The 55951-nt window shown below is 40.8% G+C and overlaps 12 protein-coding genes across 12 annotated transcripts; 5 read left to right on the top strand and 7 right to left on the bottom strand.

Moving 5' to 3' along the window:
• Nucleotides 1-16146: 16146 nt before the first annotated feature.
• Nucleotides 16147-16719, top strand: CTAM01_15902 (complex 1 protein; the record flags this gene model as incomplete). The annotated part of the gene is made up of 5 exons (XM_060531896.1): nucleotides 16147-16169; nucleotides 16249-16381; nucleotides 16449-16527; nucleotides 16602-16643; nucleotides 16697-16719. 5 exons carry the CDS (start codon nucleotides 16147-16149, stop codon nucleotides 16717-16719), a joined length of 300 nt encoding a protein of 99 aa, XP_060373537.1.
• Nucleotides 16720-17471: 752 nt separating this feature from the next.
• CTAM01_15901 (histone H2A) lies at nucleotides 17472-18051 on the bottom strand (the record flags this gene model as incomplete). The annotated part of the gene is made up of 3 exons (XM_060531895.1): nucleotides 17472-17527; nucleotides 17592-17884; nucleotides 17996-18051. 3 exons carry the CDS (start codon nucleotides 18049-18051, stop codon nucleotides 17472-17474), a joined length of 405 nt encoding a protein of 134 aa, XP_060373536.1.
• A 2880-nt stretch (nucleotides 18052-20931) lies between these two features.
• On the top strand, nucleotides 20932-21539 carry CTAM01_15900 (histone H2B; the record flags this gene model as incomplete). The annotated part of the gene is made up of 4 exons (XM_060531894.1): nucleotides 20932-21094; nucleotides 21184-21255; nucleotides 21311-21398; nucleotides 21449-21539. 4 exons carry the CDS (start codon nucleotides 20932-20934, stop codon nucleotides 21537-21539), a joined length of 414 nt encoding a protein of 137 aa, XP_060373535.1.
• Nucleotides 21540-21946: 407 nt separating this feature from the next.
• CTAM01_15899 (G-patch domain-containing protein) lies at nucleotides 21947-24120 on the bottom strand (the record flags this gene model as incomplete). The annotated part of the gene is made up of 3 exons (XM_060531893.1): nucleotides 21947-22461; nucleotides 22523-24005; nucleotides 24094-24120. The coding sequence occupies 3 exons, from the start codon at nucleotides 24118-24120 to the stop codon at nucleotides 21947-21949; spliced, it is 2025 nt and encodes a 674-aa protein (XP_060373534.1).
• A 1207-nt stretch (nucleotides 24121-25327) lies between these two features.
• On the top strand, nucleotides 25328-26847 carry CTAM01_15898 (peptidase family C54; the record flags this gene model as incomplete). The annotated part of the gene is made up of 4 exons (XM_060531892.1): nucleotides 25328-25886; nucleotides 25954-26122; nucleotides 26179-26406; nucleotides 26460-26847. The coding sequence occupies 4 exons, from the start codon at nucleotides 25328-25330 to the stop codon at nucleotides 26845-26847; spliced, it is 1344 nt and encodes a 447-aa protein (XP_060373533.1).
• Nucleotides 26848-27298: 451 nt separating this feature from the next.
• On the bottom strand, nucleotides 27299-28934 carry CTAM01_15897 (DnaJ domain-containing protein; the record flags this gene model as incomplete). Its single annotated transcript, XM_060531891.1, has 2 exons — nucleotides 27299-28748; nucleotides 28825-28934. 2 exons carry the CDS (start codon nucleotides 28932-28934, stop codon nucleotides 27299-27301), a joined length of 1560 nt encoding a protein of 519 aa, XP_060373532.1.
• Nucleotides 28935-30604: 1670 nt separating this feature from the next.
• Nucleotides 30605-32378, top strand: CTAM01_15896 (uncharacterized protein; the record flags this gene model as incomplete). Its single annotated transcript, XM_060531890.1, has 5 exons — nucleotides 30605-30647; nucleotides 30800-30967; nucleotides 31062-31805; nucleotides 31878-32177; nucleotides 32236-32378. 5 exons carry the CDS (start codon nucleotides 30605-30607, stop codon nucleotides 32376-32378), a joined length of 1398 nt encoding a protein of 465 aa, XP_060373531.1.
• A 238-nt stretch (nucleotides 32379-32616) lies between these two features.
• On the bottom strand, nucleotides 32617-34551 carry CTAM01_15895 (cystathionine gamma-synthase; the record flags this gene model as incomplete). Its single annotated transcript, XM_060531889.1, has 3 exons — nucleotides 32617-34255; nucleotides 34330-34424; nucleotides 34504-34551. 3 exons carry the CDS (start codon nucleotides 34549-34551, stop codon nucleotides 32617-32619), a joined length of 1782 nt encoding a protein of 593 aa, XP_060373530.1.
• Nucleotides 34552-36049: 1498 nt separating this feature from the next.
• Nucleotides 36050-37924, bottom strand: CTAM01_15894 (uncharacterized protein; the record flags this gene model as incomplete). Its single annotated transcript, XM_060531888.1, has 1 exon — nucleotides 36050-37924. One exon carries the CDS (start codon nucleotides 37922-37924, stop codon nucleotides 36050-36052), a length of 1875 nt encoding a protein of 624 aa, XP_060373529.1.
• A 4314-nt stretch (nucleotides 37925-42238) lies between these two features.
• CTAM01_15893 (essential for mitotic growth 1) lies at nucleotides 42239-43528 on the bottom strand (the record flags this gene model as incomplete). Its single annotated transcript, XM_060531887.1, has 3 exons — nucleotides 42239-42715; nucleotides 42844-43112; nucleotides 43489-43528. The coding sequence occupies 3 exons, from the start codon at nucleotides 43526-43528 to the stop codon at nucleotides 42239-42241; spliced, it is 786 nt and encodes a 261-aa protein (XP_060373528.1).
• Nucleotides 43529-45836: 2308 nt separating this feature from the next.
• On the top strand, nucleotides 45837-46343 carry CTAM01_15892 (ribosomal protein S17; the record flags this gene model as incomplete). Its single annotated transcript, XM_060531886.1, has 2 exons — nucleotides 45837-45971; nucleotides 46056-46343. 2 exons carry the CDS (start codon nucleotides 45837-45839, stop codon nucleotides 46341-46343), a joined length of 423 nt encoding a protein of 140 aa, XP_060373527.1.
• A 427-nt stretch (nucleotides 46344-46770) lies between these two features.
• On the bottom strand, nucleotides 46771-49342 carry CTAM01_15891 (ATPase; the record flags this gene model as incomplete). The annotated part of the gene is made up of 3 exons (XM_060531885.1): nucleotides 46771-46991; nucleotides 47056-49165; nucleotides 49253-49342. 3 exons carry the CDS (start codon nucleotides 49340-49342, stop codon nucleotides 46771-46773), a joined length of 2421 nt encoding a protein of 806 aa, XP_060373526.1.
• Nucleotides 49343-55951: the final 6609 nt, after the last annotated feature.

The following is a 55951-nucleotide window of genomic DNA, read 5'->3' as shown; positions in this document are numbered from 1 at the left end:
CGGCACATCGACGCCGGCCTGGCCATAATGGCCACGATGGACGGGCCGGAGGTGTACAGGGTCAGGGCGATAAGCCGGCGCCTCAGACGGCTCCTACGGGACCCCCCGGGTAACGATAATACCCATATAAAAGAACAGATTATGCTGGACCTGGCTGCCCACGCGGGCTGGCACCAGGAGGTCCTGTGCGCGTTGGAGTGGGTGAAGCTCGCCCTGTAGGCGGGCGGCGGAAGGTTGGGAGTTTTGATTAGTAGTTAGGTATGGAGCGCAATATACCCAGTTTTCCCCAATACGTAATACACGGTACGGCCCCGGCGGATTGCTCCGTCGGGGGGTAAGGTTATTTTATAAAGTGGTCATATAGCTATTATTATAAAATTAAGCTAATTAAAAACGATTAAAGTAGGAGATATAGTGGTTTTTTTTCTAGCTTTATAAGTATAAAAAATCGACCTTAATAAAATTACAGTTTTAAAAATAATTATATAACATAGTATACTTTTTAACTATATAATATACGTAATATATCCTAAGTACGTACTTAACGTAATATAATAATTTCGATATAAAAACCGCTATTTAATTCGGGATAAGTAAGCTACCCTGCGGCGGTGCCGGCTAGAAAGGTTAACAATAGAGGTTAAAATAGGAGATAATCTTAGCCTTATTATTAATATTAAGGATATTAGTTTAAAAAAAAGAAATCTAAATTAATAAAGAAAAAAATTATTAAGTAATTGTTCATAACTTATTATGATTAAGATTACTAAGTCTAGATATTTATAATTAGTAATAAGTTCTTAAAAAGTAGCTTATTTAAGGTAGACTTTTTTATTACTTATTAATAAGTTAGTGTTATAGATAATAACCTTTTTTTATACATTAATAATATACCTAAAAATATAAAGAACGCGGCCGTGCTTATGGGAATTAAAGTTACTTTACTTTTAAATATAATAGAATTTTATAAGGGTATTTTAAGTAAGCTAAGTAGTACTATATAGCTTTTTGAAAACTTAAAATAATATTTGGTAACGTAAGTATTAATAATATATAGTGGTTTTTTTCCGGCTTTATAAGCACAAAAGATCGACCTTAACGGGATTATACTTTTAAAGAAAATTATATAATATAGTATATTTTTTAATTATATAATACGCATAATATATCCTAAGTACGCGCTTAACGTAATATAATGATTTTAATATAAAAACTGCTATATAATTTAGGATAGGTAAGCTACCCTCTTTAGTAGCGGCACTAGCCGGAAAGGTTAACAATAAAAGTTAGTTATAATAGTTAGCTATAATAGTTAGTTATAATAGTTAGAGGCGGCCTTCTTTAATTATAGAGGTTCTAAACTTTAATAATAACGTAGAGGTTTCTAAAAAAAGGGCTAAATAGGCTAATATTTACGTACTAAAGCTTATAAAAATTCTTTTTATCCTTATTATTTCTAATATTATTTAAAGCTACTCTTTATTTAAACTAAATAAATTTACTAAATAAATCTACTAAATAAACTTATTAATATATAAATTATTACCTCAATAAGAACCTACTCTATTCTTAGTATATAGTTAGTAATTAGTAAGCTAAAACTTTAAAAATACCTATTAATAAGTTTACCCCTCTTAAACTAGGCACCCTCTTTAGCTAGCTTAATACTATAGCTATTATAATTAACGTAAATATATTTAAAAAATAGCAAAGTACTTTTTAGTAATATAAAATCTAGCTAGGTAATAGTATAAATACTATAAATAGTTAAGTTAATACGGATATTAAGATTTAGTATATTAATACTAATTTAAAAATTATACTTTATAGAGCTAAAAATCCCTTTAATATAAGCTATATTATAGATATAAGGGAATATATAAAGGGCCCCTTAACCCTTAATAAAAAAGAGTATATAATACGGGATCTAATTATTTATATAAGCTAGTACTAAGAGGTCTTATATACGTTAGAGTGGGTATAGCTTGCCCTCTAGATAGCTAGAAGCAGGGGAAGGTCGGGAGCTATTTTAATTAGTAGTTAGGTATAGAGCGTAATATACCTAGTTTTCCTTAATACGTAATATATAGTACGGCCCCAGCGGATTGCTCCGTCGGGGGGGTAAGTATTAATAATATAAACGAGCTTTTTAATATTATAATATATACTAAATAAGTAGTATATATAGGGAGTATTAGTCTAACGAGACAGTGGGAATATCCACCGATACTATATATTAATACCGTATAACTAATATCGAGAATCGCCCGAGCAGCTAGCAAAGGTAAAAATAAAAAACAAATACCCTAAGTACGTACTTAACGTAATAAAGTAATTTTAATATAAAAACCGCTATATAATTTAAAATAAGTAAGCTATTTCTGAAAGAGTAGTATTAATTAAAAAGGTTGATAATAGAAGTTAGTTATAAAAGTTAGAGGCGGCCCTTAATTATAGAGGTTTTAAACTTTAATAATAATATAGAGGTTTTTAGAGAAAGGGCTAAAAAGGCTAATATTTAATAAAGCTCGTAAAGATTTTTTTTATTCTTATTATTTCCAATATTACTTAAAGCTCTATTTAAACTAAATAAATTTATTAAATAAAGTTATTAAATAAACTTATTAATATATAAACTATTACTTATTAAAAACCGACTTTGCTTTTAGTATATAATTAGTAATTAGCGGGCTAGGACTCTTTAAAAATGCCCTTCAATAAGTCCCTCCCTCTAGGACTTTATAAATTCTTAGGCCCCCTCGACGCCCTAGCTATTATAACTAATATAAATATATTTAAAAAATAGTATAATACTTTTTAATAATATAAAATCTAACTAAGTAATAATATAAATATTTTAAATAGTTAGGCTAATACGGACGTTAAGATTTGTTATATTAATATTAGTTTAGAATTATATTTTATAAAACTAAAAATGTTTTTAATATAGGCTATATTCTAAAAATAAAAGAATATATAAAGGGTCCCTTAAATTTTAATAAAAAGAGAGTATATATAATAGCTTTTTTTCCGGCTTTATAAATATAAAAGATTAACCTTAATAAGATCCCGCTTTTAAAAGAAATTATATATAGTAGTTTTTTTCCGGCTTTATAAGTATAAAAGATCGACCTTAACGGGATTACGCTTTTAAAAGAAATTATATAATACGGTATACTTTTTAATTATATAATATACGTAATATACCCTAAGTATGTGCTTAATATAATATAATAATTTTAATATAAAAACTATTATAAAATTCGGAATAAGTAAGCTATTTTATAGTAGTGCTAATTAAAAAGGTTAATAATAAAAGTCGGCTATAAAGGTTAAAAGCGGCCCTTAACTATAGAGGTTCTAAACTTTAATAATAATATAAAAGTTTTTTTTTTAAAAAAAAGGGCTAAAAGGGCTAATATTTAGCTACTTATACTAAAGTTCGTAAAGATTCTTTTTATCCTTATTATTTTTAATATTACCTAAAGCTCTATTTAAACTAAATAAATCTATTAAATAAACTTATTAAATAAACTTATTAATATATAAACTACTACCTCGTTAAGAACCTACTCTCCTAGTATATAGTTAGTAACTAGCGGGCTAGGACTTTAAAAATACCCCTCAATAGGTCCCCCCCTCTAGAGCTTAATAAATTAGGCCCCCTTAATGCCCTAACTATTATAACTAACGGAAGTATATTTAAAAAATAGTATAATGCCTTTTAATAGTATAGAATCCGGCTAAATAATAATACGAATATTATAAATAACTAGGCTAATATAAGTATTAAAATCTAATATATTAATATTAATTTAAAAATTATATTTTATAAAATTAAAAATCCTTTTAATATAAGTTATAAAGCGTGATCCCGTTAAGGTCGATCTTTTGCGCCTGTAAAGCCGGAAAAAAACCACCACATAAGTTATATTATAAACGTAAGGGAATATATAAGGGGTCCCCTAACCCTTAATAAAAAAGAATGTATAATACGAAATTTAACTACCTACGCGGGCTAGTACTAAAAGGTTTTATATACGTTAAAATAGGTATAACTCGCCCTCTAAATAGCTAAAATTACGTAATAAAAAGTCGGGAGTTAATAAAAAGGAAATAACGGTCGAGTTAGTTAACTACTATTTTAATTAGTAATTAAGTATAGAGCGCAATATACCTAGTTTTCCTTAATACGTAATATATAGTACGGCCCTAGCGGACTACTCTATTAGGGGGAAAAGATATTATATAATATAATATACTTTTTAATTATATAATATATATAATATATCTTAAGTACGGACTTAATATAATATAGTAATTTGAATATAAATACTACTATTTAATTTAGGATAAGTAAGCTACTTTTTTTATTATATAGTAGCGCTAATTAAAAAGGTTAATAATAGAAGTTAGCTATAATAATTAGCTATAATAGTCGGCTATAATAATTAAAAGCGGCCCTTAACTATAGAGGTTCTAAACTTTAATAGTAATATAGAGGTTTTTAAAAAAAGGGCTAAATAGGTTAATATTTACGTACTAAAACTTATAAACATTCTTTTTATCCTTATCGCTTTTAATATTACTTAAAGCTCTATTTAAACTAAATAAATTTACTAAATAAATTTATTAAATAAACTTATTAATATATAAACTACTACTTAGATAGCTAGTTAGATAATTAGTTAAAAAGTTAACTAGTTAAAATACTATTTTAATAAGAACCTATTCTACTCCTAGTATATAATTAGTAATTAATAGGCTAAAAATACTTATTAATAAGTCTACCCCTCTTAAGCTAGGCGCCCTTTTTAACTAGCTCGACGCTATAGCTATTATAATTAATATAAATACGCTTAAGAAGTAATAAAGTACTTTTTAATAATATAAAATTTAGCTAAGTAATTTTATAAGTACTATAAATGGTTAGGTTAATACGGATACTAAGATTTAATATATTAATACTGGCTTAGTTATTATAATTATAATAAATAAGTTAGAAATCTTTTTTTATTTTACCTTTATTAGCTACTCGGGCAATTCTTAATATTATTTATATAATATTAATAAATAGTATTAATAAATACACCTACTATTTTAATAGACTATTTTCTTTAGATTTTCTACCTTTTTAACTTTCCCTTTTATAAAGTTTATAATTACGTATTATTAATAGTAATTAGGTTAGAGGTATATAGGGTTAAAATAATAAGCTAGCGCTTTAAATAGCTCCTATAGGACCCCCTAGGTAACGATAATACTTATATAAAAAAAGATATTATATTAGACCTAGCTACTTATATAGGCTAGTATTAAGAGGTCTTATATACGTTAAAATAGGTAAAGCTCGCCCTATAAGCGGTTATATAATAAAAAGTTAGGAGTTTTAGTTAGTAATTAGGTATAGAGCGTATTATACTTAGTTTTCCTTAATACGTAATATACGGTACAGCCCCGGCAAATTGCTCTATCGGGGAGAAAAAAGAGTATATAATATAAGATCTAACTACTTATATAAGCTAATATTAAAAAGTTTTATATATATTAAAATAAGTATAGCTCGCCCTTTAAATAAGTAGTAAAAGGTCGGGAGTTTTAAATAGTAGTTAAGTATAGAGCATAATATACTTAGTTTTTCTTAATACGTAATATATAATACGGCCCCGGCAGATTACTACGTTAAGGAGATTAAATAATAATAATAAGGTATTTATTAAATAATAAAATAAGAGTAATATTTTATTTTTAAATAAAAAAAGATATTATTAACGCTTTAAAAAAGTTATTATAAATAATAACGTTAATAGCTTTATTATTAGTATTGAAAAAAGATATTATATAATAATTTTAAGTAGTATTGCGCTTAATATCGCCGTTAATCCGTAATTATAAACTTTATAAGAGGGAAAGTTTAAAAAAGTAGAAAATCTAGAAAAAGTAGTTTAATAAGATAGTAGGAGTATTTACTAATACTATATATTAATACTATATAACCGATATTAAGAATCGCCTAAGTAGCTAGTAAAGGTAGAAATAAAAAAATAAATAAATAATAACTTTAAGGACTAAAGTTATATAAGGGGGAATAATTATAATAAATTTAGGATATATTTAGTAATAAGACCCTAATAACTTAGTAATTAATATATAAATTATATTATCCCCCTAACGGAGCAATTTGCCGGGGCCGTACTATATATTACGTATTAAGGAAAACTAGGTATAATACGCTCTATACTTAATTACTAACTAAAACTCCTAACTTTTTACTATAGTCCTCTTAAGTTCTAGCTACCTATAGGGCGAGCTTTACTTATTTTAATATATATAGGACCTCCTAATACTAACTTATATAAGTAACTAGAATAGTAGTATCGCGCCTAATATCGCTATTAATCCGTAATTATTTATTTTTTTATTTCTACCTTTACTAGCTGCTCGGGCGATTATTAATATCGGTTATATAATATTAACATATAATATTAATAAATACTCTTACTATCTCGTTAAACTATTTTTTTTAGATTTTCTACCTTTTTAAACTTTCCCTCTTATAAAGTTTAATCCGTAATTATAAATTTTATAAAAAAGAAAGTTTAAAAAGGTACAAATATTTCTAAAAAAATAGTATAACGAGATAGTAAGAGTATTTATTAATACTATATATTAATACTATATAACCGATAACCGATATAAAGAATTGCCCGAGTAGTTAGTAAAAGTTAAAATAAAAAAATAAATAAGTAACTAGGTTTAGTATAATCTTTTTTTTTATAAATATTATTATTACTTAGGGGGTCCTATAAGAGCTATTTAAAGTATTAACTTATTACCCTAACCCTATATATTTCTAACTTATTTATTATAATTATTATAATTTAGTTAGTATTAATGTACCGGATTTTAATATTTATATTAGCTTAGCTATTTATAGTACTTATAATATTACTTAAATATATTTTATATTATAAAAAAGTACTTTATTACTCTTTTAGCGTGCTTACGCTAGTTATAATAGCTATAGCGTCGAGCTAGCTAAGGGCGCCCAGCCCGAGAGGGGCAGACCTATCGGTAGGCATTTTTAAAAAGTTCTAGCTTATTAATTACTAACTATATACTAGTTCTTATTAAAGTAGTATTTTAACTAGCTAACCTCTTACCTAGTTATTTAAGTAGCTATTTAAGTAGTAGTTTATATATTAATAAGTTTATTTAATAAATAAATTTATTTAATAAGTTTATTTAGTTTAAATAGAGCTTTAAGTAATATTAAAAGTAATAAGGATAAAAAAAATCTTTATAAACTCTAATATAAAAAATAAAAAATATTAGCTTATTTAGCCCTTTTTTTAAAAAACCTTTATATTATTATTAAAGTTTAGAACCTCTATAATTAAGAGCCGTCTCTAACTATTATAGCTAATTATTATAGTTAATTATTATAGCCGATTTTTACTATCGACCTTTTTTAACTAGCGCCGCTATATAAGTATATTATTTAGCTTATTATTAATAAGTAGCTAAAGAGGGTAGCTTATTTATTTTGAATTAAATAGTAGTTTTTATATTAAAATTATTATATTATATTAAACGCGTACTTAGGATATATTATACGTATTATATAGTTGAAAACGTATTATATTATATAACTTTTTTAAAAAGTATAATCCCGTTAAGGTCGATGTTTTATACTTATAAAGCCGGAAAAAACCACTATATAGATTATATTATAAAAGAACGTTTTATAAAATAGAGCCCGTACGAAGGACTCTATAAGCTTTAATATTATAATATACTTATACTTAGCCCTTTAGGGTCCGGTCCGCCTTATTAAGGGCTATTTTTACTTTTATAAATAAGCTAGTTTATTAAAGTTAATATTAAGTATTTTTATTATATACTTTAATAAAACTTTATAACTAACTATAACTAGCTATAGCCGTTACTAAATACTAACGATCCTACTATAATATATTAATTACCCTTTAAATAACTAAAACCTACCTCTTATTTTCTAACTTATTTAATAACTTTAAAATATTCTTTTTAATCTCTCTAAACCTCTTACTTTACTATTATAATACTAAAATATTAATTATACTCTATAATTAATTAAGTATTTTATTAAGCTTATATTATATTAATTTAATATTAATAAGGGTAATACTTATATTAATATATATATTTTAAATTTTTAAGTTAATAGTATTTAATTTATATTTTTTAAACCGACCTTATTATAGTTCGGGGTCCTTTAGTATAATACTTATAAAATCGAACTTCTAGCCCTTAAAGTATTTTTATAAATTAATAAGTTAGTATTTTAGTATTTTAATAGTATATATTTAAAGTAAATAATTCGATAGTAATAGTAATAATAATAATAATAGTAACAATAATAGTATAATAATAATAAGTAGCGAGGGAAGCGTTTTTTTTAAATTTTAATAAAGAAAATAAGATAATAAATATATATATATATATATATATATAAGTAAAGTTAAGATATGGTAGACATAAAGTCGGTGCTAGCTACTTTTAATAACGGTAATACTAATATTTTTAATAATATTTTTTTTGTTTAAATTTTCTACTTTTTTAACTTTCTCTCTTTTTTTTATTTTTATGTTCTACCTTTGCTAGTTGCTCGGGCGGTTCTCAATATTAATTATATAGTATTAATACATAGTATTAATAGATACTCCTACTATTTCGATAGACTATTTTTTTTTAGATTTTCTAACTTTTCAACTTTCCCTCCTGCAAAGTTTATAACTACGGATCATTGACGGCGATATTAGTAACTTTTTTTCTTATAAAGTTTAAAATTAGTAATAGCTAAAAACGTAGTATAAGAGTAGAATAAGAAGGATTAAAAAGAATATTTTAAAATTATTAAATAGGGCGGAAAATAAGGGGTAGTTTTTAATTATTTAGAGGGTAATTAATATATTATAATAGCGGGGTTATTAATTATAATAGATTTGGGATGCGACTAGCAATAGGACGCCGATAACTCAGCGACCGGTGCACGAATCGCATTATAGAAGAACTTTTTAAGAAGTAGAGCCTATACGAAGGACTCTATAAGCTTTAGTCTTATAATATACCTATACCTATATTATAGCCTCGCTAGTTAAGTGCTCATAGCCTAATCTCTTATATTAATATCTTAAGCTTAGTTAGTATTAGTAACTCGATAGTTAATAACGGCTATACTAGCTATAACTAGTTATTATTAATTAATATAAAGTCTTATTAAAGTACGTAATAGAAACTTAATATTAATTTTAATAAACTAGTTAATTTATAAAGACGAAGATAGCCCTTAATAAAGCGGGCCGGACCCTAAAGGGATAAGCTTTAATATAAATAACTAAATATTAGCTTTTTTAGCCTTTTTATAAAAAACCTTTACGTTATTATTAAAGTTTAGAACCTCTATAGTTAAGGGCCGCTTTTAACTTTTATAATTAACTTTTATTATTAACTTTTTTAACTAATACTACTACGTAAAAAGTAACTTACTTATCCTAAATTAAATAGTAGTTTTTATATTAAAATTACTATATTATATTAAGCGCGTACTTAGGATATATTATATATATTATATAACGTATATAATAAGCGAGTGGAATAAATAAGCGAGTGAAATACGAAATTACGACTATAATATTCTAACGTAACTAGGTACTTTTTTCTTATAATATATTATAATATACTTAAGTAAATAGTCTTAAGTTTAGCTTACTTTCTAAGCTATTTAAAATAACCCTTATTTAAGTACTTAGGCTATAGCTAAGATCTATTTAATTAGCTACGTTATGCTTATTTATAAACTTAAGGGAATATAATTATATTATAATACTACCCCTAACTCGTAAAATTTAATACTACTTAAAGAAAAAAAGCTAATTAAGTATATTCTTAATCTAAATTCCTAATTATTTCCTCCCTATATTAATAATATAAAAAATATAACTAATTAACTACTTACTAACCATAACGTACCCCTTATTAAAAAGCGCTAGGCTTTTAATTTTATTAAGTACTAACTATAGTTTTAAATACGATTTTTTTATAAGTACGATTATAAAAGGGCTTAATATAAAGATCTAAATATAATAAATACGTAATTTTATTTTATAATAAATATAATTATAAAATACGGTATTATAAAGTCTAATATTTATAACTTCGACGAGACTAGCTTTATAATAAGCTAGATTATATTTAGAATAGTTATTATAAATATAAAAAGGTATTTAAATATAAAAATAATATCCCACCGACGGAGTAATCCGCCGGGGCCGTATTGTGTATTACGTATTAGGGAAAACTAGGTATATTGTGCTCTATACCTAATTACTAATTAAAACTCCTAACCTTTCCCTACTTCTAGCTATCTAAAGGGCAAGCTATACTTACTTTAATATATATAAGACCTCTTAGTACTAGCCCGCGTAAGTAGTTAGATCTTATATTATATACTCTTTTTTATTAAGGGTTAGGGGGCCCCTTATATATTCCTTTATATTTATAGTATGACTTATATTAAAGGGATTTTTAATTTTATAAAATATAATTTTTAAACTAATATTAATATACTAAATCTTAACGTCCGTATTAGCCTAACTATTTATAACGTTTATATTATTACTTAGTTAAATTCCGTATTATTAAAAGGTACTTTATTATTTCTTAGGTATACTTATATTAGTTATAATAGCTATAGTATTAAGCTAGCCGAGGGTACTTAGCCCGAGAGGGGTAGATTTATTAATAAGTATTTTTAGCCTACTAATTACTAACTATATACTAAGAGTAGAGTAGGTTCTTATTAAGGTAGTAGTTTATATATTAATAAGTTTATTTAGTGGATTTATTTAGTAAATTTATTTAGTTTAAATAGAGTAGCTTTAGGTAATATTAGAAGTAATAAGGATAAAAAGAATTTTTATGAGCTCTAAAGAGTAGTAGATATTAGCCTATTTAGCCCTTTTTCTAGAAACCTTTATATTACTATTAAAGTTTAGAACTTCTATAATTAAGGGCCGCTTCTAACTATTATAGCCGATTATTATAGCTAATTATTATAGCCGACTTTTATTATTAACCTTTTTAAATAGTATTACCGTAGGGTAGTTTACTTATCCTAAATTATATAATAGTTTTCGTATTAAAATTATTATATTATATTAAGCACGTACTTAGGATATATTGCGCGTATTATATAATTAAAAAGTATATTATATTATATAATTTCTTTTAAAAGCGTAATCTTATTAAGGTCGATCTTTTATACTTATAAAGCTAGAAAAAAAACCACTATATAAAAATAATATAGCTTAGTAATTATAAATAAATTATAGTTATCTAAGCTATTAACTTATCGGGTTATAATATCCTATTATATATTATTATTATAAATAAATATTACCTCTTTATTTAATATATAAAATCTAATTTATTATATAATTAGGTTATTATAATATTTAAAACCGGATAGATAATAAAAAAAAGAGGCTTAGATTAAGTAAAATACTTTAAATAATATATAAAACTACGTATAAAAAGTTAATATTACCTCTTTATTATTAACAGATATAAAAGTTATTACTCTACGGATTTTAAATTATATTATAAAAAGAATAATATTGTTATTTTTTATATATTAGCTTATTCGTCTTATTTATTATAGCCCTTAGATATTAAATATTTTAAGCTTTTAAAAACGGTATATAACTAAGAAATTAAAAAAAATATATAATAAAGTAATACTTATATTATAAAAAAGGACTTTTTCTTTACGTTTATAAAGTATTTATATAAGTAATTATAAAACAAAATATTTAGGGAGGATTTAGAAGAGCCGGGCTTATATTTTTAAGTATAAAAAGTATACTATTTAAGCTAAATATAAAATTATATACTCTAATACTTCTAAGATCTTTTTTAATAATACCCTTAGCCTAGACTTTTTAAACACTAAATAACTTAATAAAAGTATTATTATAATTATAACTTATTAAAAATCGAATCGCCCGTTATTAAAATAGCTCCCTAATTTTAATTATTAAAGTTATTAAGTATTTATTAAAAGGGGTACGAGGATTTATATATAAAATTATTTTATTAAAGTTAGAGAATTAAATCTTTTAAAAAAAGAATAACTTACTTAGCTAACGTAAAAGGGTTAAAAAAACACGTCTTAAATAAAGAAAAAGTTTTATAATAGTTAATAAAAAAGACCTTTAGTTATAAAAAGAGGTAATAACCTAAATTAAAAAAGAAACGCATCGGAGTAGTAGTTATTAGCTAAGGACTAAAACGGGTTAATAATAATATAATATTTATAAGAATACTAATTATAATATATAATTATATTAAATTACTAAAGAAATATTTAAAAAAGAGGATACTAAGTAATTTAAATTAATATAAAATTATTAGCGGTGCTTTTTAATTATATTTACGTTATAATTACGATTTCGTATTTTACTTACTTATCTATTTCACTCGCTTATTATATACGTTAGTTAAAAAGTATATTATATTATATAAATTTTTTTAAAAGCGTAATCTTATTAAGGTCGATCTTTTATATTTATAAAGCCGGAAAAAAAAACCACTATATAATCATTACCCTAATTAGTACTTAGCTTATATAATATAGCAATTTTAAAATACTTAATTAATCTTAAAGTATTATTAATACTTTAAAAACGTAGTATAAGAATAGAATAAAAAGGATTTAAAAAGATATTCTAAAGTTATTAAATAAGGTAAAAAATAAGAGGTAGTTTTTAACTATTTAGAGGGCAATTAATATACTATAGTAATAGGGTTATTAATATCTTAAGTTTAGTTAGTATTAATAATTAGTAATAGCTACGGCTAGCTATAATTAGTTATAAAGTTTTATTAAAATACGTAATAAAAATACTTAATATTAATTTTAATAAACTAGCTTACTTATTAAGGTAAAGATAGCCCTTAATAAGGCAGACCGGACCCTAAAGGGTTATTTAGCTTATTATTAATAAGTAATAAAGTAGCTTACTTATTCTGAATTATATAACGGTTTTTATTTATTTTTTTATTCTACTTTTACTAGCTGCTCGGGCAGTTCTTAATTTATTTATATAATATTAATATATAGTATTAATAAATACTCCTACTATCTCAATAGACTATAACAGTTTTTATATTAAAATTATTATATTATATTAAGCGCGTACTTAGGGTATACTATGCGTATTATATAATTAAAAAGTATATTATATTATAAATATTTTCTTTAAAAACGTAATCCCGTTAAGGTCGATTTTTTATACTTATAAAGCCGGAAAAAAAAACTATTATATAGTTCGGGGTTTTTTAATATAATATACATAAGATTAAACTACTAAGTATATCCCCTAAGGTATTTTTATAAGTTAACGAGTTATTAATATCTTAGTATATTAATAGTATATATATAAAGTAAATAATTTAATAATAATAGTAAGAGCGATAGTAATAGCAATAATAATTGTAATAATAATAGTAATAATAATAGTAATAGTAATAATAATAGTAATAGTAATAGTAATAATAATAATAATAGTAATAGTAATAATAATAGTAATAGTAATAATAATAGCGATAGTATAATAATAATAAATACTAAGGGAAGCGTTTTTTAATTTAAAAAAAAAAGAAGTAACGAATATATATATATATATATATATAAGTAAAATTAAAAAGTAGATATAAAGTTAGCGCTAGCTATTTTTAATAATAATAATAATAATATCTTTAATATTACTATTATAAACTATTATTATTTAAAAAGCTATAAACTTAGCTAAGTAAACGGCTTATAAAGTAGTAATATTATACTTAATATTATTATTAATCCGTAATTATAAACTTTATAAAAAAGAAAGTTTAAAAAAATAAAAGAATATTTAAGAAAATAGTTTAATTAGATAATAAGAGTATTTATTAATATTATATAATAATATTTTAGATCCGTGGTTATGAACTTTATAAGAGGGAAAGTTAAAAAGTTAGAAAATCTAAAAAAAATAGTCTATCGAGATAGTAAGAGTATTTATTAATATTATATATTATTATTATATAATCGATATTAAGAACTGCCTGAGTAACTAGTAAAGGTAGAATGAAAAAAATATTAATATTTTATAATTAATATTAAGAATTGTCCGAGTAGTTAGTAAAAAATAAATAAAATAAAATAAAAAATCGATATTAAGAACCGTCCGAGTAGTTAATAAAAGTAGTATATAAAAATAAATATAATTAAAAAATATATCGTATTATATAATTTTTTTTAAAAATATAATCTTATTAGAGTCGATCTTTTATACTTATAAAATATTAAAAAAACTATTATATAAAATTAAAATAATCGCTGTTAATAATACGTAGTTATAGACTTTATAATAAGGAAAGTTAAAAAAGTAGAAAAAAAAAAAAAAAAAACAGTCTATTAAAATAGTAAGAGTATTTATTAATACTATATATTAATACTATATAAACAATATTAAGAATTGCCTAAGTAGTTAGTAAAAGTAGAATAAAAAAATAAATAATATTAAAATAATAAGCTAGTACTTTAAATAGCTCTTACGGGCCCCCCTAAATAATAATAATATTTATAAAAAACAATAGATTATATTAAACTTAGTTATTTATATAAGCTAGTACTAAGAGGTCCTATACGTATTAAAATAAATAAAGCTCGCCCTATAAATAACTAGAAGTAATAAAAGGTCGGGAGCTATTAATATAAAAAGAAATAATAATTAAAACGGTTAATTTTAATTAGTAATTAAGTATAGAGCGGAATATACTTAGTTTTTTTTAATACGTTATATTTAATACGGCCCCGGTAGATTGCTCTATTAGGGAAATTAAATAGTATTATAAAAAGAAACTTAAAATAAGTTAAAACATTATTATATTAACTTTATAAACTAAAGACTTAATATAAAAAAGAAAAAGAAAATAGAATAATAAGTAAAAACTAGCGAGCTAGCCCTTTAGGTCTAGTACTCTAGCTCGTTATATAATTATTAAGAGCTTAGTCTCGTAGCCTAAAGCTAAGCTACAGGGCCTATAGGGCCCTAATACTTACTCTATTAACATAATACTATTATTTTTACTATTCTTTATATTATAATTCAATAATTTATTATACTTCTTTGTTATAACCTAATACGCATAACAAGGCCAGGGCCCCGCCCTACGGGACTTATAACAGCTATTATACTATATATATAAAAGTACGGACTTAAAATAACTCTTTTTAAAATAAAAGAACTATAAATAAGTTATATAACTATAATTATATAATAAAATAAGGAACAGATGCTTATAAATAAATAAAATAAATAATTATAAATAAGTAGGATAGATAACTATTTAGTCAATAATTAAATAATAATAAATAAGAACGTTATAAAAGATATATTTAAGAACGAGACTTATATATAATATAAACTTAAGCTAAGCTCGAAGATAGACTTTTTATAGCCTTTTTAATAATTAACTTAATATTAAATCTTACGATTATTTTTAATTATTTTTATTAAAACCCTTTTTTAATAAAATTATAATTAATTACTAAAGTTTTATTTATTTTATAATTTATAAATATAGCTTTAAGAAAGCTATTTATAACTACGATACTATTACTTAGTACTCGTAGCCTTAACTTCTATTAATATACTTATTACGACTAGCTAGCCGTAATATTCTTATTATTAAAATTAAATTCAAATAATATAACTTTTATTACTTAAACCTTATAATATAATACTCAAAGCCCTAGATACATTTAATTGCTAAATAAGACGCCTTAATAAACGTAAAAGCTCTAAGAGGAGGTTGGATGTTCCCCAATGCGGCTCTGCCAAAACTGATGCCTCAGGCGACAACCGGCGACACTACGCCCCGGCCTACACTTAGAACTATTACCATGTGCCTCATTCGGTAACTTCGTAATCATCGACGCGCCATTGGCAGTCCATACCCATTCTATTTCACGACCTTTACGGCCATACACTCATTCCAATCCCAATCGCGATTCTTTCTCCGGCCCAGAAGCAATCGAATTGATTTGGATTCATCGCCATGTCGACCCGTCAAGCGGCACTGTGAGCACCAGCCCCGAAGCTGTCGAAGATGGACGACCCAGATTGGGCGGAGCCGTTATGCTGATAGTCATCACGACAGGTCGCTGTACCGGCGTTCGCTGAAGTTGGCTCTCGACTGGGCTGTTCATCGCCACCTCTGGAGAGGCCAAGCTTTGTACATCCGCTCGTTGTTCGAGGCCAATCGATCTGTGACGGACTCCAGACAGAAGAGAGTGAGTAATGCGCTCGGCAGAAGTCGCAAATCAAACGAACAACGACCGCTGACCTGAGCCTTTGCAGGAACTTTTGGCTCAGACAGAGAAATTATTGTCGAAATGGAAGCACCCAGAGCCCTACGTGCATCCGACAGCACCCGGCGGTATGTCGTAGTTCCTCCCCGACAAATGACAGCACTCCACGCAGGCGCAGACGATGCTAATAACCATTGCACAGGTTCCAAATTCGAGCGCAACCTTCGAGCACCTATCCTTGACCGTGAGTCCCCAATGTGGTGGACATTGCATCGATACATGCTGACAAAATCATAGCGCCACCCCCACTGAAATTCTAAGCAGCAAGCAAAGGCGTGGAATGGAGAAAGACTGGGATTACAGCGTACGCGACGTTTGGACTGCTCAGTATAGACATGCAACCATGTGGAAGCTTCAGAATGCCTTTTCGACAACACCGTGTCGGGGACTATGGACCGGGACACCAACGTACAACCGTAATATACAAGCCCGGGCTGGCTGATCCAAGCCAAGCGAAGGCTTACGCGCACGCCGTTCAGCTCACAAGCATAGCTTCCCCCCGGTCTCTCTACAAGTCTGTATAATACAACATCACCCGATTTCAATAGCTCCAAGTCGTCTTGTCGCAACGAGTCGCGTGAGTGGTATGACGAATCCAATGGTGCCACCGACCGAGTTCCCGTTTGCTATCACACAAGAGGCAACATCCTAAAAGTTCGAGGAATGTGCCTTATTCACCAGCCTAGAGAAAAGTAGCAACATGGACATGCTGCATATCATATATACGTGTTTCTGTCCAACCTCAGACTTCCCAGACAGTCGACAAAAGAGGAAACAACGCAACGCGCAAACCGACCAGCCATGAGTCAGTACACAGACAGCATCGCAATCAACCCAATGTGCGAAACATGATCTTCAAAAGGTATTCTCATTCGTAACCATAGCTTCCTGCCGTGGTATTATTGTACAACCCAAACGTGAAAATCAACCGTGAACCCTGAACCGTGACCCCGATGTCATGACAACCCAAAGCAGCCGACCAGCACGAAAAAAACCCAAAACCGACACCCGTTTACAACTCTTGGCTCTGGTTCTTGCCAGTCTTGCCAGTCTTCTTGGGCAGCAGGTCTTGAAGTATCATTAGCAATTGAAGTAGAAAAAAAAAGGGACCGAAGATGGAAGGCCAACTTACTCTGGTGAATGTTGGGCAGAACACCACCCTGGGCGATCGTGACGTGACCGAGAAGCTTGTTCAACTCCTCATCGTTGCGGATGGCGAGCTGAAGATGACGGGGAATGATACGGGTCTTCTTGTTGTCGCGAGCGGCGTTGCCAGCCAGCTCGAGAATCTCAGCGGCGAGGTACTCAAGAACTGCGGCGAGGTAGACGGGGGCACCGGCACCGACACGCTGAGCGTAGTTGCCCTTGCGGAGCAGACGGTGAACACGACCAACGGGGAATGCGAGACCGGCCTTGGAGGAACGACTGTGGGATATAAGGTCAGTGGATGAAGCTTGAGCTTGGATCGAAGAACATCGCATAATAGTGTAAATGCGGCCTTTCTTGGAAAGCTTCAAGTGAGAGGGAGCAACTTACGATTGCGCGTTCTTGGAACCGCTGGCCTTTCCGCCGGACTTGCCGCCTCCAGTCATTGTAAATTTGGGATTTGGGGTTGAGTTACGTGAAAAAGTTGGGTATTGAGGTAGACGCGTAAAAAGCGACTTGGCTGAAGGCTGGCTTTGAGTTGGTGATGGAAAAGTGAGATGAAGATGGAAGAAAGGGCGTTGATGGTGGGGAGTGAAGAAGTTAAGTAGTTTTCGCGTTAGAGGAGCTCGATCACGGATCACCAACGCGCGATTTGGCGCTAAGCCTAAACCAGAAATTCGATGTTGTGGTAGACTGGTGCAGGCAGGTGCGGTGCATCATTTTTCTGGGCCCGGGCTAGAAGACGGGTACGTACCTCTTATCAGTTCTGCTGCCGCCCACAGCAGTACCGCTTCTTTGGTGGACGCGAGCTATAGATAAGCCTTAAGGTGGGCTGCCAGCCTGCCAGACGCGACTTCCATTCCATGACAAAGACTCACAGGAGCAAGGTAGCGAGCGATTGCGTCCAGATGCGATCAATGCAAGGAAATAAAACCCCCCGCGGTGCCGCTCCTCTTTCCACAAACAATGCCGGGATCTGCCCACGCCCCCTTCTTAACAACTTTTTTTTTTCCTTCCCAAAAACCATTTCCACTTTCTACATTTCCCCCCCCTTCCGCGCAGGATTTTGGTTTTCGAATTATCTTACTGGCTAGGAGAAGCGGTCATCCAGCCGCGTCTTGATCACCTTCTCTTACGTATCAACCACCTTCCCCCTCGGCCTTGTTTCTTGGACGAACCGCCACGACGAAATCAGCTGGGTACCTTCCAACTTACTGGACTGATGCAATTGACTTTGTTTTTATCTTTACTCATATTCTTGATGATGCCGTGTGTTGTCTTAACGCACGACAATATTCCACAACCCCCCCTCTCGTCCCCCACGTATAGCTCCAACCGGTATTCTCATTCCCGGAACAAAAGGATCCTGAATTTCAATTCGAAAAGTGATCTCTCGGGGAGAATCGGCTTTTACGTGTTTACCATTCAGCAGAGGTCACCCCGAGGCGCATTTGCCATCCATGTTCGAACTTTGACGAACTTCGTTGTCTATTTGTAAATGAAGGACAAATGGGTTGCATCTCAACCACTTTATGCCGTTTGTATGCTTCGCTATCCAGTGACATTTCGACCCCATATGACTTGCATCCGAATGGATCTCAGATCTACCGGAACCCGCTGTATAGCACGAACAGAGTCCGATACATGTGGTGTGAGCTCATGTGAAGAAGCCTAATGAGACCCAGGAACCTGGGCCTCACATGGTCCATCGTTCGGCTCCATCCCATATCGGGTCCGGAGAAATCTTCAAATCGACTGCCCCGCGTTCTGTTTGACCCCGTCGTAATCGTGGACAGAGCCTCATGGAGTGCCTGATACAGCGACCCCTGCATGCCACTCGTGGTGTTTCTACGGCAAACGGGCCCAGCCTTGTAATGACATAGAGTGGAGGGGTCCCGATATGTACTGCAGAGCCCACCGCGTTACCTTCGATCGCGTTTCCACTGGCTGCCGCTGAATAGCGGACAGTGTTTCTCCTGCTAGATGCAACATCCTGCAGGCCAGGTACTCCACGTCCAAGACCGCGAGCTCACGGGCATGCTTCCTTCATCTAGGGGTCGTTCTACCTGAGATCACAGATGTGTATGGATCGCAATGAGCAGAGAATGTCACTGAGCCCCCCGTCAATTCCGAAAGAGCCATGCGGGCCTAGGCCTAATTGAGACAAAAAGTCCAGGCACTGGCTACCTTAGCCGCACCCACCATCGCAAGACGCAAGCTGCAATCAACGCGTCGAAGAGGGCGCATATTTCCTCAAATCCAAAGACTGCTCTCAGTGTCACACGTTCCACTGGATACAAGCGAGAAGCAGTTGCAGCGCGCAGCGTGTAAAAAGTCATACTGCCTTCGTCTAGAGTCTTTAGCAACCTCGGGCAACGTGGACCAGGTAGGCACATATTAAAATGTCCAGATGAGGTGGCTCGGCGGCTCATTGGCATGGCGACCCGAACATTCTCTGCGGACTGCTACAAGCCTTCTGCTCTCGACTTACTATGGATATGAGTGTTGTAGAGATGCTATGAGACGTGTATTGATTCTCAGCTATCACTTCTTTCCGCACCGGCGGTCTTGAGGCGGCAGACGCCGTAGCCGGTAGGTACGCTGCAAGAACGATACGCATGTGATGTTGTAGCTTTGCAAGCATCTCTGATCTGGCTTGTGGACTTTTCTCTAGCTTCTACGAATCGCCAGTCGTCTTGGGCGGTACCAGTGAGTAAATACGTGACCTGTTAGCTTTGCCTGACCGGGAGACTGTTGGTTGGCCTGTGATGGGACGCTGCTATTGGTTGGAGCCTGTTCTGGCAGTCTCGAATGTCCCCTGCCTGCCAGCTCCGTGATACGCGAAAAAAAAAAAAAAAAAAAAAGAAGATACATTGAGCGTCACGTATTTGTTTTTTTAGCGCGAACGCGTGAGTACCCCAGTTCGGTAGCCGCTCTCGTGGGCGGTGGTTACGGATCCTCCATCTCTAGACCCACCTACCCAGTTCTCAGCCAACCAAGACAGCCGATTCCCATTTTACCAGGCAAGGCCACACCAGCGCACGCCCCTGGCACCAGTCCTGAGGCCCCGGTGTGCCACTGATACTGACCACCCACCTGGGCCACCCCTCCCCAAAATCACTCTGTCCTCGCATCAAATCAGTAACGCCGCAGAATCCCGTCGCGTCCAGCTACAAAAACCCAGCCCACCCCCCCAAACTTCTTCCTGCCACATCAACTCTTCCTCACTCCATCATCCAGCTTCATCCACGGTCGCCAGTCGCAATCCATTTCAACCAACTTACTCACGTACTCATTTTCCACCTTCACTAATCCAAACCGCAAAAATGCCCCCCAAGGCCGCCGACAAGAAGCCCGCCTCCAAGGCCCCTGCCACTGCCTCCAAGGCCCCCGAGAAGAAGGATGCCGGCAAGAAGACCGCCGCCTCTGGCGACAAGAAGAAGCGCACCAAGTCTCGCAAGGAGACCTACTCCTCCTACATCTACAAGGGTAAGTGACATTGGCACTTCGCGTTCTTTGTTGGCGCGTCGCATCACGCGACACTATGTATCCGACACGTTCTGACACAGTATTTGCAGTCCTGAAGCAGGTCCACCCCGACACTGGTATCTCCAACCGCGCCATGTCTATCCTTAACTCATTCGTCAACGGTAAGCACACATCGCTCCAAATACTTGCACGCACCGTTTCTAACGCGTCACACAGACATCTTCGAGCGCGTCGCCTCCGAGGCCTCTAAGCTTGCTGCTTACAACAAGAAGTCCACTATCTCCTCTCGCGAGATCCAGACCTCGTATGTCATCTTTCCAGGTCCGAAACCGAATCAGCTAACCGCCCCAACAGTGTTCGTCTCATCCTGCCCGGTGAGCTGGCCAAGCACGCTGTCTCGGAAGGCACCAAGGCCGTTACCAAGTACTCTTCTTCCACGAAATAAGGGTGCTTGTACTGCTTTTCTTTTCGGGCATTGGATTTTACTTGGCATTTGGGTGTCATGATGAGACCTGCCAAGGTTACCAATATCCTTGGGGTCTCTTAATGCGTTACGGATGGTTTGCTTTTTTGGGGGCAATGTCTTCACGGTCAAACGGGGTTCGCGGGTTGTACAATACACCTTGAGAATAGGGTTTTCGGACGAATGAAATCGTACACATGAACATCAACAACACAATTCTACTTCGTTGCAAACGTGCCCGGTGCACACATATACTAAAGTATGAACACAGGCTCCCCAGCGCCCCAGGAGCACCTTTAGCAAAGCAGCCCACAGCGACCCATCTTGGGCACGATATTGAACGCGCTGTCCCGCAAAGTCAGCGACACCGCGATGACCTCCCATGCGTGTTATCCCAGCCCGGCCTTGCTACGCTTGACAACATGGGCGACAGGCTGCAAAATGCCCTTGTTGTTAATCGCGCCCAGCGCCGTACCGCTACTCCAGCCCATTTTCTCGAGCATTGCACGACCTTTGTTTTCCTGGCTCAACTCAGGCGCGGAACCCCCGACGACCTCGCCATCCCGATAGGCGACTCCCGCATGTCCACCACCACCTCCCCTACGAGCCGATTGCCTCTGTACGGCAGCCCGCACTGCCGTATCGTTGCGAGGGAAGTATTTGCGGCCGACCCGAGCAATTGCTACATCGAAGATCTCATCGGCAAATTTGGCGGTCCTGAAAGTGCGGTGGAGCATGGGTCGCCTTTGGTCACCCGAACCTGTGGACTTGGACTTGATGTTAAATTTGCTGGCTAGTTCGTGAATCACCTTGCGAGCATGGTTGTCCATGGGCGGTAGTGTGAGACTGCGGTAATAAGTCAGCCTCCAATACCTTGAGTGCACTCGAAGTGTATGAAACTTGCCTAGGTTGAGTGCCTAAGAGGAATGTTCTTAGCTCATCGGCGATTTGTTCAAGCCCCATACCGTGGGGATATTTGACTCTGAGATCTTCCGGGTTTGCATGTTTACCCAACAATCCCATACTACGCATGGCTTGGCGTTCTTTCTTCCTCTCAGCCTTTTTCAAGCGATCATTCTTCCACGCAGCTTGCATCTTGCCCTCTAGCTCTGAGTCCGAAATGTCAAACACGGGAACCTTGCCCCTGGCACCCTTGCTCCTCTTAGGCTTCAACGCCGGGCGGCTCCAGTCCATGAAGTCGAAATCGTCGATCTCATTCGCAAATCTATCTGCTGCTGATCTGAAGATATCGTCGTCGTCTTGGTCGCTTGAGTCAGAAGGCGGCGATGCGTCTTCAGCAAGAGATTGTTCGAGTGATGCCAGGTAGGAAACGTCCGTCTCAAAAATTCCCCTTAGTGCATGATCATCTTGTATGACTTTGCGCCTTTCGGATCGCCTCTGTGCATTATGGACAGGTTTCTCGTCGCTTTCCTTAGGCGCTTTTCCAACCCCTGCAGTCGCATGTTCCGATTCACTGTTGACGCCTGATAACTCCTCGGTCTTGCTCGTGGCTACGACGGTCTGGAACGAGTCATCGATGCCTTCAGACTCGCTCAAAGAGCCGCCTATGTCACGGCGAGAATAGGCTTTGGCAGGCATCAGGGCTTCGTCTTCACCATACTCCCTCATGTTGGCAATATAGTCAGCAATCAGTTCATCGTCCTCCTGTCGCTTCAAGTCTTTGGCGGCATTTCGACGAGATTTCTGTGTAGAGTTTCCGACAGTCTTCATAGGCATATCCCTGCTGCTGTCTTTGTTTGATTTCACGGTCTTCTCCAGGACGTTGATCTCGGTAGAGATGCCGCCCAGGTTGAAAGTATTCAGCTTCGATTTGGCCTTGGACTTCGAACTTTGCTTGTCTCTGGGAACCTTGTTGCGACCTCTGAACAGAATGACATCTTCGCTAGAGTTGGACGACGTAGGCGATGGAGAACGAGTTGGAGTTTGATCGACAAATGCGTCAAGCCGTTGAGTCTCTCCCACGACGTCGAAGAAGAAGGGAAGAGGTGTGATGGGAGCCTCAGCGCCAGTGATGTCTTCCGCTCCGGACATCGTAGCCTTCTCTACCTCGCGTGGGTCTAGAGAGACATCCGTCATTTCGGCGGCAATATCGACCGGCATGGCCTCGTGGACGTGAGCTTCGACAAGCGAAACAGCAGGTTGAGATTCGTGGGAAGGTGTGTCGGCAGCAGCTTGGCCATCGGTGATGGTTTGTCCTTCGATTTCCGCTTGAGGTCTGCTTGTAGAATTCCCCTCGTCAATCTGCAAGATGCTCTCTAGTTGTTTGAGAGGCTCTGCAGCTCCAGTATTGATGAAGGCAACCGGCCTGTGGCGTAGTTTGGAATCACTGCTCCAGGGTGAGGAGCGATGAGCGGTGCTGCGGGCTTCGTCTTGCAATGTAAACCCTGCTGCGAGCCCGGTTAACTTGCATGCCATCAATGGGAGGTGCTGCCCGAGACGAGTCCCGATCAGAATGGCATATACTGACCGGCTGGGCTAATCGCAGGAACGAAACTGGCTGCATGCCGCTCTATACCACCGGGAGGGCGAAGGCGAGGGGCATTGCGTGGTGGCGCTCGTGCGCCACCTTTTTTCCCACCGCGCGGCATCGCTGCCCACGCGATGAAGAATGTTCAATGGAAGTGCCGTCTATGTCTTGTCTGGGTAGTAAAGGAGTAGTTTCTGTCAACTGGATGTGAGGTTGTAGGAGCTCTGACAACTTCCGCTGAGGTCAGAAATATACTCAGAATGTGGCAAGCCGGCCCAAAAAAATCCCTTCTATTATGCGTACCTCTACTCCATATTCTGTCCCTATGAAAGCGCAATGCGGAGTAGGCACCGGGGGCGAGGTATCTTAGCTTAGATGCTTACCTATGCATACTTAGGGAAGAGCCATGATTGATACCTTAGGTTTGTTGGTTACCTTACCTTAGGCAGTTACTGGATCTTGTCGCATCTGTTATCGATAAGAAACGCTCAGGCGGGGCACAGATCATGAAAGGTAAGGTACCTTATTCATAGAAGTACTGTGGATATTGTATCGACTCGGATACCTAGCCAAAATCCGAAGCCTTGCACTAATGCCCGCTTCGCACCTCAGGTAGGTATTCTATCCTTCCAGCACTAGTTGCCGATCAAAAGAGGACCTGGGCTGCTGTCCCCTCACCACGTAACGTGGGGCAGAAATCTACCTACAGATACAGGCTGCCTAGGTACATTACCGTGCAGCAGTGCTACCTGACAGCCACACCAAGAGCCCCGCTGTGTTCGGCTGATGCGTCACAGGGACAGTCCGCCTGTCATCGGCTCAGATAGCTGAAGACTTGGGCTGCAAGTAGTCTTTATGCTGTTACGGGGGGTTCCTTCCTATCACGTAAGGTCGTCTGGCTGTGCTAGCTTGTCCACCTCTACCTACCTCCTCGTCGCATGCCTTCTTGGTAGATACGGCATTGCTATCTTCATTGCTCATTCACCATCCCCCGACTGACCGACTTCCCATCTCACCAACTTGACCATCTATCACCCCTGCGGCCTCGCATCGATATTGCCTCGAGTGTAATTGCCTAATTGTCTAAGCTTGCACTGTCATCTGCAAAACTTACCTCTGTTTGCTTTTGACAACTCCCAAAGTCGCACCGACAGCTTTCAGAAGGAAGAGCGACTAGATTCCCTTCGTTGTCGCCTGCGCATACGAGATCATCTTTCTTCAGGACGAGTTGTTCCATATCGCAGGTCTTTGTGGACAGGCTTCGCAGTCGAACGGATCCGCCATGGCTGCGGTGGACCTCGGCCGATACCGTCGCATCGTCCAGATGTTTTGGGATCCCCAACCTACCAACGACCATCAGAGTGATCTTCCAGTTTGGTGCTTGGGTCGCTCCTACAAGCTGAATACCAAGGCTACTAAAGATCAGGATACAGACAATCGAAGCCAAATCCCTCCGTCGACCGAGTCTACCGATACCAAGCCAAAAGCCTCACAGGTGTTAGCTACAGCCAAAGCCCCGGAAACCCCCCCGGATTCTGTGTCCAGTAGCTTTTCGTCTTCGCTTGCTTATGATGAGGACTACCTGGAGCAGGACGGTGGCTGGCCTTCGGCATTTCTTGACGACTTTGAATCCAAGTTTTGGATGACTTACAGATCAGAGTTCCAGGCTATAGCAAAATCTACAGATCCACGAGCCTCGTCTGCGTTATCTTTCTCGATGCGTATCAAAAGTCAACTAGTGGATCAAAACGGCTTCTCGTCTGACAGTGGCTGGGGATGCATGATCCGATCAGGTCAAAGCTTACTCGCAAATGCGATGGCAGTCATCAACTTAGGGCGCGGTGAGTTGCCTGGGATAGTTTGACGATTACTATCGCTGCAAGTCCCTTTCGCTGACATCGGTAGTAGGATGGCGACGGGGTGATAAAACTGAAGAGGAGAGAAAGCTGATTTCTTTATTTGCGGACGATCCAAGAGCGCCTTATTCCATCCATCAATTCGTTCAACATGGCGCAGTGGCATGTGGGAAATACCCTGGGGAATGGTTTGGCCCCTCGGCCACCGCTCGCTGCATTCAGTAGGCCTGCGATATTGTTCCTAGATGCAGTCATACAGGCTAATTTCCTAAACCAGAGCCTTGGCCAATGCCCAAGAACACCAGCCTCTCCGAGTGTATTCCACTGGAGACGGACCGGATGTCTACGAGGAGAACTTCATGAAGATAGCCAAACCTGAAGGTTCTCAGTTCCACCCTACACTCATATTGGTTGGTACGAGGCTCGGAATTGACAAGATTACACCGGTCTACTGGGAGGCTCTCATAGCCGCACTACAAATGCCACAGTCAGTGGGCATTGCAGGGTAGGCGCCTCCATCAAAATTAGATATCGCGTACTCACTCACGATCATTACAGTGGCAGACCTTCCTCTTCTCACTATTTCATCGGCACACAAGGTTCCTACTTGTTCTACCTTGATCCGCACCATACCCGACCTGCACTCCCATTTCATACGGATCCTTCTCGCTATAGTAAAGCAGATGTTGATACCGCTCATACTCGACGCTTACGTCGGCTCCATGTTCGGGAGCTGGACCCCAGCATGCTCATTGGTTTCTTGATACAGGACGAGGACGACTGGATCGAGTGGAGGCGTAACGTAAAGCACGTCCAAGGAAAAGCCGTGATCCATGTCGCGGACTACGATCCTGTGTCCAGAGGTGGCGGAGGAGAGAGGAATAGCGCCATTGATGAAGTTGAAACAATTAGTGATGATGATGGTGACACCATCTTGGACGCTTGAGATTCTCCGTCGTTTGCTATGATCCTTCCGCTAGGATCCGAGATCGAATATATGGGCGTTGGAAACGCATGGATGCACATTGCCCGATACAGGGTTTCTTCGCCTGAAGCTGCTGGGTTTGGGATAGGCTACATAACCGGTTCGGGGACAGTCGCATTATTGGCGTAAAGGATGCTCACTTTAATCACGAGGCTGGATAACACAGGATTGGTTAGGTATGAACATTGGTTTCCTTTAAGGTGCGAGTTCGCTCTTCAATCGTTGGATGATTGCCTGAGACAGCTCAGTCTTAGATACAGATTGACTCAGCGTCTCTTTTTCTTAGCGCCTGCTGGTGCCTTTGCATTTGGGGGTGCCCGGGCATGATTGAGATCACGAATATGACTGAAGAGCTGGCTTTTGGACGGAAACGATGCATTACACACAATGCATGTATTCTATGGATCAGGTGTCAGTGATCAAAAGCAGAGTTGACTTTGGATATATCCAGACCGGTACTCACACTGTTAGTTTCGGCCTCCTCCACTGCTTGGCGTGCTGCCTTTTTTTCACGCTTCGCCTTGGCCTTCCCTAACTTCTTTGGCTGTGCCCCATGGCCACTTTCATTGTCATCTTCAAGTGACAAATTTTCTAGACCGGCTGACACAATCTGAGCAGCGGCTTCTGTGCCATCGTCTTCGCTCGCCCCGGTAACGGTGTTGTCGTTTGCGAATAGCCTTTGCTCAACCTCGGCACGCGAAGCATACTCGTCATCTCCGAGACTATCTGACGACGTATCAGTGAGCTCCATCTCATTGATATGAGGAATTGGTCCTGCTGATGTGTCATCCGTGCCCTTTGCGGCGTCCAATTCACTGCGGTCCCGAGTACCAAACCCCCCCTCAGACTCGTCGCTCGGTGTCGCCATCTTGGGCGCGATAGGAACGTCACGTAGACCTAGATCCATATCTTCGTTCTTCATTTGGCGCCTCAAATATTGCACTGCCTTAACGTGTTTTTTACTTCTCTCATGTGCTTCAAATGACTTCTCGCTCTTGAAGGTCTTGTTGCATACAACGCATTCGATCTCCTCTACCTCTGATTCCTCCTCCTCGCTGCTCGAGAAGTGGCCGGTCGTATCGCCTTCATCCCTCGCCTGAGCCCAGTCAGGAACGGATGCCTCGGATAGCTTCTCTTTATTGGCGGCACGTGAGCGTGCAGCTTGAGCGGCAGCGGCGGAACGTAAAGACTCCTGGCGTTCGGCAGCTGTCTGTGTGTTTGGAAGGTAACGCGGATCACGTTTTCGTACAAAAGTGACGAGGAATCTGACTGCGTCATTGAATTCTCGTACGGCTTCTTCACGAATCTTCTTGTTTTCTCTCTCCATAGCACGTCTGATACGGCGATCCGGGGCGTCCACGAGCCGGTATTTGTCCTTCCACGCAAAAGTCTTGCAAGTCGAGAAGCTGGCCCAGGCACTGTAGAAGGCTTTGACAGTGTGCTCATAGCTGTCGGTAGAGGAGCCAAATGTAGGATAATCCGGAGTGTCTCCCACTTCATACGCGCCAGCAGCGATTTCTTCATCAACAAGTTGATCGAATGTCGCCTTGGCAATGCCAAAGAACCCTGAAGCGCCATCTGTGAAAGGAACAGTGGAGTCAAAACGGCGAATGAGGGAGAATATGTCTTCGGTGGACGTGAGCTTCACGTTATTGTACTCGGGGCTGGTGCCTGAATCGGTCGGATCGGCCCCACGTAAGATGGCTTCGCGATGGGAGTCGTACCAAGCTCTCTCCTGGGGATCGGCAAGTACCTCGTATGCGGCCTGGATTTCGGCGAAGCGACGGGTCGCATTCTGGACATCATGGAAGTTTCGGTCCGGGTGAAGCTCAAGGGCTCGTTTTCTGTAAGCTTTTTTGATTCTGTAGGCCCGAGATCAATAAGCATAGACCCAAGCAAAGTCCTAAGAGCATTGGGAGGTGAAGAACCAGTGCGTACTCATCGTCAGAAGCGTCGCGCCCAACTCCAAGGAGCTCGTAGTAACATGTCTTGACCGGTTCAGAGGAGCCTTCGCTCTGGTCTCGACCGGAGGATTGCTGAGCACCCATGACACACCGGAGACGCTATGTGGTGTAAAGCGAATTGGGTGGCGTTATTTGTTGCTGAGTTCGAACCGCCGAATACCTTGACATGCGAGAGCTGCCACAGGATCGCGCGTTGGAGCCGGCGCGTGTTTGGTGAAAGCTGGCGACCGACCAGTCCAAGAAGCCTGACACGCGGCACAGAAAAGTGAAGAAAACCAGTGATCAAGATATTCACCAGGTCAAGGTAACCAAAAATTCACAACAGATGAAGGACTTGGGCAGGCACGTCTGCTAGGTAAAGACGATAAGATATTTCCAAGTAAAGTAAGGATGGAACTTCGTTGTGGTGCCTAGGTAGGTAGACTTTAGGTACTAAGGTAATCCATAAATAGGTATTGAACCGAATTTCATTCCTTTTTTTTTTTTGTTTTTTTTGGTAGGTGCCCCTCCACGCCTTCAGGTAAGGGAAGGAAGACATACCCCGCAACCCCTCATTGCCAGCCATTGTTGATAAGATAAGAAATTAAGGGTTGTTGAAGTTGAAGGTAAGGTTCCTTGAGGTAGGTAGGCGCCGCGGTAGCTAAAGTACTGTGTACCTATCTCTTCTATCTACCTACCCATTCAATATCTGATCTTGGAGAATGGTCATCATCACACTGATACCTACTGCCCATACGAATGCCTTTGCCTCAGGTACTTCATGGAACCACATGGTTGACGCTAGATAAAGACCGACAATAGATGTCTGATCGAAAACCTACGCAAGTCGACAGGTAGGCAGTTGGCAGTGCAGGTGCACGCCAGGACATTTGATGAGCGAGCGAGGTAATTGTCCGTCATTGCACGGATACAGTAATACTCTATATTAGTACGACTATCTCATTACTCGGAAAAGACTGACAATGACTCTTGCGTGGTCCCGCCTGGCATGGCAACGTGCCGACTCCGAAGTTGGTGACTGGGTTGAAGGTAATGAGCATTGATCGAGAGGAGCTACTTTTCGGCTTGGTGATAGGAGCAGCGGGCCCAATCCCACCCTTTTCTGAGGACAACATTGAGTGAAGTATCTTCAATGACTGAGTCCGTGTACGGAAAGTCTGCTCAGGTGTAGTCGAACGACTGCCGTAAGGCATATTATGGCACCTACGATTGCCCTACCTAAAGTACCAAGTGTTCCCAGTTCCCTACCTTACCGTATTGTACCTAAGGTACTTGGTGTCATGCGAAGCAAGGTATGTATGCATATATCCGAACCTCGAGGAGAGTTAGTGACGGGCTGACGGCTACGGATGGGGATGTGGATGGGATGGGATGGCGTCCGGTGTGCCCGCCCATCCATCCATGCCTTGTTCTACCCCCCGCCTTTGCCTCCCTGTCCTGGCCCGTTGTTCGACAGCATGGTCCAGCCCAGCCTAGCCCTCAGCACGTCGTCGAGGCCGGTGACAGGAAACCAATCGAGTTACGTACTTTTGCCTGTCTGCGATTGAAATTTTATATAGTGCAAGTACGCTGCTGACCCTTTACCTACCCTCCCGTCACAAGCCCCCCAACCCTCTTTCTTGATCATTCGTCTATGAATCCAGGGCTATCCTATCCACCCCTCGCAGAGAAAGCCATGTCTTTACGCCCTGCCAAGACACCAGTCCGAGTATCGAGTATTGTTGCACTGCAGATCCAACCAATTTGAATACACCATGAAGTTTGCACACGACTTCAAGGAAACGCTTAGGCGCCAAGGTTAGTGTACCACATGTCATTATTTTTACGGATATTTCCCTCTCATATCCTTCCTGTTCGTCTCATCTCAGACACTCTGTGAGACTGAATGCGATTTTTCTCTCAAACAACTAAAAAATGACGATACATTGTCTGACGCTGCTCAATTTCAGACTTTCCACCCCACTGGATTGATCAGGCCATCCCTTATGGCCAGCTAAAGAAGGTTCTCAAACGCGTCGCCAGGGAACTCAACGATCTGGGGCTTGATCCCGAGACTCTACGCCAACTTCTCGACCCGGCTAATGATTCGCCACTGGCCGCCAAATACCGCCTCAATGGTAAACTCTCTCTGCCCTCTCCCATGTAACGGTGTTCGCATTACCGCCACCCCGTACGCCCCTACCACAAGCATAAGGGCTAATTCGCACACAGCTGCCGGGAACTCAAAGTTACTGAGACCAAAGCTGACTGTTTTGGTGCACATGCGCGACGGTAATGCCGTTGATGCATCACTAACGCCTGCATCCCGTTCCCTCATTGAACGCATCGCCGCCTTGCAGTCCCACGATCCAGCTCAACCGATCCCGGCTGCAGCTCCCGAAGACAACGTACCAACCAAGTCGCCAGCCTCGTCTGCTGAGTCTCTTGCTAATGCTGAGACTGAGTTGTCAGACACCCAGAGATGTCTACAGGTCGAAGGCCAGTCATCGCCAACAGAGCACTATGAGCGTATCGAAGTTCCACTTGTCTTTGATAGTGAGTTCTTTGACATTCTGCAGAGCGATGTCAACAACCTGGATGCACTTCAGGCAAAGGAAGAAAAGGCCATGGTGACGGAGATCGTTGCCTTGAGACAGGAGATTTCACATCTGACGAAACCCAGTCGCCTCTCCAAGAGCGACCTTGCGAGGTGGCGAGCCATTTTCGAGCTGTACCTCGACGCCCAGGTCTTCTTCTCAACCAACGAGCAAGACCACGGGTCCAGAACCAGTCAGACGGCTGCGAAGCAGCTCCAGTGGTTCCAAGAGGAAATCACAAAGAGGAATCTCGTCAAATCCTTCAAGATTGCCGAGAGTCGCGAAGCCCTGGTTCGCTTCTTAAGTCTTAACGCCGTTCTCCTCAAAAACTTGCAGTTCCAGGAAATCAACCAGGTTGCCATCTACAAAATTCTTAAGAGTGAGCCTCGCCCCTTATCAATATCGTTTTCAATCTAGTTTGATTTGTGCAAGAGAAGCTGATTCACGGCAGAATTCGACAAACGTACCTGCCTAGGTGTTTCGAAATCCTTTCCAATTCAAGTCCACTCCGACAAGCTGCTGGCCGACTCCGTGGCGAAAGACATTTGCGCCCAAATGTCCACCGATTTAGTGTCAGTCGTACCGCAGATTAGTGATTATTTGTGTCCAATCTGCTTCGCTATTGCCTATAGGCCTGTCCGGCTAGCCTGCCAACATATATTTTGCATCCGGTGCATTGTCAAGATCCAAAGGCGGAACGAGAAGCACTGCCCTTTGTGTAGAGCAGACACCGTCATGAGGGCGTCCGCGGGTGAGTAGACCTAGTTTGCTGATGCAAAGTGCACACTGACTCACACTAATGATTGCAGATAATCTGGATATCCAACTAGAGAGATACATGCGCAAGTACTTCCCCAAGGAGGCCAAGGAGAAGCAGCGAGCCAACGAGATTGAACGAGGCATTGAGGACTATGGTCCTGAGTACGTGCACTCTGAATGCTCTGTTATGTAGATACTGTCGTGTTTTATTTTCTTCTTCTTTGCTTTCCTATAGATTTCTTAGAGATACCCTTGCCGGTTGTAGGTTGAGCTTTCGGTTGCAACGAGACTTGAATGTGGGAGATTCTTGTGGTCGTTGCTGGCGAGCACCTCTTCGTTACTCTCCAGATTCTTGTCACCTTTTGGCTTCCGCGTGCCTCCGCATCCAGCTACCCATTAATGCTCCAGTCCTACTAAGTTTACTGTGCAACTCAATCATCTTGTGACTTTTCGACTGCTCGAAGAGCACTGGTGAAAATCTTTTGCAGCTCATCCGTCTCCTCCAGGCCGACACTGACGCGGATGAGGTCCGGATCAACACCCAGACCAGCGGCCCAGTCGAGCTCTTGGTAATGGGCCAGCAGTACATAAGGCGATGTCAGAGTAAAGTTCGTACCCAGACTTGGGCCCTTAGCCGTCTCAATGGCGTCGAAGAAGGCAATGGCGTGGGCCGTCTTGTGAAACGTGACCGACAGAAGCCCGCCATAACCCCCACCAGGCAATTTGCAGAGATCGTAGTTGGTTCTCGTCGGATTTACTCTCGGGTAGTAAACACATTTTACCAGCGGATGGGCCGAGAGGATGTCGCAAATTGTCTCGGAACTCTCGTTGATGCGCTCAATACGCGATGCAAAGTCGCGGCTGTTACGCTCCATGAAAACGACGTCCTCTGGCCAGTACGTATCTTCCAGATCCTCGATCCAAGCACCCTTCAGGGCCTGATAGTACTTGCCGCTTGGATTAAGGATGGCACTGCCGCCCATGACGTTGCAGTCGCCCGAGAATATCTTGGTCAGACTGCTTACGACTATGTCTGCGTATTGTAGCACGTCAATGTTGATGAAGCTACCGATGGTCTCGTCCACAACGACGCCGAAATCGTACTTGTCTGCGAGGGTACGGATCCGCGCCAAGTTGGGGCAAGTTAGGAGAGGATTGCCGGGAAATTCACAAAAGAGCGCCAGGAAGCGCTCGCCACTCTCTAGGCGCTTTTCGAGATCGTCAAGATCATCCTCTGAAGCGCGCCCATAGAAGAGACAGCCGGGACCAAACTTCTGTAGGATCTTGAGCGTATCGACGTAGGGGAAGCCAAAATTGACAGATTGGAGGTCGCCCCTAGCGCGCAGCATGGCCCGGTGAGCGTTGTAGATGGCATTCATGCCACATGGAAACAAGTATACGTCGCTTTCTTGCAGGTCCTTTTGGTTTCTCGCGTTTTCTCCCATGGGAGGCAGTGAGCTGATGCTGGCCTCCATGTCGGCAGCCATGGCACCCGCAATTCTACGCTTAATGGCCGACCTGGCGCGCTCGACGAGGGACAGGTCGAGGTTACGGCCAAAGCGTTCCTCGAGAAAGCGTAGGCTTTCTTGCGTTTCAAACGCACTCTGGGGGTTCACCTTGGCTGCTGGGTGGTGAGCCGTCTTGGTGTCGTCGATGGAAGATGGGCGATGGTATCTCTTCGGACCTCTGTGGGCTTTTCCCACTGGGGAGTTGGGCCTTGCCACGGGAACGAAGAGGCCCTCCTTCAATAGACCATGGCAGAACTCCGCTCTTCGGCTTGAGATTCCGTCTCCTGTATGCTGCCAGTACTGCTTGGCAAAGGGGAATACCTCGGGGGCATACACCACGGCAGAGACAGTGGGTGACAGGGAGCGCAGGAGCGGTGAGATATCCTTGGTCATGTCGAGCCCGAAATCAATGACGGTGGCACCGGCAGAAATTGAGGCATCTGCATGTTTCTTTACAAAGGCCAGGCACCTTCTCGCAATACGAGGGGTGGGAAACAACATGGCTTTCTGACCCGAAGGGCCATGTTGGGCAATCAGATCTTCAGCCAAGGCTACAATGCTCCTATGAATGAAGAATCTTGACAGAAAAATAGTCTCAGCCGGGAACAAAGAGTTGACAAGGAAGAAGAGGCTTACCTGGGGTAACCGGTGGTCATCTTATCGACGACCCATGATTCTCCCTCTTCGTAGCCGACATTTGCCTTCCACGTAGGAAGCTGAACGCTCACTGCCTACGCGGGCTGTTAGCAACGACGTCACACATGGCTCTGAACAAGGAAAGGGAACCACATGGAAGTGGCTTCGGCGTACATGAGCAGTGTCTGGCGGGATGGACTGTCCCAATTCCAGAGCGGGCATTGTGACAATTTTGACTTGTGCTTTTTATCTACGTGAACTGTACAATGTGTTAGACCTCATTTAAAGGCGTGTGTGTTATGACCAGTGATCGACTTGCTCTGTATTTCACCGAGGTGATGTGGTGTGGGCTTTTATGCGTCGTTGATCTGTATGAGAATGAGATGAGTCAAGTAGGCTGGAGTTTGAATTGGACAAGATGTGGGTCAAGGCCGGTGCAGAGGTGGCTAAAGTAGGTAAGGTATCACGCAAGAGCCCTCCACTCGTACAGTTTTCTTTCTTTCTTTCTTTCTCCCTCTCTCTCTCCTTCTCTCTCCCGCACTCACTAGTATTGTTTATCTCTGACTCTCCCTCTTTCCATGTGTGGGATCGCACTGGGATTTCAAGTAGTGTAGAATGGTGGCCCTGCCCAGTAGTTGTCGATGAAAATATGCTGTCAATTGCGAATCTCATCAGATTTACCTCCAGTGTCCATGTCCCCGGTTTGCCGGCACTTGACTCGATGTGGGTGATTAGAAGTCAGTATCCGTAGAAATCTGCCAAATCCCCAAAGGATAACTTTTAGTGGAGCGACGTGGGATTGAGAGTCTGTGACTGGTAATTGTTGGTCTATGCCGTGGCATGCGGGGCGCCGAGGATCGGAGTGATGCCCCGCGAGGGGCATTTTATTCGTCTCTACCTGCTGTCTCTCTACCTTACGCAATACGGATACCTACATATAGTACCTTTCTAACATACCTAGGACCTCAGACCCAAAGCCCAAATATTTGAACTTCTTGAAAGTAAGGTAAGTGAATTTGGGCATCTACGACGTGATATCTACCAAGCGAAAGGTATCATAGCAGACCCAAAAACAGAATTGGTTTCCCTCGAGCCCTCACCTCAAGCCTCAAGCCCCAAGCCCCAAACAGACAGCATTAAGATATCGGATGATACTATTGGTGACGGTGATAACCAAACAGTCCATAGCTTTGGTCCAGCCTGTCATCTAACTAGACTATCCATTAATCGAGAGCTGAGGAACACTAGTCGACACCGGTCTAGCATTTCCACAAACTTGGCCCAAGACACGAAAACACCTACACGCATTCAAGAACTTGGTAGACCTCCGTGGAAGCCCATGTCAGCGAGATCAGCCTTGTGAAGAGCTTTTTCTAGTATCTATCTCAGCGTTGAGCAATCCCCAAGCAAGCAAAAGTATCTCAACATGACTCCCATATGTCACAATCATTTCCGTATTGCCCCGGCTTCAGCCTCATCTGGTCGTCATCATCCTTTGTAAATAGAACAACTGCCATGCCATGCATCCGTATCCGTGCCTAAATCGTAAAAGCCAGCCTTTTAATAAGAAAAATATGTTGCAATAACATCGGCACTCGTTCTGTGCGGCCGAGTAATCTGTTGATAATTTTGAGTCGCTCGACATTGGAGGTCTTGCCAGCCCCGATAGCTGTATCAAAACGTTCCGGTGGAAGACAATCCACTGCATTTCTCCATCTTGTTAATGATACTGACGCCTGCTGGTCTTGCTGCCGATACAGCTGATACTATCACTTGGTGCTACGCTGATGGCGTCATCTTCCCAGGCACTACGACCACTGTCAATGCGGCTCTTTGGCGGAGGAGGGCCGCGTGCCGACACATAGGTCGGTGCTCGCGTGGCAGGGGGGTAGGCGAAGACGGGTTGAGTGTTTCGAACCGCCGTTGGAGCTCTACTTGGAGCTCTGGTTGGAGCTCTGCTCGGTGCTCTGCTGGGTGCCTTGCTAGGGACAACAGTAGCCGGCGCCGCCTGAGTGGGTGCCATGCTCGGGGCTCGGCTGGGTGCCACAGTAGGAGCTCTGCTACGCACAACAGTCGGTGGCCTGCTAGGCGCCCTGCTCGGCGCCTTGGTGGGTGCGCGGCTCGGGACGAGGCTGGGGGCCATAGTCGGCGCGCGACTGGGTGCACGGCTAGGTGCTTGACTCCGCCCGCCCAATATCGTCTCAACAGTGGGCGGGGGTGGACGGATGGTGGATTGAGACCTCCCGCTTCGGGCTGAGACGTAGGTTCCAGCATCGTCAACGATGGTGCGGGGCACGGCCGACCTGCTGGCCATGCTGTGTCTTGAGCCTGCGTTACTTTGGTGCTCGTAATCAGTGAGCATAAGGGGGGCGGTTCGGGGAACAGCGGCTTGGCTGCGAGAACGAACACTGCTGCCTCTTTCGAGCTGATAGCGAGACGAGTGCCGGCTGCGGGTGTCGTCGTACAGGTCATCTGCGGCACGGCTTCGAGCGCCGACCTGGCTGTACTTGGCCATGTACTGGGGAGGTGCTCGGTTGTCCGATAGTGCCGGGTAAGCCTCTGGGTACCGGATCTTCTCGACGGTCCTCTCGACTTCGACATAACGTCCGGCCTGCGGATCGGTATATTGATCGGGGAAGGTGGAACGGCGTTGAAACGGAGGGGCGGCTCCGGAGCCATCAAACTCCTGGCGCGGAGCTCGTGCACGTTCCTTGCGCATCATTCCGTAGGTGACGGCAGCGCCGGCGGCGGCACCAACAGCTGCACCTAAAAGACTTCCGACAAGGGTGTTTGTAGCGATGCCACCGCTCGATGGAGAGGGCTGAGATGGGATTTCGTCTCTTTTGGTTGGCGATTCGATGACCGAGGTGGTGACGCTTCGACGAAGCATTGTGTAAGGAGGTTCGTTACCGGGAAATGACCCAGAGCGAGCGGCCATGGCGAAGACTGATGAAAAGGTGCCGGCAGTAGCGGAACCGGAAACAGAAGGCGGCGGGGGGGGCTCGGATGCTGCAACGTCGTAATTCCAATCCAGAATACGGCCAGCCTCCTCCGTGGTAGACTGTGTCTTTCGAACAGTAGAGCCAGCGTAGGAGGGAGGATAGTTGGGAGGGGGTTGATATACAACTTCCATGGTGTTACCGTCCAAGTCGGTCACAGTAGCCCGGTGGATATCGCCACTTTGAGTGATTAAAGCGGGACGAGTGAAGTGATCAGCCGGGACGCTGGACAGCAGGTTCGGATTGGCCCGGACGGCAAAGGCGTGGAAGTCGGTGACAGCGGTGGGGGAGGGAGCAGAAAAGACGGCGCGAGAGAGCTTCAGGGGCTCGCTGGAATTGCGGGCCTCGCGGATCTGGAAAATGGGGGTGAGCGGGGACAGTATACCGTATGTGACGGTGCTGGGAAGTCTGCCAGGACCTGAAGTGGTGATGGCCGTCTTGGAGTCGGTGTCGGCGCCTTCGTTGGCGCTGGCGTTGGCGTCCGGGGGAGCGGTCTGGGAATCCGTAGATATATAGTGGATGCCCAGAGATTGAAAAATGGCGGAGTAGAAGGACGTTGAGGAGGGAAGATGGGAGACGTCAAAGTAGGGAGTCATTTGGGGCGGTTGGTAGTAAAGGGCCGGTCCTGATGACTAGATAGGGCGGCTGTTTGAGGTGAGAGTGAAGCGAAGCGAAGAGCTAGGTAACAGGTCGAGAATAGTTTCGTGTAAGTGCCGTTGCGCTTCCGCGGACGCGAGGGGGGGGGGGGGGGGGGGGGGGGGGAGGGGGGGCGGGGGGGGGGGGGGGGGGGGGCAGGGGGGGGAGGGGGGGGGTGTGGGGGTGGGGGGGGGGGGGGGGGGGGGGGGGGGGGGGGGGGGGGGGGGGGGGGGGGCAGAGGCGCAGACAGGCGACTCAAGCTAAGTAGGCTTGGTGGCAGCCTCGTTGATTTGTGCGTTCCTCGAGGTGGTTGCAAAGAAAATTCCGAGTGAAACTATCCAGGGCAACCTATTGATGATGGTGTGTAGGTTTATGGTGGTGCACTGGTGATGGTGGTAGTGCTAGTGGGTGATTTGGTAAGGTATTGACAGGCAGGCAGCGTAGCACCGAGACAAATACCAGAATGCTAATGACAACAAGAAAGGGGAATCAACCTCAAGCATGCCAGGTCCCGACTCCTGCGTGAAAGGAAATGCTTAAAAGAGATACTTCTTAGTCTGGGGGGGGGGGGGGGAAGAGGGCACGCGCAACCGACATAAACCAAGCTGTGAGAGGGTCAAGACTCAAGCAAGTCTGCCCGCACATATGTGTCTTATGTACCTACTCCCGTCGGTACCTACCTACCTAGATACCTTGCAACGTCTCTGGCAACTCACCCACCTGCAACTATGTACAAGACCTACTTTACCTGGGAGGTGAATATTGGCAGCCATACGGAAGCCAGTACTTTGTCTTCAGGGTACGGCGTGCCTAGGTAGGGTATCATCAGCGGCACATCCATCACTCCAGTAGCACGGGGCCGCCATAAACTGACAGCTTGTCCCTGCTGCTGAGCCCAACCTACCTTACCTTGAGGCAGCTTAACGGAAACCCCACTCGCAAGTCGGTAAGGAGTCGCACTTTTCGTCCAGTGCCTTCTGGCCAAATCCAATATGCAGCCAGCCCGTTCCGGACGAGCCCAGTGTAGCTGCGATGGTGTGTGGTGAACTGCAGCTAGTGGCCGGTGATGCAGGTGGCATGTCCACATTGCGCCGGGACATCCAGCCGGAGACCTCAGACGGGCCACGGAAGCATAGGGCGGACCACTTGATCTTTTTCGGCGCCTATGAAAGATGAGGCTATCCTAACGCCGCGCCAGCCAGTTTAGCATAGCCTGTACAGAGTACAGGTGTACGGATGCCAACTACGTGTAATTTGCCCCATCCTTCAGATACCAGCATTCATTCCCTCATTCTGAAGGGCGACTGACTGGTGTCATTGGGACCGTGGTCAGGCCCAGCCGCCCAACGATGTACATACAACCGGCCACAGGCAAGCGCCGCTTGGTATCGGGAGCTGGAGCTGGGGCTGGGGCTAGAGCCGGGCTACGTGTACGAATACCTGGCAGAACCGAGGAACGAGAAGTCAAATGGTGCTTCAGGTGGGTAGATCATCCTGCAGGCAGCAACGGCTGCCGCATCTCACGATCTGGATCGTGTCGGGAGCATGGTCGTCAATGTGTGGTCTGTATGATGTTGATACGGGTCCTAGTCTCAGTCTCAGTCTTAGTCCGGAGTATTCTTGCGGATAGTGGCACTGGAGCGTTTGATCGTTTCGTCGTGTCCGGCTACTATTCGTCTCTTCAAGCCCCGCCTTGGCCTTTGTTGCTGCAGACTCATTTGTCGTGCCCTGAGTTAAACCAGGATGAGAGTAGCCACCCTCTCGGGACCGCTAGAGAGATGGATCAAGATTGCAGGTATCCGTAGAATCCTTGGTCCAGACGAAAGCTGGAGGCGGTGGGAGCACTTGTGGGAGAGGAAAAACATGAAGAGAGAAGGGAGAAAAGGAAGCCTCCTCGAATGCTATTAGCGACCCATGCTACAAAGGGTTCCATTTGGTATTGGAAATATCCAAGACTGTCTTTCGGGTAATATGTGAGCTAAACCGGCCGAGAAATGCCGCACTGCAGATTATCCAACCCTGGGGAACGAAAGGCGGTCGTCAGAAATCACTTGGTATAAAAGTCGCGTCTATAACTACTGTCATTGGACGGACTGGACGCACGAGTGCGCGGGAGTCCCGTCGGAAGCGTTTGCGGCTTCCAAGTGGTCCGCTGGAAGCAGCACCTCAGTACATAAGGTTCCTTAGGTAGGTAGGTACCTTGGTCCTTGGGTATGAAAAAGCCGCTCGTTGCGCGCGGTCCAAATGAGAAGCAGCTGCCATACTCTGGAAGACGAAGTGAGCGTGGTAAAGTACCTCGGGTATCCATCCACACATCAAAGTGCAAACTAAGGCACATTAAGGTATCTCTTGTATGATAAATTAATAGAAGCTACCTCATTATCCGCTCCACGTTTCCTGTCTCCCACCTCACTGTCCCAAGTTGCTTGACCTGGATTTCCTCGATACCAAATGTCCCTTGACCTAAGGTATTGCCTCACCTAGCAGGCACGGTACCTACCATCTCTTGGGAAAGTCTCTGTGCTCTGCAAATGTACTTTCCAATTTCGCATCTGTCTGTAACTCACCGCATCCACCCCCCCTTCCACCACGTCGCAGCTTGCCAGGCTTTTTCGCGGCTTTGCCTTCCTTGACCGACTTGTCCTGACGTGCTGTATTCTCTATGAGTCTCCATCTTTCGTATGGATATCAAATCCTACAATGAGGTGGTGGTTTGCGCCGTTCCATCTCCGAATACAGATATCCTCTCCACTTTGCCTGGGCACCATAGCTGCCAGCATGGTGCACCCAGCCTCGCACTTTCTAGCTCGCGTGCTTCCAGATCCATCAACTTGTCACGAGATTGTGAGCTGGCCATGCCACCCATTGTCGGATTTCAGCATGTTCAAGTCTCAACCCCCATACCAGAAGGGCACTAATGCAACTATGCGTCCACCTTGCCTGCTGCCCAACCTCCCACCAGCTTGAGTCCCCGGGTCCCCGACATGTTTTGTGAGCTCAGTACGGAGGATTCAGGACAAATGCGCATATCCATCCGTATGGACGCATACATATCTCCTCCCAGCCAGTCGGGCACATCGGTCCGCGCCGCCCTGTTCCACGCGCCCCCAACCTACCCCCTGCTTTTGTCAACTTTGCCCGTCGATTCTATCACATTCGAACCGTCAAGTGGTAATGCGGTGTACACACCAGCCCAGTCTGACTCCCTCACATGCACACGCGGGGCAGTTCCATGCATGGTAAGGCGAACGAGCCTCACTATTGTCGCGTCCCTCTTCGTCCCTGAGCAGACTGAGGTGACCAACAAACACTTCATTTTGCCTTCCATGCCGTAGTCCACTCAGGCATCAATGACAAGCCAAATCACAAACTCAACCGTTGCCCGACACTGTTTTTTCCCATCTTTCGTTCAACCGCACCTATCTATGCTCATCAGTCCAGCACCTTCTTGGCAATCCATGAGTCTATGCGGCAGTCTTTCGTCTTTCCTTTTCGTCTAGGATGCCTTCAACACCTAATTAAGGAAGTTAGACAGAAACACGCGGCTTCGTACCGCAGTACATTCACAGGCACACACGCATTTGGATCAGATTCATAGTAAACGGCATCTTGATTTCTTAACCCAACAAACACGGTAGATACATTGTCTTTCTGACTGGCCTCCAAGTATGAGGCCTTGCAACACCTATCCGCGTAGCCGCTAGTATCCAGCTATACACCATTAGTCCTTGAAACGTCGTCCTTGTTTTCCTTTTCCTTTTCCTTTTTTTTTTTTTGGTATGCTCCCCAGCGACACCGCTGAGCGTTTGGTCGCAATGTACCCTTGTTCATGTGCAAATCAAAGGGTGGCCCATTTTGTCACGGCACTTGCCGAGAGCACGAAGATATTACTCTAACAGTAGCCAAGGCCGCCACCCCTATATGATCCTGAGTAAGGGGCAAACAAAAAGAAACAACAACTTAGGTTGAAGTTGAACTGTCAAGGCGGAGAAAGCGCCTTGGACCCGTTGTCGAACGCCCCGGTTTTGGTTGCAAAAACAGCGACAGCGATGGCACAGGTAACCCAAGTTTCCGAGATCGCGCGCGGACACCATGATGTTGTATCGTGATTCCGTAGGCGCAACCCCTCGACTTTCAATTTGCCGCTCTGGGGCGCATTTCGCACCTCCAAGCGCCTGGGGGCCACCACTTACATTGCCGCTCTGATTCGCCATCGCTGCTGCCTGGATTCGTGTCCCCGCAACGTGAACGACTGAGTAGATGTCGGGTTTCGACTACTGAATGTCCCAGGAATCCTCAGCAGCGTGGCAAAACTTGCTGCAAGCAACGCTGGCGGACAAGCTGTAGTTGCTGATGGAAATCTTCTCGTCGACGAGGCCATCAGCAAAGGTATCGGCACCCTTTGCCATGGCACCAACGAAGACGCAAACACTCTCCTTGGGGGCGAGAGTGTCGATGTAGTCTCTGACGTGTACCAGAGGGGCCTCGAAACTGAGCGTCACCTTGCGGCAGTTGGGCGGAAGGTGATCGGTGATGGGATTCTGGATTACACGAAGCAGCTTCTCCTGCGAGTTGGTCGAGCGGATGGACAGGCGATGCAGCAGCTGAACCATCAGACCGGCAAAGCGCTTGAATGTACGCGGGATGCGAACAGACGGCGAGACCTCGATCAAGACACCCTTGGCGGTATGAATGTAGATCTGAAGCTTGCCGGCCTTGTTGATGGGGGAGTCGAGCAGGGTCAGGAGGCACTAGTCAGTATGGTCAGCATGTTGAATGCAGACACGGCGGGCTAGGCGCGTTGAGGCGCAAAAGCAGTAGCACAAGCAAGGGCAAGAGCAAAAGCAAAAGCAAAAGCAGTTCGCTGGTAGTATCCAACCTGATGTGTAATATCCGGGCGCGCGTCACTAATGTCGCGGTTCATCTTGCGCATAACTCCAATATGCTCGTCGCTGTTGAGTAGCGAGTACTTCTCCTCACGTTGGACGCCGTTGCGGCCGGTGCCGCCATGTGAAGCCTTGTAGGTCTCGAGACTGGCGTTGGAGAGAACGACAATGAGGCGCTGAGAATCCTTGTCGGTAGGAGGGATGGCGGTGTGCTGCTCAGCGACCAGCTGAGGGAGAGCCGGAGGGGGAAGAGACTGGGTGCCTGTTGGGATACGCAGGTTAGCAAACCTATGTCAATGAAGCAGAGCCAGCTGTGTGGGCTTGCCCTTGTGCGAACTGTCTGCCATGTCTTCCATCGTGTCGCGATTGCCTGCGTCGTGCTGGACACTCGATATGTGGTGTTTGGGGTAGGGGACGAGGTGAAGTGTGCAGGGCGGCGGGGTAGCTACGGCTTATAACCACGAAATGCTACGCGCAATTGGAAGTAGGATGACTGGCGCAGAGGCTGTCCGTGAAGAAGGAGGTTCCCGGAATGACAGCGGCAGACAATTGCAATAGGGAGGAGCCCTGGATTCGGGGTTTTCACTTGATGCAAGGGAAAACGTGAGTCGCGCAAGGGACGCACATTGGGAACTTACGAGGTCGCTTGACGCCAGCACGGGCCTCTGGGGAAGACATGTTGATTTTTTTTTTTGGAGGGGGAAATTCGACGATGGGGTGGTGAGATTCGGTGCAGGTTTTTCCCGGCTTCTTCTTCTGTTTTCTCTTCTTGTCTCGTTACACAGACAGGAAGGTGCGTACAGCAGGCGCGTTGTTGCACACAGCAAACGATGAAATGAGAAAGTAGTCAGAAAAAAAAAGATGAAGAATAGTTGAGTGAGCAGATATGGAATAGATCTGGTCACAGAGGTGAGGAGAGGGTGAAGTAAATGGTAAAGTAGTGAGCGCGAGTTGAGAGGGAGGAATGTTGGGTTTGAATTTTCCGACGAGCGAGGGACCAAATCTGAGGGAAGATGATTCAGGCCGAGTTGCGAGGGAAGAAGACAGACTACCTTAGTTGGCTTAGTCCAAGGTGGTGGTGGGTGGGTGGCTTACCTTATGAGGGACACCAAAGTGACCAAACACTTGAGCAAAGGTACCGTTGCCTCTTCGAACCTACTGCGTACCTATGGATACTCACCTCACTCTTGACTGCTGCTGGGGCCCTTGGGACCTTGGGACCTTGGGTGCGGGGTGAGTGTGATGGAAACGGAACTCGGATAGGTACATTTAGTACACAGTGTTGAGCTCATCTTATCACCGAAGCATTGCCCCGAAAGCACAGTTCTCTACAGTGCGAGAAGCGCTGATCAGAGGGAGGCACTTCTGAATCGTCCCTTTGAGTGGATTTCAGCAAACTCAGGCCCACCTTGCTCAAGGTACCTTACCTAGGTATCCGTAGGTTTGTCTTCTATGCAATTTTTTACACGGTCAGAGTCACGGCACACAAGTTTCTGCTCGGCTCGGGTCTCAGCCACTCGACTTTTAGCCGCTACGGCGAATGTTTGCCGAACCATCAGGTGCGTTTACCCGTAACAGAGAAAACTAACGCTTCTTGGGTTCCGCGTCCTCTACCATATTACTTGGTACCCAAACTTGTCAGGTCAGTCTGTTTTGTACGTGAAGGCTTGCCTTCTCTCAGCAAACCCAAGGGGCAGGCTCCGTCTTGGTGCATCGAGACCTACCGAGATCGGGGAATCTAGGCGTCCGTCTGCCGATGCTGCCACTGGCTATTGTCCTTAGTGGTTTTTATACCAGTGTGAGAGGTCGGTGCCTTTAAACACTTGTGGCTAATGATGCCCCGGTAGATACGCAGTGGACGTGTGGGCCATGCTTTTTTGAGCGATAGGAGTACTGAAGAGACACTTGAACTCAAAGTTGCCCAGACAGCGGAAAAGTTAACCGCGATAGGAGGAAGGTAATACAGAAGAAAGCCTCGGTCGTCTCCATAGCAGACGTGTCTTCACATGAGTAAAACCCCTGGTCACTTATATGGTATACGCGTCGGCCCTCTGGGGCCACATGGATACAACGTCGGAATGGCCTTGAATGGGCCATGGAAAATTGCATCATGTCAGTCTGATGCCCCTACAGAGGGTGCTCACAGCGATCAAATTGCGAGGGAAACGCCAATCCTGTTCCGGGAGAGCCCGTTTTGCCTTGAGGTAGGCAGCGATGAGTTAAATTGTCTATAGATAGAACATAATAGTCTGGTTCTGAGGGAAGTACTTGAGTATGACTGCGGCCTTTACATGGCTTGCATCCTGGTGGATAGCTGGCCTGCTCGGAACGCATGGCACCTGACAGACACAACACCAAGGCAGTACATATTCGATCCCAATTCGAAGGCGGGTACGCTTACGCCTTGCTTGGTACCGATCGCTCCGGCTCATCGGGAATGTTTCTAAGCAAAGATAAGTGAAGCAAGCTTATATTTCAGCTCGTAGAACCAACAGAGCGAACCAAGCCTCGGTATTAATTATGACAAGAGAAAGAGACAAAGTAGGCTGATGAGCCGAGATAGACCTTGACATTGCACACCTAGGTAAGGTATCTGAGGTAACCCCCGTGGCCCCGAAACCCGGGAACCAGCTGTCACCAAAAGCCGCAGGCCAAGCCAAGCCACCTTGTTGAATTTAAGGTTATCTTAGCGTCTGATCTTTCCACTCTGTCGGACTCCAATCGAGTAGGCCAGAAAATGGTCTTGGTGTCGGTAAAAACATGGCCCGTTTGACCAATGAGAAGCGAGGAATCATGATCCATTCTTTAATTTTCCACTCTCTCCAGGAGGCTTGAGCATACCGTATCGAGGTCACCATCACAGCCAGCGATCTATTTGAAATACCACGCGACACCCTCAGCACTTCCAAGCTCACGACCTGGTTCCCTCTTGGGATTTCTTCGACAGACCGAGTTCGCTGCCATTGTATATCACCAACCGCCCACCATGTCAGCCCAGACCATGGCGCAAGCCCGCGCAGTCGTCCGCGAGCTCAACGGCGTCGTCGTGAGCGCAGGGCTCATGCAGAAGACGGTCAAAGTGCGCGTAGGTGGCCAGCAATGGAAGCAAAAGTTCCAAAAGGTGAGATACATAGAACCCAGGAGTTATCAGCTCTTGGTCCATGACTCTTATCTTTGAGGAGACTAACCAGCCTCGGCTTCCTAGATGTTCACGAAACCAACGCACTACCTCGTCCACGACCCCAACTCATCCCTTCGCACAGGAGATGTCGTTTCCATTGTTCCCGGATGGAGGACATCACCTCACAAGCGCCACGTCGTAAAGAGCATCATCGCGCCCCACGGTACACCCATCTCAGCGCGCCCACCGGTACCGACCGAGGAGGAGAGAATCGCAGCCAAGGTGCAAAAGAGAGAAGCCAAGGTTGCTAGACGAGAGACGCGGCGGCAGGAGAAGTCTTCAAAATCGACTCCTGAGCCCGAGGTCGACTAAGGCCTGAGATTGGCGGAAGAAAAACTGAATAGAGAACCAGGAAAAGGTATAGTAAGGATTACAACACAACGCTGTATAACACAAAGGAGGAAGGAAAGGGAGTTGCCACAGAGCACTGGGCATCGTATTCACTTCAGTTGACGATATCCTTGGCCTGATTTGTGGCTGGAAACGTGTAGACGAACATCCGAGGTCACTGGTGAATCATTGTACAAATACCAACACTATTGCAGTAGTCTCTTGTCTTAGCCATCTACGCAGAATATTTCGTAAAACTTGATATCTCTTGTTCCTTTACCGATAATCAAGCGCCTCTGGAGGGTATCACTTCCACGTGCGCTCCCCTAGCCAATCGACCAATCGCCATGTCACGCAGAAACAAAGAGAAACAAAAACACCTCGCGAATCGCATGCCTGCTGCCCTGCATCATCCACCTCGCTCGCCAAACTCCTTGGCCCAATCCTCATATTCCTTCAAGCCCGTTTTGCTCACACTCGGTCTGATAGTTGTCAGACTCGCCTCAAAGTCTGCCAATGAAATCGGTCGGATTTCGTCCATGGTCATGTGCAAGAGAGCCTCGCCCAAAGAGCGGAGCGGACCCATGGCCGCATCTTTAGCCAGTGCCGTCACATCGGAGCCCGAGAATCCTGTGCCCATATCAGTATCAGTTCTGATGGCCGTTTCGCCTCTAAAATGACGACGAATACTTACCATCTGTAAGGAGAACGAGCTTCTCAATGTCCGCGTCGGACAGGACATGCTTTTGCTGCCCCAGAAGTGTTCGAAACTGCGTAGAGCGAGTCTCGGACTCAGGCAGCGGTATGTATTGACGCCTCACAAACCTGCGGCGTGCGGCTTCATCAATAGCCCAGGGCAGATTGGTTGCCGCCAAGACAAGCACTCGGTTCGCATCTCCTCTGGTCTTGTCCTTTTCATCCACGGCCCGACCCGCCGCAGCTCGCTGTAAATCACTCCACTGAATGAGAAACTCAGTCTTGATCCTCCTTGTCGCCTCGTGCTCTCCCGACCCGGACCTCTGAGAAAGTAACGAGTCAATTTCGTCAACGAAGATGATGCTTGGTGCCAGAGTCTTCGCCAGAGAGAACAATGCTCGGACGAGCTTCTCGGACTCGCCCAAGTATTTACTCGTCAAGCTGCTTGCTGATATCGAGAAGAATGTCGACCGTGATTCTGTTGCTACAGCACGCGCCAGCATGGTCTTGCCCGTGCCTGGCGGACCAAAAAGCAGCATTCCTCTTGCAGGCTCCCGAAGTCCCATGAACAAGTCAGGTCGCAGGAACGGGTAAACCACGTTCTCCCTGAGTGCGTTCTTGGCTATCTCTAGGCCGGCAACATCGCTCCATCGGACCTCATCGCCCTGTACAATGATCTCATTGAGAATTTGCTTTGCGGCTGCCTCGTCCACGCCGGTTGGAAGGTTTTTCATAATCTTCTTTTTCGTTTCCTTCCAGGCTGTCTTGAGCGAAGAGCCCTCTTTTTCATCGTCGGCAGATGCTTCGGAAGAAGGGCCTTCAGCATCAGCTGCGATTGCGTTTTCTTTCCTCTTTCCCTTCCTCTTCTTGCCAGGTACCTTCGGACTTGTTTCTGCGTTGTCCGAGCAACTCGAAGATGAACGGCCCCGCGACAATTGCACGTTACGATGAGATCTATCGGCTTTATCCTGTTCTGATCCGCTCGTGAGATTATTATTGGGCCGGGTAGGTATGTCCCCGACTGGCTTCCTCCGTATTCTGGCCACGTCCGGCGTAGTCTTGCGTCGTAACTCTGACTCGTCAGCGTCAGATGACGGAGGCCGTTCATGAGGCGATGCTCTGGATCGTGAGACTGAGGACGTTGGGTCCCTTGAACGCGAGGTCCGCTCTTGTCTTGGGGTGCCATACTCGACCCCTGGAGCATCTTGATAGGACATGGCGTTCAAGGCACTCGATGCCGCACTCACGGACAAGGCTGATGGTCGCACTTGCGATGAATCCTCAGATGTTCTTGCACTACCAGTCGCATCTGAGAAAGACGGATGAGCTTCTCTGGGCGTCACGAGCCGACGGGTATGTACGTCCCATTGCATGCCAGACGAGGGCGGCGGCTTGCGGGACTGCTCTGCAGGCGTGACAGGCGCAGACGATGAGACCTCTGGTACTGCTGGCGACGCTCTGGAGAGTCTTTCTCTAGAACTCAGGGCAGTCCATGCAAGAGTTGCAGCTTTGCTGGCACCAGGTCCTTCGGTCTTGGACAATTTTCGACTTGACTTTGCAGATTTGTCGCCTGGCCTCCCGCTCCGCAGGGTGGTCCGCATGGTGTATTTCTCAGGGCTCGGAGACCTCATAGTCGGCTCCTTCCTAGACGTTACTCGGGGAGAGTTTGAAGGGCCGGCAAAGGGAGACGTCACGGGACTTTGGTCGCGACCGACTACAGCCTGCTCAGATGATGTTCTGTAGGGCAACGACGGTCTTTTGGGCAACGCGGGCCGCGAGAGATCGGGATATCTTATAGCTGGAATTGTGCCTTGGCCAATGTAGCCTCGTTCAGGAGTAGACATGGTGTATGGGTCGGGGGAGATAGAGCGGTTCGGGGTGGGTGGGTTATTGGGTTGAGGAGTCAAGGCGTCTTGTCGGGATATTCGTAACGCTTCAAGCAGGTCAATGCGCTCCTTGCACTGCAGTTCGAGCTTGCGCAAAGAATCTATCAAGGCGTCTTCTGTTTCGGTTCCAGCAACGTAATTGGGTAGTAGCTTGGTGATGCGTTGGTCGTTGAGCTGATCTAGGGCATTCCTCCAGCATCGCATCGCCTCGGTCTCATCACCCTAGAACATGGGAAAACCTGAATTAGCACAGACAAATCATCCTTTGGTATGCCACGCCATTGAATTTCGGAGCAAGCAAAGATATACCTGGCTTTCATAGTAAACAGCAGTGGAGCATTTCAAGTAGCTGTCGTCGTATGTCTTCTGGAGGATGGCAAGGCCCCGAGAGCGTGACATGGTACTGGAAGCCAGACCATAGTATGTCCAAGTCTGAGTAGAGACGCGAGATGGTTCTGACGTTGGGGCAGAAAATTCGTCACGATCCGGAACGTCGAAACAGTCGGGATGAGCTTTTCACAGCGGAGGATGGAGTTGAGCGAACTGGAGCTGAGGTTGAGGTCAGGTAGAGTTCAAGGTCAGGATGCGGTGCCTTTGTTTCTCCCGCAGAGGGATTGTCGGCGAATGATGGCGGGGGGCAACTGAAGGCTAGCGGGCCGCAGTGACGTCGGTCTTGGTGGCTGAGTGGGGGTAAAGCAATAAAAAGAGACGGCAACTTCCAGCGTAGGTCATCTGTACCTTAGGTAGTGCTGCACGCGTTAGTGGCTAGCTCTCTCCCTTTGACATACCTACCTTACCTACCAAACAAAGGCAAGGTAAGTTACCTGCCAGGGGAACACCACTACCCAGGATCCTAAGTGCCTTGCTAATAGGAGAGGTAATGAACGTAAGGTCCCGTCGGTCAGGTGTCTATTTTGCCAATACATAAATATATCTTACCTCGGGGTATCTATAGATACTCCTACAACATCAGTCGCACACATAAGTAGGCAAGGTACTTAATATAGTATAGGTAGGTTAAAATACCAAGACTCCCAAGCACCTCATAGCAAACCTAGAAATCTATCACGTAATAGGAATAGTAACCGTATCTTACAAAGTGCCCGTCACGTGCTAAATCACGTATCTATTTTAAATATTATATATATAGACCTTTTCTTTTTATTTATTTTTATTTTAATATATTAAGCTATTTTTATTATACTCCGTATACTTATTATTACGTACTATAACTTATAATAATTATAAGCCTAGCTCTTAGTTAAAACCCTATATTATAATAACGTACTTATTAATACGATTCTTACGATCTTTTTAAAATAATAAATATACTTATATTAACTTTAACTTAAGCTAAATTAACTAGTTATAATAATTAAATTAAATAATTTAACGTACTCTATATTATAAATAAGGGCGTTGGGGTTTAAAAATACGTTAACCTAGACGCTTTAAATTTTAATATACTCCTTAACCCTTTTATAGCGCTTATTTTACTTTTTAAATTTAAATAATTAATTATAACTTATAATAAAAAAGAACTACGAGCTTATTAAATATACTATAAAACGTTTAAAAATAACTAAAAAAACTAAGAAATTTTATATTAATAGTTTTTAAATATAACTCTTAATATAACCCCTTTAACTTCTTTAAATATAAATAACTTATAAAACTAAGCTAAGTTTCTTTTTATAAAGCTAACTAAGCTACTTATTTTACGTAAATAAATCTATCCCTATATTATACTTATAAAAAGGATCTATACGCTTAAGAGTATTTAAAAATAATAAGAGATCGAAGCTAAATATAAATAATTTAAAACTTAAAAACGTAATACTATTAATATATATATTAAACTCCTTACTTAGTAATTAATAAAATTAGTTAACGTTACTCTTTATAAATATATATTTTAAAAAGTTACTAAGGACGGTACTAAGTTTAGTATATAATAAATCGTTAAATATTTAAAATAAGAATTTGTACCCTCTAAAATAATAGTTAAAAATATAGTTTAAAAAGAATATTAATAAGCCTTTAATAAAATAAGGACTAGAATTAACCCCTAATACTAATATAAAAAATAGTAGTTTATTTATTTTTAAGTTAAAACGTATAATATTTTAAAAATTAATAAAAAGATTACCGTACTTAACTTCTTAGTTATAATTAAATCTAAACTTAACCCTATATAGGGCTAACGTATATATAAAACTTTTAATAAATTAATAACTTTCGGAACGTATACTAAGACCCTTAAGGAGATTATATATATATTTAACTTAGTAACTTAGGACGTATATACTAAACGGCTTTTAAATTAAAAAAGGGCTTATTTTACTTTTATTAAACGCTCTAACTTAGTTAATAATATAAATAATAAGGGTAATATTACGTACTTTTATAATTATATATACTTATAGCGCCCTTTAATATATTAAAAGTTAAAATAAGTACTTATAAGCCGAAATACTAATAAGTTATTAATACGAATATTAAAAAGCTATATAGAAGAAGTCCTTATTACTATTAAATTAAGTAAATAGAAATTATTTTATAATAAGCTTAAGAAAGCTAGTTAGTTAAAAAACGATAGAACCCTTAAAAAACTAGGGTTTTTAAAAAAATCTTCTAACTAACTTATAGTGAGCTTATTAATAAACTAAAATAAGGGCTACGTAATTACTATATTTATAAAAAATTAGGACTTAAAAATAAACGTAATTTTTAATACCCTTATAAATAACGCTTATTCTTTTTTTTAAAATATAGTAATAAATAGCTATAGAATAATATATTTAGTTAATAATAAGAGCCTATTTAAACCTAAGAGTTACGTATTATTAAGTAATAATAACTATATTAAATTAGGAATTATTATACTACTTATTATTATATATAGTACTTATATTATAAAAGGCGTTTTAAATAAACCTAAAAAGAAAGGAACTTATAATTTAAAATTTTAAAACGTCGCTTATATTAAAGGATTTTATATTAATATAATCTTAAAAACTTTACTAAATAGAAACGTATTTTAATACTATAGTTTAGATTATACTTTATAATAGGGAATACTTTATAAGAGTATTATTAAAAAATAGCTTATTTAAAAAAATAATTTAGTTTTTCTTAAATATAAGCTTTTTTAATCCTATCCTTTTTTTATAAACTTTAAATATATTTTATAGAGCTTAGTTAGTATTATATTATTAATTAGCTATAGAAAATTCCGTTATTTATATTAATATATTTATAAGAGGTCTAATAGCGCGCTCTTTTAGTATTTTAAAATAAGTTATCTTAAACCTAATACTTTTTATTAATTACTATATAAAACTCGAAATATATATATTAAACCTCTATTATAAGTTAAATATAAAATATATATATTATTTAATACTAAGATAATAGTTTTAAAAAGATTACTTTTAAAAAGAGCTTTATAACTATAATACTATATATATTAGGATCTCTTTTATTTTAAACTATTTCTTAATAAATAATAATATATATTTATAGCTTCTAACGAATATAGTAAATAGCTTAGGGAGTTCTTTTTAAAAACTAAAATAGAAAAAGAAGTACTTTTCGTATTATAAAGCTTTAAAATAGCAATTCGTTATTAAAAAAAGACTTTAATATATTTTTTTAAAAATAATAATAAAACCGCCCTCTTAATTATAAACGTTAAATATATATATAAAACGTAGTATAGTAAGCTAAGAATTAGAATAGAATTTCTATTTTTATATATAAAAGAACTTATAAATAACGTAAAAAAAGTAAGTTAACTCGTAATTACTAAAGCTTATAAAATACGCCTTTTTACAAACCTCCTTATAAATTTATAAAATAAAATAGTATTAATAATAATTTTTATTTATAATATTACCTTATAAAAAGCTAATAAAAAAGATTTACCTATTATAATAAAAATTAATCAATAAAAGTAGTATTAATATTAATAATAAACGGGTTACTAAGTATAGGATTCTAAATTAGTAACCTTATACCTTAATAATTTCTATATATATAGTTATTAAGTATACCTTTTTTATAGGGATTATAAGAGGGGTATATATTAAAAAGAGTTTAAAATACTTCTTTATAAATATATAGGATACTTAATTAGATATATACTAAAAACGCATAACTTATATAGGGTCTAAGTACTTATATTTAAATAAGTATTTATTACGAGGAATATTAAGTTTAATAAAAAAGTTTTTTATAATCCCGTATATAAAGAATAAGTTATTATAAGTAAGTAAGTAAATTTAGTAATTTAAAAAATATAAAAACTCTTTAATATTAATAATAAGTTAGTTTAAATACTTAGAGAAGTAAATCTAGACTTCGAAAATACTAATATTTAAAATAATTTTATAATCGAGGATAGTATTATTATTAAATTTTTAACTATTTAGGACGCTAAGTAACTAATAAACGTACTCTAAGGTATAGTTAATAAGGCTAAAGAGGTTAATATAGTTTTATTATTATTATTAATTCTTAAAATAACCCCTTTATATAAGCTCGGGGGTAGGGATAAAAAAGGGGATATAATAACTAAGTTATAAATAGTTTTACGTAGTTTATAGTCCTCTTTATGAGCGCTTATATATATTATAGAAGTTCTCGAGCTTTTAATTCTTAATAACTCTTAATAAAATACTAGAGTACGTAGTAAATAAGGTATTAATTACGAAAAAGTAATTTTTAATATTAAAATCGACGTTAATAAAGAACCCTTATAATAAACCTTTATTATTATATAAGAATAGAGCTTATAAAAACTACTTTATTAAGTACTAAGTAAAGCTTTATTAAGTTTTAAATGTTTAAACTAGGCCCATAAACCTTTATAACGCTTTAATAATAGTATTTTCGTAACGCTTTTATATTTAAATATAAAAAATAATAATTATTATAAATACCGCTAGGACTACTTTTTTTTTATTTTTATACCTAATTAGTAAAAAGTTATAAAAAAAAGTAATATAAAATATATAATACTTTATTAAGTAGTAAAAAGAGTAGTTTATAAAACCTATTTAGAGTACTCTAAAAAAGTTTAGAAACTATAACTTATTAAAATTAATTTTTAAAGCCTACTAAAAAAGTTTAGTAATATTAAATATCTTTTATAGTAATTACAAAAGCTATTTAGGGATATTATAAATATAAAAATAAAAAAGCTAAGGGATATTAGTATATAGGAGGAAGTTAACTATAATCCTAAATAAGGGATCTTATTTTTATTAAAATAGGTATATATTTATAAATATAACGTTAATAACGAGGTTTATAAAGTAAAAGTACGTATATATATAAAGGGGGATATATAACTACTTAACCCCTTATAAAATACGTATACCTTAATACTTATTATAAAAGCCTTTAAGTTTATAATAATAATAGCTACTTAATTTAATTTTAAAACTAATTAGTATAATATTATTAACGTATTCTTTAATACGCTTTTTAAGAGCGAGAAATTAGTAATTATTAAACTCTTAAAAAAATATAAAGTTATTAATAAAATAAATAAGCTCTAATACGCTCTATATAGCCTCTAAAACTTACTAATTCTCTAGTTCTAAACCTTTACTTTTATACTTCGTAATATAAATATAATATATAGCTACGAAAAGATTTATATTTATTAAACTATAAATAAGAAAGTAATATTAGTATTTTACGTTAATAATTTTATAGTTCTATATTATTAAAATAATTAAAAAACGGCTTAGGGGATTATTAATAATATAAAAAAATATATTAACTTTAAAAAAAATAAACTAATTAATTATTTCTTTAGAATATAAATTTTACGAGACCGTACTATTTATAAGGTTTACTTTATTTATAATATATATATTAAGCGAGTTATTAAGCGCTTCGACTTTATAAATTTACTATATCTAGCTACCCCTCTTCTTTAAAACGAGCTTAAACTAAATAAAAGGTAAGTAATAAAAAAGGAAATAAAAAGCTATTAAGAAAAGGTTAGAAGTATACTTTATATAGTTATAATAATTAAACTAAATATCGCTTTTACTTATTTATAATTATTATAGTTCTTAACTAACTTAAGTATAACTTATATTAAAATAATTAACTACTATATTTAATATTTTTACGTAATAAAATATCTTATACTTTATTATAGTAGTATACTAAGTATATAATTATTATTTTTAACTAAAAATACTAGCTTTATAAATAACGAAGTAATATAACGATTATCTTAAGGATATATAATATTTCTTTTTAATAGCTTAATTTAATAAAAATTAATACGCTAAGTAATAGTTATAATATTAATTACTAAAGCTAAGCTTTTTTATTTTAAAAAAACTATAAAAAAGACTATAGTTTTAAAAAGCCTTTTTAAAAATATTACTTTTAACTTAAGAAAAGTATAATTAGTTAACTACAATAATTAATAAATAATTTAACTCGTTATAAGAGAAGGGGAAAGAATAGCTACTTAACTTCGCTATATTAATATATAAAATATATAACTAAAATAAGAGTATATTAAAAGTAGTTTCGAGGTTACTTATATATTAATAAAAATATACTAATAAATAGACTTATTAAAAACCTTTTACGAGCTAAGTTTAAATATTTTTATATACTTTTTAACTTTTATAATACGTAAAAAGTTATTATAAATAGCTAAAATAGTTAAAAATAATTAATTTAGGCTACGCTTAGAAAAACTTAATACTTAAAAATAAATAATAAACGGAACTTAAAGTGCGGCCCGGAGGCTTAAAATAAATAAAATAAAACTTTTCTTAGCCTAAAGGCCTAAATTCTTAAAATAACTTTATTTTATAAAGTATATATATATAAAAATAAGACCTGCCCTTTCTCCGGAAACCTCTACGTCGCCATCAAAGTTCAGAACCTCTGCGGTTGAGGGCCGCCTCCGACCATTGCGGCCGACCATTGCGGCCGACCATTGCGGCCAACCATTACGGCCGACCTCTG

The sequence above is a fragment of the Colletotrichum tamarilloi genome, assembly GCF_030869305.1.
Source record: "Colletotrichum tamarilloi strain Tom-12 chromosome Unknown Scaffold_184.1, whole genome shotgun sequence".
NCBI classification, from domain to species: Eukaryota; Fungi; Ascomycota; class Sordariomycetes; order Glomerellales; family Glomerellaceae; genus Colletotrichum; species Colletotrichum tamarilloi.
This window is presented reverse-complemented; position numbering and strand designations above follow the sequence as displayed.